Genomic DNA, 71,809 nt, shown 5'->3' on the forward strand with positions numbered 1-71,809 from the left:
TGCTCCCAGGATTTTGCCCTCTTCTTTGAGTTTAAAACAAGAACTATTTTACTGTACAGCTGTTGTCTCCTATTCCCTTTCCTCCGCAGTAACTCCAACCACTCCTTCACACTGGGGAACAGCTAAAGGGTTTACCAAAATGCCTCCAAGTTGATGAAAACATCCCACAGGCCCACTGCTTCCTGCAAAAAAATTGACACCTCTCTCATTCGCTCAGCTAGGAAGAATTTGAACATTCTAAAAAGAGCAGGTTGCCTGATATATCCTTAGGAAACCACTGCCAGGTTTTGGGTTTTTTTTTTCCCTCACTGTTCCTCAGCCAACATGCAAAGAGACAAGAGTACATGACTAATTAGCTCCTAGCTGAAATCACCTCAGCTCAAGTTGTAAACACTCTTCCATGCATAGACAGTCTTCCAAAACACAGCAGGGACAAGATGCCAGATGCTGAAACAACAAGGTGTCAGACTTCTTTTAGCGCGTTGGAATGATGATATCATCACAAAGAACGCTTTAATTACCTATTTTATTGGCACTGAAAACCTCAGTTGATTGCCCGGAATCTAAAATTAAGACTGAAAATAAAATTAAAATAAAAAAAACAAAGAGTAAGTTAATTTGCTCTAGGTAAAAAAAAATAGGGAATGCATCTCTTCTGGCAGAATTCACTTCAAATCCTAAGATGGTAACACTTGATCTTACCATTGCCAAAAATTCAGCAAGTATTCCAGCCAGAAACGGGCCCTGCAAAGTAAGGTAGGAGGGAACTATAAGAAAGCAATGGAGAGAGCTAAGCACACCAAATCCCTAACACAAGCTAAACACATTTGTCTTTTAGGTTTTGTTACTGCCTGGAGACAAACATTGCCTCAAACTCCCATCTGTCCACAAAGCAAAAATATTAGCCATGTTTAATAGAACTACAAGCAATATCAAACCAAAACAGCACCGTCTGTTTTCCTAGCTAAATGAGCACAAGAAGGATTAGTGCTCTAATCTTATCACGCACTTCCACCTGGGCTATATTTTCTTGTCTAATTTGTTTCTCCTCCATTCATTTAAAATCTCGTGTTTGGTTATGCCATCTCCACTGCATTTCCAAACTCTTTGAGCAGAGTTGTCAGCCCAGATAGGCTCTCTCCAATGTTACACCAGCTGGCAAGGAACTGACAACAGCCTGCCCGGTAGAAATGTGGTGTTAAATCAGCTGGGCTTGTCATTTGAGAACATACATCTCAAACAATTTTTTCTCCACTGCAAATTATAGAATACTCTATAAATACTTCAGTTCACAAGCTACTGCTCTACTACCATGCACAAAAGCTACAGAGGTGAAGAGGTGGAGATGTGCCCTGGTTTCTTATCTCTCACACAGAAAACGGCAATCTTAGCTGTCACGATCTTTGGGGAAAACAGTGGGATACAATCAGTGTCTGGTGTACAAAGAGCTATGCCTGTAACATAAAGCAGTTGCCAAATAAGCCAGAGTCTAAAGGTAAGTGGAATATCCCATTCAGGGGCTGGTCAATATACAGAGGCAGAAGATTGAGCTCCATGCAATACGGGTCAGAAATTCAGGGCACATAAATACAGTGACCTGATAATAGGAACTGGAAGAGACTCCCTGAAAGATATGAAAACAGCCTCAATACATGCAGTGAACTCTTCCTAGAACATACGGCTTGGATAGATCTGCACTGCTGTGAGACAGGAGTTCACATGCGCATATCCAGCTAGCCAGTAACCACAATACACCTCATCTGATGACTGGTTCTTCTTCAGAGCCACACTGCAGATATTAATACGCACATCTGCTTTCTCCCATAAAAAAAGACTAAAGCTCTTCATGTGAGCAGGCTTGTGTCTTCCACTCAGTGCACTGAGGACTTCTGAAGGGTAGCAGCTCTTGCTCCAAGTCCTGCCATGCAGCTGTTGGCTGGCCAAGCACTTTGGTAGAGCACCACTGACAAATGCCCTGTGCTTTTTATCCTCCTACTGACTGCAGCCAGGCACAGAAAAGCAGGATCACAAAATCACGGAACATTCCATATTGGGAAGCATCCCAAAAGATCACAGAGTCCAACTCTTGGCTCCACCCAAAATTCTTTATCTGAGAGCATTGCCCAGATGCTCCTTGAACTCCGGCAGCTCATGGCCATGCCCACTGCCCTGGGTGGGCTGTTCCATACCCACCACCCTCTAGTGAAGAACCTTTCCTTAAAGCCCAACCTGCCCTTCCGCTGACACAGCTCCATGCCATTGCCCTCAGGACCTGTTGCTGTCCCACAGAGCAGAGCTCAGCGCTGCCCCTCCGCTCCCTGTGAGGAGCTGAAGCTGCCATCAGGCCTCCCCTCTGCTTCCTCCACACTGAATAAACCAAGAACATCCACATCTCCTCATATCTACTGCACTGTAGACCCTTCACTATACTTGTTGCCCTCCTTCAGACACTCTGTAACAGTTTTATGTCCCTGCTGAGTTTTTAGGCAGCTAAGATGATTGCCTTTTGGCCTCTTTAGCCCTGAACATATGTGAGATTACCACAGTCCAACAGCAGTCTTAACGTATTACACATTCACTCGTACGCAGACCATCCATCTGGTCTCAAAAGCCAAAAACAGCCAAAGCACATTAAAACCATGAAGGTGCTAAGCTCCACTAACATTAATTTTCGCGGGATTAGATCACATCTGTTAGAATAAAAGAAAAAAAAAAAAAAAAAAAAAAAGCTTGATTTCTAAATGATATTCAACCGCTTATTTCCAGGTTTTAATTTCAATACATTACGAAAGAAAAAAGAAAGGAAACAAATAAAAAATCATAGAATTATAGAATCACCAGGGTTGGAAAAGACCTAAAAGATCATCCAGTCCAGCCGTTCACCTATTACCAATAGCTCCCACTAAACCATGTCCCTCAACACAACATCCAGTCATTCCTTCAACACCCCCATGGTCAGTGACTCCACCACCTTCCTGGGCAGTTCATTCCAGTGCCTGACCACCCTTTCTGAGAAGTATTATTTCCTAATGTTAAGCCTGAATCTCCCCTGGTGCAGCTTGAAACCATTCCCTCTGCTCCTGTCACTAATGACATGAGAGAAGAGGCTGATCCCCAGCTCACTACAACCTCCCTTCAGGAAGTTATAGAGAGCAATGACGTCTCCCCTGAGCCTCCTCTTCTCCAGGCTGAACAATCCTAACTCCTTCAGCCTCTCCTCATAAGGCCTGTGCTCCAGACCCTTCACCAGCTTCTTAGCCCTCCTCTGAACACGTTCCAGGGCCTCAATGTCCTTCTTGCAGCAAGAGGCCCAAAACTGGATGCAGTACTTGAGGTGCGGCCTCACCAGTGCTGAGTACAGGGCAATATAACCTTCTCCAGCTTCTTGCTCAACTTCAACTTATAAACAAAACTAGATCACAGCACCCAAGTTGTGTCCACCCACAACTGGACAAAGCATTCCAGGTGGAACCTCAGCAGAGCGTTCTAGAGATGAACCCTCCCTTGCTCCTCCTGATCTAGCCAAGCCTGTAGTTTGCTTTATGCTATGAGGGCACTGTTGGCTCACATTCAACCACACATCCACCACAACCCTTCAATCTTTTCAGCAAAACTGCTCCTCGGCCAGTCCCTTCCCAGCCCGTAGCACTCTAACATAGTAAAAGTAGAACTGGCAGAACTTCACACTACTCCTTGTACTTCCTGAGGTTCCTCTGGACCCAAACCTCAAGTTTATTAAGGCCTTTCTGGACTTAAGACCTGCTGTTGACAGAGCGCAGTGATTTTGTTCCTGCATAGCAAATAGTACTTATCTTCTGTTGCATGCCCTTATTTCATTTCTGTATGCTCTTACCACCAGCTCACAGTGCTTTAAAGCTGTATGAAGATGCTTAAAGTACAGGTTTGACTTCAGCCTTATGGATTACAATGGGCAAGGCTTGCACAACTCACCAACAGGTGCCCTGACTGTAACAGCTGCTAAACAGGAAAAGTTCAATTTTGAACAACTGCCAAACATAGAAATTTGGAAGCTATTTACTGACATTTACTCATGGGAACAACTGTGAAACCCTCCTGAAGACCACAAATACTCAGAAGCTTATCTGCCTGACAGCTCATCCCTTTCTTCCAGCTGTATCAGTGAGTCTAATAAAAGACACTGGGGTTTTTGCTACTTTTCTTTCTTAAACGTTAGAATAATGTGAAATAACTCCACACACTTCCAGGGACAATTGGCTTTGAAAGTTCCCATCTACTTTTCCTGCCTTCTCAGAAGTGCTGATGCAACAGGCATAAGGCCTTGCAGTAAATTAGATCACTGGAGTAATTGCAGCAATCACAAAGCCCATAAATACAATTAAGGATGCAACCAACAATAGCATGAACGTTGCCTTTCAGATTTCTCTCAAACTTTACCACTGAATAGATCTAGTAGCTCTTATATGGCCTTCTGTGCACCAGCGAGACAAATCTGCTCCATAAAGACAGAGTTAAAGCTGCTGAGCACGACTCCTTCACATAAAACAGGTCAAAACAGACAACAGTTCCTCCCTTACGCTTAAAAACTACCATCATAGAGAGTAAATCAGATCTGGCAGGGATGTCAGATCCAAATTACTGCGTGCTCTACAATTTGCTCTTTGCCTGACTGTTAACAGCTTCCAGCCCTTACAGAAATAGCTCCCTTGTCAGTAGCGAAGAGACGTGCAACATCAAGGCTTGCTATTAGTGCAGCCCCATAGAAACAACAGAAATCCATATTGCATCCAAGAGTTCAGATCACCTCTTCAGACCTCAGTAAGCCCAAAAGGAGCAGCAGGGCCTGCAAGATGACAGGCGGGTGTATTTAAAATAAAATTAAAAAGAAAAATTATTATTATTCAAGAATTGTTTCAAGAATATTATAGTTATCTACTCTTCAATGGCTCCTCGTGAAGGAACCATATATCAGACATGAAGTCAACCATAAACAAACAGTAGATATGGAGGTGAATGGCACTAATTCAGAAAGCACCCCTCACCAGAACCCCTTTTAGCAGTATTCTGTTTCCTTAATTCACAGCCGCTCGCTGCAGACTCTATATTTAGCAGTTTCATGCTTCTGGCTTTCATCCCAACAAGTGCCAGCAACCATGGGCATATGTCACCACTTCCGAGAGGCAGTTCTGCTCCGCTCAGGCCCAAAGGGCATCAGAGGACACTCTGGGGCAGCCCGGGTCATCTTCCCTGCATACACACACACACACACACACACACACACACACATATTCAAGGTCAGCCCCACGCTCACAGCTACCGCTGATAGAGAAGGCCGAGGGGAGCCGGGGACGTTTGGCGGCGGGGTGGTTACCTGAGCCGTGCAGCGCCCGCACCTCCAGGCGGCCGGGCCGAGCCGCTGCCGGTCCGCCGGCCAACACCTGCCGCAGGAGCAGGCGGACCCTGCGAGCAGCCGGAGCCCCGGCCCCACCGCCAAGGCACAGCAACCGAGACTGCATGGCCGCGGGCAGAGCCGGGCCGAGCCGGGGAAGGGAAGCGCTGCCGTACAAAGTCCCACCGGAAACTGCAGCCCAGCCGAGCGGCGGCCGGGGCGGGCAGAGACTGCGGGGAGCTGAGCGGATGGGGAGCTCCGCGATCACCGTCCTTCCCCTCCCCTCGGCACGGCAGGGCACTCTGGGTCCCTCTGCTCCAGCCTCTGCCCCAGTAAGGACACCCAGAGCAGGGTGCACAGGGCCACGTCCAGGCAGCTCTGGGAGATCCCCAAGGAGGAGATCACACACCTCTGGGCAGCCTGTGCCAGTGCTCCATCACTGCACAGCACAGAAGGGCTCCCGGTGTTCAGAGGGAACCTCCTGTGCTCCAGTTTGTGCCCATGGCCTCTGGTGCTGACACTGGGCAACACTGACAGCCTGGTTGCAGCCTCGGACACCCTCCATCATAAGTTTATGGGCATTGATGAGACCCCCCTTGAGCCTCCGCTTCTCCAGCTGAGCAATCCTGGCTCACTCAGCCTCTCTTCACATTTGAGGTGAAGATCTTCTTAGTTATCAATATTTAGTCCTATACGCATTTCTGCAGCTCAACATTGTGCTCTAAACACTTCAGAATGGTGAGATTTAATGATCTTCAGTGTTCCCCATTGGCTAGCACGTTGCCTGTGTAAATTCCTTTCTTAGTACCCTGTGTAGGTTTATGAACCTGCTTTCTGGGTCTAAGGCACGGTAAACTAAATTGAAACATCCTTTTATAATAGACATTGCCCTAATTTCTTGTAAAATGACATCTTGAATGCTGGAGGCTAGAGGTAGCATCTGAAGTACTGTGTTCAGTTCTGAGACCCCCAGGACAGGAGAGATGAGTACATATGGGAAAGAGTCCAATAGAGGGCCACCAAGATGATGAAGGGCCTGGAGCACCCCTTTCTGAGGGGAGAGGCTGGGAGAGCCCAGCCTGCTCTAATGGAGGAGACCCAGGGGATCTTATCAATGCCCTTTGTTTTGTGGGTTTGTTTTTTACGCTAAGGGTGGTGAGGCACTGGCACAGGTTGTCCAAAGAGGTGGTGGATGCCCCATCCCTGGAGACACTCAAGGCCAGGCTGGACAGGGCTCTGAGCAACCTGACTGGGCTGTAGGTATCCCTGTTCATCGCAGGAGAGTTCAACTAAGTGCCTCTTATGGGTCCTTTCCTCGATTCTATGGAACAATGAGATTTTGTACAGGTACTTTAACACCATAAAAAAAGCCTTTTTAAAAATCCTTATTGTATGTGTAGCTATATACACCTGTCAAGCTAAATGCTTTAAATTCCAGCTCTTTCTGAGTCATGTATCTATAAAAGTTTTTGCCTTTTAAAACATTATCTTAAAATTCTAAGTTAGTCAGCTTTTCCAAAACTTCAAATTCAGCTTTAAGTACAGCCTCAAATCTCCATTTCTAGCATAAGAAAGGTATTTTTACCAATTGTCAAGCTATTGCTGAACAAGTTATAATGGAAACATTGCCATCTCTCTGCATAATGATGAGCAGACATTTTACTGAATATATGTGTGTATATGTGTATGTATATATATCTATATGTGTGTGTGTAACTGTGTAACTTGAATGTTGCACTGTTTCTATGCTATATTGTCAGTTTTAACCACTAAAAAAATGAGCACAATTTAATGAAATCAGACTATGGAACCTGCCTTTTCTTTTATAGATATGTATATGTCCACATGTGAAATTTTATCTAGCTCCACAGTGCTACATTATTGATTGATCGTAGCATCTGCTTCACTTGCAAACCATATCTGAATGTTCAGTGAAGTGTATATGCTTTACATACATGGCACTTGCTCCCCCCTTTTTACTGAAAGCATGATTCCATAAGTAGTTCAGTCCTGTCATGAAGTGGAAGGATTTAGCAGCCTGCATCTGGTGTGCTGGCAAGGCTTTCCCAGATGATTTACAACACTGGTAACAAACAGCTATTTCATATTTTCATTCCCTGGCTTAACAGCATTCTTATTTGGAACGTGAAGTTTCTGAACAAAAATACTTTTCCTTTGATTAAACAGAAAAGAACTTATTCCAAAGACCGAGAGCTCAGAAGGTATCTCTATGAGTTGACAGCTTCCAGACTCTTCTCTGTAGTAGCTGTCATCTACTTTGGTGCAGATCTCTAGCTGCAAGACACAATTAGACACAGGTGCAGACTATAAAGAACAATGCATCATCTCTTCCTACTTGTAGTCACTTCTCCTACACAACAGGATAGGAAACAAGTGAGATGAAATCCTGGTTTTCTCCAAAGTTTGTAGGAAATCTTCTTTAGGTTGTGAGGCCTGATTTTTACCCAAGTAACACGAGTAGGTCAGTCAGTCTTCATTTAGTTACCTCTTGGTCTAGAATGTAGCTCTGTCATTAATCTCATTGAAAACAAGGACCAGAAAGAGGCAAAGAAAGAAGTCTATAAGAGTTCATACCATTCACCAGTGCTGTGGACTCCATCTGGTAATGCTGAGAGAGAGACAAACCCTAGAGATAGGCCTCGCTGACTGATGATTTTCCTTCCCTAGCTCAAGAGATTACCTTGTATCTCTTTTTAGTCAGGCAGAATCCATTTCCTTAGTTTAAAACTTGTAGCTGTTTTCACAAGCTGTGTTCAATCATTGTTGGCTTGTGTTAGATAGCAGATAGAGGCTGGCTTGTTTTCCTTTGGCTTATATCAGTTTTGAACAAATTGAAGTACCGATTTCCATGGAGCCACTTTAATTTACAATAATGAGAGTATTTCTAATACCAGAAGGTGCTTCTCTTGTATGGAATCAATTTGGAACAATATAAATCAGATCAGAATGGTATTACACAGCTGTTCCTGTGTTGACTTGAACCCTGAATTTGTCCTCTGTTTTAATTTAAGTTGGTTTCAAGAATGGATCAACATTGAGAAACTAAGACTCTACTGTAAACTCATTTCTTATCTCCTGATTCTTGCTAAACCGGCTTTCACTGGCAATTTCTTTCTGTGCATCTCTTGATGATTAGTACATTAACCTTTCTCTTCTGCAGTATTATAAAATAGGCATGAGTGAAAGCTAGGTTATGTACTACAAATAGTGTTTATAACAGATTTTCCACTGACAAAGAATGCATAATTACCACCTCTTCAGTTAAGTGTTGAAAGATTTTTGCTCTCTGTATGACAACATCTCTCAAGAAATTAACATTCACTCCATTAGTTTTCTCAGTATCTGTTCAGAGCCATCTCTCTGCGCATTACACTATGCTGTTTGCACTGCTGCACTGAACTAAAACAGACAGTAAGGAGAAGGGCATCATTGATTTCTTTCTTTCTTATCTTTCTTTTTATTAAGACATCGAGGTGAGGAGCTTCTTGCCATCTGATTGCTCATGAGAACACCTAAGTTTGACCTAGCAGCCTTGAGCAACATATAACTGCATTTCTCAGAGATCATTACTGCACTCATAAAACCTGCTTGCATTTTTAAAAGCAGCAAAGGAGGTAAGAAAAGCAAGTACCATGTTGAATGGTACTGAATATTCGCATCCATATATCCATATCCACAAACACTCAGGGTATGAAGGCCATGAGTGAAGGCATCTGTAATTTCTTATGCCAAACTCCATCTGTTTTCAGTCGTTTATAACTCCACCATTCTTTAATAATTTGCACAGAAATTTCTCATGCTGAATTTCTGCCTCGGGCTGAAGACTTCTTTTGAAAATCTGAACAAAAATAGCTTAGCCACTTTTCAGGAGAGGAAAAAAAATACATTTTTCTCAATAGTAGCTGTAGCCCCTATATTACTGGGAAGGCTGCACAACTCAGCAGCCCCATCACTTGAAGGAAACGCATACAAACTATCCTGATCCTATTAAGCGGTAAGGAACAGACTAGGGAAGAATAAAATCTCCATCCTAGCTGATAAATCTGCATCTGGTTTTACCTATGTGAAAATAGCCACAGAGCACTGCAGACAGAGATTCATGCTTTCAGTGGTCTTCTTCCTTCTCTCCCTAGGCTGGGGAAGCAAAGGGATGAGGAGACAGGCCTGAAGGGACTGTTAAAGAGTGGTGAATTGAGCACAAGGAACTCTAAAGGGGAAGAGAGCATGTGAAAGCAATAGAAAATGTTAAGCACAGGCCGAGAGCAAAAAGGGACATGAATTAAAGTCATGAAGGATGAGGTTAAAACAGTCTGAAAGCACCATGGCCATTACACTCTGCAGGTACTGGAGCCTTCAGTACTCTGCTACTGATAGATACTGCACAAATTCCTCATTATTTATCTGTTATTTAAAGCTTTTCCTTTTTTGGCAGTTGCAGCTAGGTGCAAATCTCTTGCTGACATGTAGTATTGAAGTATATTGTTAGCAATTGAAATTAAGCTGCTGTTGATATGAAGGCTCTCAGAAATCTTGATTTCACTGTCTTCACAGATATACGTACCCTGGGAAAGTCTAGCATGCGTTCCCAATGTGGGTGTGTGTGAGCTGATGGAGTGTGTATGTAGTACAGGGCTAATACGGGAAAAGACAGTGGCCACTTCAAAAAGAGAGAGCTGGAAGAACCACTCTACAAGATCCTGTCTCTCCTGTTGAAGAGCAACCTAAGCACTGAGTACTACACCTCAGGGAACTCAGTGATGTGAGTGTTAATCACCAACGTAGGGTATCTGATCATTTGTGGCTTAATCTGTTTAGCTGCACTTCTATCGAACATATGCTCATTGGCAAACATTTCCAGTGTCCTCCCTCATGTCCTTCATCTCACCTTCTTAACATAAACCAACTTTTCTAACAGCTGGCTTCAAACATCAATGCAAAATATCAGCTAAATAAACCTCACTGGTTTGTAGTTAGTATTTTATTTTGTATCTGGGAGAGGCTCCAACTGTACTGAATGAGGGTTAGCCTGAACGAAGGCTGAGGTGAGCACCCAACTACTCAATTTCCACTCAAATATCCTAAATCTTTGCTAGAAGGAGCTGCCAGCAAATACCCCGCTGACATATGTTCTGGATCCATCCAACAGGAGAGCTTGAAATCAGCTGCCCAACCTCTTGACCTTGTCAAAGTAAAAAAAAATGCACAGAATTATGCCTACTGTGCTGTCATCTGGGAAGAGCCTGCACATCACCACTGCATTAACACTGCATAAACACTAAATGGAAATCTTCAGGCTGTGCATGTACAGGACAGATTTAAGACATCTCCTACTGCCCTAGTCTGAGATTTGAAATGCTGCACAGAACTGCACTGATATAATCACATTTGAATGTAAATCTCTTGTTTTTAATATAAATTAAGATGGATGAGATTATCCTTTTTTCCAGGAATTTTAAACAGAAAATTGATTAAATCTGTATTTAAAGAATCAACTTTAGGAAGATAAATGAACAAACAAAATAATACAAAACCAGCTGTCATGAGGCTGTAGTGGAATTTTCTTTCTAAAAGAAAAGGTCTTAAACAAGTTTGATAATGATCTCTCATAGAGATGGGCATAGAAACATAGAATGGCTTGGGTTAGAAGGGAACCCAAAGATATCAAGCTCCAATTCTGCCCACAGCAGGCAGGGCCACCAGCCTCCACATTTTATACTAATAAAGTCCATATCTGAAGGGAAGTCCAATCTTTACATTCTCTAGACAAGAGTATTTAACACAGATCCTCCAGGGAAACTCTGAGTTGATTGGAATCTCTTCATGCTTGCAGTAATGCAGTAATGCCATTTAAACTAGACAAACCTTACAGAAACTGATTGTTTCACCTATTGGAAGTGCTTCTCAGTTATGTTCAAGTGCAACCTTTTAAATTAAGAACTAGAAATATTATCCACATTAACTGTGGTTACCTTCACAGTGAGGGTGATGGAGCAGTGGAACAGGCTGACCAGAGAGGTGGTGGAGCCTCCTTCTATGGAGATATTCAAGACTCAACTGGACACCTACCTGTGTGACCTATCATAGGGTACCTGCTTTAGCAGGGGGTTGGACTCAAAGATCTCTTGAGGTCCCTTCCCACCTTCCACAGTTCTGTGATTCCATAAAGTGAGGATACCTTCCAAAAGAAAAGGCAGGAAGTACAAAGATCTCTTTCTTTTTAGGTCAACCAGAGTTATACTCTGTGAATATGCAACTTGCTTTCACCTGCTGTCTTCTGATGTACTGTAGCTAATTATGTCATTTTATCAGAAAGTCTGAGAAGATTCAGTTTTATGAAAAGTGAAAGAAATGTGAAAACAGTAATTATGAGGGGATTAAAGTAATGCAGCAGAAGTTCAGCTCCTACTGGGCTGGATTTTTTCTTTCTTTTGTAAGTGGCTGTAGGATTATTCTCCTTTTAAAACAAATACTTTTTAAGTCCCCAATGGAGCCTCCTAAATAATAGAAGATCTCAAGTTTCTCTAAATACATCTTCAGAATTGAAATACAGCATCTCTCTACATTGGAAGGAGTAACCCAGCCCATCTCAGCTTTCACTTGCTCTTCTGAACAATGGTGTTTTGCTGTCCTAATATCTTAAATGGCTTAATGCTCTAAGGGTGCTTAAATGGGATTGTGGAGCTTTCATTCACACTGGGGACACTATTCTTCAGTCACCATTCCTTTCTTAGTGTTCAGAACTAATTTTGCCCAGAGGTCATTTTAAGGACTTCTCTAAAGCCTTACCTTCATTTATTTTCTCACTTCACAGTTCATCAAAGTAGTTCAAGAGCATTGGAAAGCATGTCAAATGCAGTTGTGCCTTCAAAAACTCAGAATTCAAGAGCTTAACCCAGTTTGCTTACAACTAGTCAGTCAAACTTTGATTTCAAAGAATAAATACGATTACTCATGTGAGTAGGCAGAACTGGTCCATGCAGCACAGCAAATCAACTGATGGGAAGAAGGATTTGTTTTGTAAGAACTGAGAGCGTTTGGCCTTGATACATATTGCACAAGGTGTGTTTGACGGCCTAGCCAGTTAATTTGTGTTGTATGGGAGAAGATCGCATGATAGGTAGTAGTAATGCCCTCTTACATCATTCCTCACAGTAAATAAACATCTGAAATCCCTTCTTAGGTCAACACAAGTGAGCCCCTCTGTCTGCTTTGAACTGGCGGGATATGAAGCAGCCCACTGCCTTGGAAACCAAAATGCCCAAGATAAAGGACTTTGTCTCAGTCACTCAGTGTGCAGGAACTCAACAGTGAGTTTTAGTTGTTACTCTTCATTATGATTCCCATTTGTAGTAGAGGGCATTTGAAGAAGAGAAGGTGGGGTCTTAGTGAATAGGAAACAAGTGACCTGAATGTCACTTCAACAGCAGTTATTGAGTACAGCTCACAGCATTTATCTAACTTAAAGACTTCACTGTGCAACTAATTGCTTCATTAGAAGAGAATCTATTTAATGTCCTACTCGAATAGCACAAAAGTAAGGAAAATCAGCAGTACAGTTTGCATGTTTTCCCTAGGAAAAAACTTCTGCTGTGGAAGTGCCAAAACACCACTTTAGCGATGTTTTTTTCCTCCTTTAGATCTTGAAAACTGAAACCTGAAAACTTTCCCTTGCCTATAAAATACAGCCACAAATACGCTTGGCATTAATACTAATAATATTCAGCAGCCAGGTTTAGGTGAGATTCCATTGCTATAATTTAATATGTATTTATTTTTATCTAAATGACAGAGGGATCATTTTAAAAAATAGAGTAGGCCACATTATCTTTTATCCATCAACCACTAGAATATATCCATGCCACTAAAAGATTATACTCGCTCAGAAAAGGTGTTCCAAATTTGTGACACGATTTTACCCTGCCTGGCTTTAAGTCTACTCAGCCTACTTTTTTCAACCAGATCCCAAATCAGACCACCAAACAGCCTTCTGTACATTGACCCCATGCTAAACTGCTCCCTGAGCTTATCTGGGAGGCAGAAGAAACAATGAAAAACAATATGGTATATATATGGATATTTATTTCCAGTGAGGATGACTCAGAGCACTGCATGACTTGTAGCCCAGACAGCTGATACGCAGGGGAATAGGAACAAACACAAGCTTGAATATTAAAGTAATTAGGGCTGGAATAGCAGCGTTAATATATATAGATTGTTGAATTATAATGATAACTACGTAGCACCATGATAAAAATGAGGGAGAAAAAGAAAAATTAAAGGTCCTGCTGACACACAGAAAAGGTAATCCACCAGAGGGAGACAAACTGAAGAAACTATTGCACTGAAATAACAGGAAAAAAAATGAAGAGGAAGAATGAATCATGTAAAATTAAACACAGTAATTTATATATATATATATTATCATTAATTTACTCATCTTTCTTACTTATCTTTCTTTCTTGCCATTATCAAGAATACCAGATATCTCTTTTAATTTTTTTAATTTCTTGCTGGTTATATTAAGCAAAACGATTGTGCTGAAAGTATGACACCTGTACTTCATGAAGCCTATTTCTTGGGTCTGGAAGCATTCCTCGTTATTAACAAGTCAATGTGAAAGAACCATCATATAGATTATGACTGTTTCTTGACAGAAAGAATGTGCAGTGCAAAATAAGTTCAATTGCAGAAGTATTTCAGATTGCTTTTGAATATCCAGGGGTTTACAAACAATTGTTTAGCAAAGTTCTGCTTCAACAAGGTTGACCAATATGTTTGGCTGTTGGCTGGGGTCTACCCAACACAGTTCTTTCAGACTCAGACATCTACTTACTTCTTGATCTGATATGAATTGTTCCTTTTTGTATGGCTTGTGATACCTCTTCAGTGGAGTCAACATAAATGTTCTGTGTTGCAGTTCAGTTGAGTTTCCTCTTTATCCCTGCATGATCATTTACTTTTGCTTTCATGTCAGCATTTCTATTGTGTTCTGATGGTGTTTCTAATAGTATCTACCCCTTTCTTCAGTAACAGCCATTCATTACATTAGTTGTAACATGCTGTACTGATAAAGCTGCAGGCTGAGCGGGTCTAACAAAAAAGGAAAAGGTTGAAACATCATTAGTAACATATGCTAAATTTTCAGGTGCTTCATGTGCTTACTTCCCCCATTTCACTGTTAATTACCTCATTTCTCCTGAAGTACTTATGCTTCTCATTCTTCACTCATTAAAAGGTTATTTCTTGATGAAGAATGAAAGGAGTTTCTCCTACATTCTTGTAAGGACAGTGTACTGAAATTGCCCCACTTCTGCTCAAAGAAGTTCTGTGCTTTTGTTTGTTACTCTTTTACAGCATTTCTTTTTTTCTTTTCTTTTTCCTGTAGAATTGGAAGCTCTGTCATTTTAAGGAATGCAAACGGTATTAGGAATATAAACTCATCACAACCAACCAAGTACTCCCTCCTACATTCCATACCCTTCCTTCCTCCTTCCTTCCTTCTCTTTACTCTCATTTCTTCCTCCTTACCCTCACTTTCTGACCTTAATTCTTCCCTTCCTCTTTCCCAAGCCTTTGAATCCATGAACTGTTTTTTTTACCAGATGTTTCCTACCTTCTTCAGCTGCTTTTCTTTTACACACTCTGTGTTTCTCATGGTAGAGCATATTATCACTGCTACTACTCATACATTGCATGTTAGAAATCCCAAATCCAAATCTAGACAATAAAGGTCAGAACTGAAATTTTGTTTAAGGGCAGACATCAATCCAAATTTACTGAAGTGAAAGGCAGGTCTTCCCATGAATAAACCAGCCACTCTGTTCTAACTCACTTTTGAGACTGGTGTTGGTCAGAGTAGTAGGTTCATCTGGAACTTTTAACCTGAAAGGCAGGAAGTTACTAACTCGTTTTGCAGTCCCTAGTGGATAACACCCACATGGATGAAGTTGCCATCTGTTGTTTTCTTGGGTTGTGTCAGAATACGTAAAACAGAGTGAAAGAGAGAGAGGCAAAACCGAAGACAGATGCAAACAGAAAATATTGTTTGGAAGTTGAGGTTCTCCAAAGCAAGAGAAGGATGTCTGGGGTTAGCTTTGCAAAAGCCCTGCTGGGGCAGTACAAGTGATTGCACTGATCACCAAAGTGTAGCTGAAGCAAAAGGAAAGCTCCCTGGCTGCCACAGATCCAATGCCTTTACTCACTGTTTCATTTTCTCATAGCTTGTTATGAATAAATGAACTGAGTGGAGGCAGTGGTAAGTGGGACCAGAATCATCCTTCAGAACAAGACAAGAAAGACAAAGAAGAGCAGCTACAGTAAATAACACACAGGCTTAACAACAGGAGCTAGAAGTGTGACGTCCCCTTTATCTTCTTCCCTTCATCAAGGCTGAAGAATCCAGCCTTCATCTTATAGCTTGTACTCAATTATATGACAAGAGAAGAGGAAATGAAGAAAAAAGAGGAAATATAATGTTATGACTGAAAGTTTCGTCAGTTTAGTGACAATGCATATCTTCTGACTTAAATTTAAAATAAAGTGTTTTAGGATTCAAAATTGTATAGCAGCAATTCCGTTGGTGAATGAGTAAAAGCAGCATTTATGCCCACTATAAAGAAGCCCAGTAATCTCCATTTCCCATCTTTTGGCTAACAATTTGTATATTCAATTTATAAGGAAAATAGCAGTATTCTCTGCAATATGGCACAAGGCTCAAACTTGGTGTATTGGACAGAAAGTGCATTTCTTGAAAAACTTGAAAACCGAAGTTTTTGTAGCAGCAAATGCTCCATCAAGCTGTTATGTTATTTTATGGAAGAAGGAAAATAGCATACTTAGTTCATCTGCTAGTTTCTGAATTTAAGTGGTCATTTAATATACCCATCACGTTTATTGCTGCTATAAGATGTTCCACGTGTTTGTGTGCAGTATGTAAATCTGATTCTCTTCAACAGAAATAGTTTTATTGACTCAATTCTGCAAGCATTTCCTGAAAAAGGATATATTTCCTGTGTTTTGTTGATGTTCAACAGCACAGACTTTTAAAGAGTAGCAGCATGATGCCGATTTGTAAGACAGACTTCAAGTAAGGTTGTAATTCTATCTCGCTGTATCCCACAAAAACTCAGTTACTGAACTCCAATGATTATAAACTTCATGTAAAAAAATAACAACACCATTGTCCTTATTTCTCCCACAGTAATCAGCATAGGAGAGAGAATCCTGCAGGTGAGCTTGAAGATGAAAATGCTTTCTGTCCATACCATGAAGTTATTTCAGCTTCATAACTGCGATCAAGAGAAATAAACTCCATGCTTTGGACTCCTCAAAGGAATGATGTTTGTCTTCACTGCTCAGGTGCAAATTAGCTGTAAATTGAACAAAACAAATAGGCAAAATGAAGAGAAACTTCCTAACTGGTCTTCGCAGAAGGGATAAAACTCATTGAGATACTGAATGCTTTTAAATGTTAATGCCAGTATTTTCAATGGAGATAAATGGTATTTTCAGCAATAGGCTGTAACTTTTTTGTCCCAGATTTTAGGAACTGTCTGCATTCCTTCTCACTCAGAACTGGAGGAGTTCAGAGTAACTTCTGAGTTCTGAGAGCAGTAACTATAGACAAAGCACAAGTACCACAAGTACCAGAAAGGAGCCTTCAACTCAACTCTTTCAGCTCTCTGAAAAACTAAAAGTGTATAGCAGGAGCCAGAATTAATATCAAGACTGAAAAATGGATTGAAAAAAAACAAAAACAAAACAACAACAATGATATAATTTCTTACTATGTTGCCTATTATACAATAAAAATTGCGCTCATCCTTGCTAAGAGGATCAGGATGGGAGCATATGTTCAGCTCGCCAGCTTCCATGACCTCAGATGATTTGCTTTAGAATCACAGAATCAAGGTTGGAAAAGACCTCCAAGATCACCCAGTGCAACCATTCACCTACCAGCAATAATTCCCTATTAAACCACATCCCTTAGTACAGCATATAAACAGTTCCTGAACACCTCCAAGCTTGGTGACCCCACTATGTCCCTGGACAGCTCCTGACCACTCCTTGTTCTTCATCAAAGTCTTTTATCTATGGGTGCCCTAAAAGTTTCATAGTTAGCTTATCAAATGATGGAGAGGGCCTGGTCATCTGTGTTCTTCATTATTTGCCACTCCACAAAACACGTCTCGTCTGGAAACAGCTGTAATATTGTACAAGTTTTCTTTGAAATTGTTTGTTCCGTTTCTTGTCTACATGCCACCTAGCTTTGTACTATCACAACGTAAGAATCAATGTCTGGCCAACACTCAGCTTTTCTTTTTCTTGTACTTAGCAATAAAGTCCTAAAACTACTTCCCTGCTCATGGTTCTAGATGTTGTTCTTTTTATATTCAAAGTACCACTTTCCTTTGTGTTTCCTTTTTTTTTGTAATCTCTTTCCAGCATTGCTTTTATGGCCAACATGAGGTGGTTGGTCAGTTGCCCACATCATCAGAACCCAGATTGCCACATCAGTCATGTAAAGATGAAATGCAGTGAAAGCTTTTTGCCTACTACTTTCCCAAGTGGACTGTGAAGTAATTGTGCTGATAATCCAATCTAACCTCCAGAATTCAGCTATGTGTTAATGCGTGGTTTTGCTTTAAATCCTTGCTCCAAAGGGTTGCAATCTCATTATTTTGAGTAACAAAAGAAACCCTGTAAAATAGAAATGCCTCCTTCTTGTAGAAAACCAAAACTTAGAATTCATGTTTTAAATGGAAATATATATAATGGTTTATAAATATCAGTAAGCTACTAGTGTTTGGAAATCTGTTTTTACACCAAGGTAAAAAGGGCACTTTGTGTCTAGACACCATACCAGTGGCAGAAAGAGTATTTAAGAAGTGTGGCAGTAGATCAGTAGCAATGCGAGATAATACTAAACTATACCACCCACATTCTGCCCTTTGACACATGAAGGATAATTTTGTAATATCCGGGTGAGCAGTAAGTTGCAATATCTTCCCCTTTTCTCTCAAAACACAGTTTCTTGTGAGAATCACATCAAATCTAGCAAAAAAAAAAACAACCAAAACCCACCCAACCAACTGTGAACCATGAGACAAAACTTCAGCCATGTAGTACAAATGCTGCTTTTATGTGTCTGATTGAGAAAAATTCCTTTTCTCTAAAAAAAACCAAAAACATTCCCTCTTCCAAAGATTTCATCCTACTGCTACCCCAAACAACCTCACAGAAGTTATGGATCAGCATGTCGGAAGTGTGGTTGTGCAGATACTTCTGCAGCGGAGTTACTAATAGAAAGGATTCATGTCCAATTGCTGAGTGTGGACTCAGCAATGAAAAGAAACCGTAGTATTTGTTGGAACACAATCAAAGGCTGCTGATTATGTTTAGTTTTGATCTCTATGAAGATGAGACATCATTAATGACAGATGGTTGACTGCATTCCTCCCAAAATCATAAGGAAATTCAAGTTTTGCCCCCTCTCTGTTCCCCCAAAAAAGAGAAAAAAAGAAGAAAAGACATGCTTTGGGTTAGTGGTCATGGTGGGGATGGGCTGATGGTTGGTCTAGATAATCTTGGTGGTCTTTTCCAGTCGTAACAACTCTGTGACTCTACGACTTTTTCCAAAGATAGTGTTAAACATCTCTCTCAAGGTGTATTTTATAAAGGGAAGACTTGCTGAGGCAAAGCGACAAATGGCATCAAACAGTTTATGTGGAGTCTTCCTTCTAGGTGAGCTATATAACAACATAGTTGCATTACATTAAGGAAGGTTTTTTTGTGTAGCACAAGAATGATGACTTTTGACAAGCTAACATATTGCCATTTAATAAAGGTGTATAGCTATATAGCTATGTGTCATGCAGCCATTTAATTATATCAAGCTGGCCAATGAGCATGGCTTGGAGGGGATGTAAATGCATTCTACATGCATGAAAGGCAGCAGATGGATTTATTGACTTCAGACGCAGTCAGCAGACACAAAGTGACATTTATTCCTTAAGAACCAGAACCAGGAGAATTCTCTGGTCTGCGGATCTGGGTGCTGATACAACAGATTTGTGGTTGAAAAGCTTAGCCCAGTTAGGTACCTGTGCTTAATTTAAATAAGTTATTACAGTGTTTCAATGTTTGTGTTTCTATCCCGCTAATCCAATTTTTCAGATCTGTTTGCTTTGTTTCCTCTTTAATGAAACCACCTGAATGTGGAGTCTGCTCTATATTAAAGGTTACTCCCAGTTCTCCTCCACCTCACTGAACATTCTATTCCATCAAGAAGAAAATCTAAGAATTCAGCCCACCTGAGTTTGTGTTTAAGATACGTGAAGATACGTGATGACGTGAAGTACAGCACAGACAACTGGATGAATGCTTGTGCATGAGCAAAGGACACCATTCAGCAAGCTGGGATTGGCCCCTGTCCACCCGAAAGGTGCCTCTACTGCCTTTCATATCTCATTTCCTCCTGGTTTTAACAAATAAAAATAGATATAATTAATTTGCTTTAGGGTTCTTGATGTTTTTGTGTGTGTGTGTTTGTATTTTGTTTGTTTGTTCCATTGTTTTCTGTTTGTTTCTTTTACTGTAGTTTTCAGGCTTGCTCACCCCTACTAGATTTTCGACACTTCTCCTTTCTTAAAGGTTGGCACCTTTTGACTCTTTTTCAAACCTTTTTCATAATAATTCTCTCGTTTGAACTAAAATTGAAACATTGCCTTCAGCTTTTGGTATATCTTGACCTAACAGAAGTAAACAATGGAACACCTTGCCCTTAGGGATGAACACAAACTATTTACACTGAGCTTTCTGGATGCCTAAAAATCACTATGCAGTATCATAATCCATGCATGAAGAACTAATTTCAGCTTCGCTGCCTTCTGTGGAGCTGCAGAAATTATACATTTAGTCTGATGATCGGAAGAGTATGAAAGAGTGTGTCTTACATCATCATTTATTTCTGTCTTCTCGTATCCCTTCGCTTACATGAGGTGGAAAGGAATAAGTAATTGGTGGGGCTGCGGGAATTTGGAAGGTATATGCGCAAAAGAAACCCATATACTTTTTTCATTTCTTTGCTGATGGGAAAGCTATACACAAGCGTATAGAAAATAGCTACAACTAATGTGAGTAGACAGCGTGATGACTACAGAAAATGCACTCCTCCTCTCTTCAACCCTATAACTAGCCTTCGTTAGATTCCTATTTGCATTTTCACTCCTTTGAAATGTCATCTCCGTTCTGCTGCTCTGCTCCACCACTTTATTATTCCACTTCCTTCCCCATAACAGATAAATATAGCTGAATAACACTGTAGTTCCACCCTCTGTGAGAAGTCTCACTGGCTTGGACAGAGACTTTGCGTTTGGGAACCACTGTCTACATGCAATCAATGGGAGGTATAAAAGGAGATGCCACTCTGCTCAAGTACAGCAGGTGAAGAACTGCCAAAATCTGCTTTCCCACAGCAAAATAGGGATCGGGATGGGAGGGTCTGGGGGGATCACCACAGTTTTTACTGTGCTTGGGCTAATCTCTCCATGTACACCTGTGGTGTGAACCAGCTTTGAAAGGAAGACTGAAGTTTTAATGCACCCTTGAGGAAAAGTCATCTGTCAAAATTAGTAATGAAGTGCCTCTCTCGCAGTTTGTCCTCAGTTCATTTCCTAAACAAGAATTTTCCCTGGCCCATGTGGTACCTTAATTTAAAAATGTTCCCATTTTTCTGTCAGCTGCAGTTTCCTCACCTTCAACAAATCAATGTGTAAAATTGCTATCAGCACTAGGCAGGCTGTGCACACTTTCATTCCATGATCTAGGAGGGAATCGATCTCATCCCTGGAGACAAGGATTACTGAGGCTCTGTTGATACCATGGTATAGAAAACATTGGCTCAGGGCAAAGGTGGCTGTTCTCCTTCCCTCTCACTCTTTGAGGCACTGGATTTGGAGAAACCTGCTAGGGCTTGTTTCCTTCATTCCTTCCTGGAAGGTGCAAGTGCTCCCATGTCCTCCCCAGAGGCCAAACAGGCTTGTCAGAAAGATTTCTGCAGCCAAGCGGAGTGCCTGAGGGCTGCTCTGAGGTATGGTGCTTTGTTTGTTCCCATTAGCTTAGCAAGGTGTGGTGGTTTTGTTTCGCTTTGTTTTGTTTTTGACTAGGAGGTAAGGGAAGTTGTGCAAAGTTCTGCATGTCAGCATCCTATTTATCCCTGAATCTGTTGTTGTAACTCAGTGCAAAATAGGATGTTTGTGTGGCTCTTAAAAAGAGGTCAGACCTTGTGAATTATGGGTTCTACTTAGATATCTAGAGGTCACCTTATGAAAGTGATTAACTGTATGTCAAATACTTGACATCCTTAATCACTGCATCATAATTAGCTACAGCAATGCTCAACAGAAAGAGTTGTTTTCCATGCTCAGAGACTTCAGGTGCTGGGAATTTTACCTGCAGCCTGGTATGGATAGGTGGTTGCTCATGGAGAAAATGCAGATCTCGCAGCTGGCTGAAAGTCTGCCTCTCCCTGGAAACAATGCTATGGGATTCAGTCCTGTGAAACCAAGGACAATGGAAGGAGGGATTCTCACTGAAGTGCTACTGTGAATAGGGAAGCTTGACTTCATACTTCCCTTGAGAAAATAACTCCATGTGGTAGTTCAATGGTATAAGGCTCTTAAACAGATACTGCTGACATATGGACAAATTCTCCCTTTCTCTGGCAGTTTGGAGTTTGAAAAAGTGCTGACAGCAATCTCAAGGCTTGGCTTGCATAACACTTGCCATTATTGGGGATATTGGGCTCTTGTTGTTTTAAAGGAGGTGTTTGGAAACACAACAGGGAAATGTCCTAAAATAGAGATGAGTTAATTCATGTACATGTGTATGACCTGTCCCTTGACGTTCTGAACACAGGTTTGCCATGCCAGGGATGGAAGGTATGCAGAGAAGTTCAGAGGACCGGAGTACACGTAATTGTTCAACTAAGCAACACTCAGGCTGAATGACTGCTATACTTTTAGTGCCTATAAATGGAAAATAATGAGTAACACAGTTTGAAGGCAATTATTCCACTGTACGCAATGCACAGCACATACAACTTACACAGCTTATTTATGAAGGGATATTCTGTCATTGGAAACACTGAATGCCATATGGGTTAAAGAATGTTAGAGGGTGTTTTTCTTTTCACATAAGAAAAGTTGTGTGAAATTGAGCAGATCAGAAGGTGACCCTTGTCTTGAATGTTGGCTGTTCCATGCCCTAAAGTGTAGAGTAATGAAGTAGATCCTGATGGTGCTTTCTCACAGGCAAATTCATCTACCAGTGTGAAGATCAGTGGAGTCATTCCAGATTTCTGCATTAATCCTTAAAATTCAGTCCACCACAGTTCCTTCCTATACAGACCATAACAATGCCTGTATTATTGTGTTGTTTTTGTATTTTTTTTAAATGGAATATTTGCTTCCAAGCTAATGTCAAAGTTCTTTGTCACTATGCCTCCTTCCATCTTCGAAAAATGTAACCATTGTGACATAACCTCCTTTATGGCCAATCCACCTTTATGGTTTCCAAAATGAATCATTCTTTTGTCAAAGAAGCAATTTACTCTTGCAGAGCATTCATTTACTACTACTATTACCATGCTTAAAAGTAATTGCCATGTCCACCTCATACAGCATCTTCCCAAATTCCAGAACTCAATGTAGGTCAAATATGAGGGAATTTAACCTCTTCCAAATAATGGACTACAACAAAACAGATGAAACTTGATTTTGAAATAGGAGTTTCAAAGTCAACCACCCTTTCCTCCAGCTATTTTACTGAAAGCGTTCCTGTTTTGGCTGGAGACTTTAGTTGCTTTTTCTTCTCAAAGGTTTCAATGAGCTTGACAGTACCGCCAGTCGTGGTTGGAGAGCAGGCACAGTGAGATTACTCTTTGGGGTCGCTGTTTCTGTTCTAAGTTCAGCTCGACTCTCGAGCTGTGGTTTGACAAGACAGAGTCTGTTTTTTAGTCCACTTAGTGTCAGGATGCCAAAGGTACTGTGATAATAAGAATATACACTAGTAAAGAGTCCCTCCAATGATTCAAATATTTGAACAATGTTTTGAAGATGTTTTGTCCTAGTAGATTTAATATAGAGCAAGAATTCTTTGCCTAGGCACCTCTAACTCCATTCTGTCTTCCTGAAGTCAGCAAAAAAGGCAGAACAAAACTGCAGAGAGAACACGAATACCACACTGTGTGCTCTGGCTAAACCAACAGAAATGAGATGATATGCTCTTGCCTGATTTTGATCAAATTTGTACCACAACATGATGTATAACCGCACAGAACTTGTATTAAGTGATTACAGAACCACTGTCTTGGTAGTCTACCAAAGCAACAACTCTGTGGTTAGAAGATTAAAGACATTTCATCATAGCATCTGCTCTGCTCTTAGAATTAGAAACACCCCCAGCTGCGGAAACTGTCATATCTAATAAATAGACCGGTTCAATCATTACCATCTTGGATGTCAACAGAAGCACAGGATGGAAGATGAAGACGACATGCCTCAGCTCTAGGATTCTTAATGTCATTTTTATAGTGACCCGAACCTCCTAGTGAGAGAAAAAAAAATAAAAATACTGCTTTTGGGGCAGGGTTAGTGTATTGGTATGTCCCTATTTGCTCTAATCAAATCAGTATTTCCTCTTGTCTGCAGATGTACCAAAGTTCTGTGATTATAAATTCGTAAGGTTCCCTAGAGATTATCTAGTCAGTAGAAACTACATGGCATATATATACTATATATAATTTTACATCCACTGAATATTGGTAGTTGATTATTTAGTCCTGAATAGAGCAAGTTGTAAGATACACTGCAAGCAGAGAGAGTTTGAATTAAAACTTTTCCCTTGGTCTTCCTGACACCTGTAAATATTGTCAGTAAAAGACTGTCTGTCTCTCTGGTTTCTCTCCTGCTTGTTTCCATGGGATTCAGCTGCTTTTATCACAGAATTATAGAATGGACTAGGTTGGAAAGGACCTCAAGGATCACGAAGCTCCAACCCCTCCACTACAGGCCGGGCCACCAACCTCCATATCTAATACTAGACTAGGCTGCCCAGGGCCCCTTCCAACCTGGCCTTGAACATCTCCAGGGATGGACAGGGTATCCACGGCCTCTCTGGGCAGCCTGTGCCAGCACCTCACCACTCTCACAGTGAAGAACTTCCCCTTGATATCCAACCTAAGTCTTCTCTCCTTCAACTTAAAACCATTTCACTTTGTCCTGATATTATCTACCCTTGCAAAGAGTTCACTCCCCTCCTGTTTATAGGATCCCATTGGGTAACGAGAAGCTGCAATGAGGTCACCCTGCAGCCTTCTTTTCTCTAGGCTGAACAAGTCCAGCTCCCTCAGCCTGTCTTCACAGGGGAGGTGCTCCAGTCCCCTGATCATCTTTATGGCTCTCCTCTGGACCCTCTCCAGCAGCTCCCTGTCTTTCTTGTACTGGGGGCTCCAGACTTGGACACAGTACTCCAGATAGAGCCTCACAAGGGCAGAGCAGATAAATAATATAGAAGTGCAAAACTTGGGATGGAGGAGAGGCCTTCTGGATACATTTTCTTAGAATTTAATTCTTCCCAAAATAGCAAGGAAAAGGGAGAGGTTTGCATGCCCAGATGTGTTTTTATTTGGCAGCGCTAGTACAGATAGATAAATTCAGGTCATCAACTACTTATATCTACAAGCCCCATTCGCATTCATCACACCTTACTGAAATACTAACAGTATCAGAAGTTTAACTAACTCAGCAAATCTTCTGTAAACAAAGATGAAAACATTTGTGCACGTTCAATGGGTATTTCATAAAAGTGTTTCTAAAGGTCACCTATGCACTGTTCTGCTTTATCGATGTGAAATGTACAGAAGCAATGACACTTCTACTTGCTTTCTTGCTCCTCTGAACCAGGCTTGCCTATGTCTAGCCAATTTAAATGGGGCACTCTCAAATACACTCTGGTCATTCCGTGGATTGAGGCTGTTTCTTTAAATTCTGAATGCAAATTAAGTAAATTTAATTTAAATTAAACAAGGTTAAAGCATCAATAATATATTTGCTTTTTCTAGCAAATTATGTGACATCCTCTCTTTATTAAAAAGTAAAAATAGCTGTACAAGCCATCCGATGGGGTCCCTTGAAAGTAAGGAGGTGACACTATTAAAGCAATGACAGAATTTCAACTCCTCATTAAGTAAGTTAAAAAAATCTACCAAAGGCCACTTTGTCCCTGAAATGACTGAATTGAAATCACAGGAATTATATTATCAGTTGAACTTAATCTTGTTCTACTTCTCTAAGTCACTTAGAAGGTGGGTTTTGCTTAAAGTTGGTATTTCTGGGGTTATGATGTGTCATTTGCTGGTGTCAGAAAAAATGTATCTGAGAAAAGCAAACAGACACATCCTTCATTCTTCTCTGTTTCACATAGCTGTCCCTCTTCCTTCCTTCCATGCTTTCTCTATACATCAAACATTTCTCTTCTCAAATCTGACAGTTTGCAGGGTTCCCCACTGAGAGTATATGCTTTCAGCAGGCACTGGAAGTGAAATAAATGGGACAAATGGTGCGCTTAGAAGTAAGAACACACCTCACAGTATACAGTGCTATGACCTCTGTGAAAGCTTACTTTTTTCTATGACAACAGTGTTTGGTTCAATACGCTCTATCTTGCCTTAAAAGAAATCAGAACCCTGGCTACGAGTTCCTCTTACTTGTTCTAGATGACCCTATGGTTGTTTTTACACACCGCTCACCTTGTGGCTTCTTCCTCTCACTTCTGCTAGCAAAGAAAACTCTGCTGGGATAATTCTGTCTCCATATGTTTCCTCTGTTCAATAGCCAGAGAAGGTTTATAGTTTGTTTGCTTCTAGAAAACAAAACAAAACAAAACAAAAAGACCTGCTTTAATATTTGTCTGAACGTATACCAAGATAGACTGCAAAAAGCCAACTGACCAAAATAGGAATTTTGCATATTGATTTGCTGCAATTAGAAAGCTCCTAAATGTTGCGTTTAGTAGAACACATAAAAAGATAAAAGGAATGGCTCTGCTCGGTGCCAAGTTGTTGGGTGGGCTAAATTCTTTCCATTTTCAAAACAAATCAGTTTGCCACCTGCTTTCTCCTTTTCAAGTGTTATGAGGGAGGCAAAGCTCTTTTCCTCCTCCCCAGTTTTTCCTCTATAAACCATTTGTATTTTATAGGTTGTTTAAATTAAATGTTTATTTTTGTTTGGAATGTTTCAGAAGCAATAAAATTCTCTATTAATTTAGATGTGACTTTAAAGTATCACCTTTGTCAACTTGTATGATTTGCTGTTTGTTTCTGTTTTCTCTTTCTATTGCTGTTACCTCGGAGAAGAGGCCAACTACCACCTCGCTAAAACCTCCTTTCAAGTTGTTGTTCTTGTATTGTGAAGTGAAACTTAAAGAAAAGGAGTGAAAGGAAGAACTGAGGAATTACTGATCCATTAAATAAATTTCATCACTCTTTGAAATGAAAATGAAATGTTTGTGAGTACTTATAACATGGATAGGAAAAACGAACATTGTTTCTTGAAGGACAAATATAGTCAGCCTAAACCAACTTCTTCCTATGATGGCTGAACTGACCAGTAGATTCTACAATTTTAGATAGGCTACTCACCATGCGCATCAATTTATGAAAGCTTTTGATACTGATGTTCCATTTTTCCTAGGAACCCATGTTTCAGCTGAAGTATTCCCAGGAACTCACAGAGCAGATGACAACTGACTGGGGTTAGTCCTGCCTCATGTGCAAACTGGAGGAAAGTTTCAGCATCCCTATTAGCAGTGAGGATGACCAGCCATAATTTGTGTTCATTACACCTGCCCACTGAAGGGCCCTGAACTGGAAGGCCCCAGCTCTCCATGTGCATCCTCACTAGTGCTGACTAGAGAGGAAGGATTGTCTCTCTTGAATCACAGAATCATTGAATCACCAGGGATGGAAAAGACCTCCAAGATCATCCAGTCCAACCATCTACCTACCACCAGTATTTCCCCACTAAACCATGTCCCTCAGTACGACATCTAAATGTTTTCTGTACACCTTCAGGGAAGGTGACTCCACCACCTCTTTGAGCATCCCATTCCACCATCTGACCACATAATGTCCAACCTGAATATCTCCTGGCACAGATTTTGGCCATAAACATGTAACCTGCTGTTAATACTTTTCCTAATGCATCTGACGGTACTGAATGGGAAACATGTCAACCTCCTGCTAGATATCTCTGAATAAAGTCAATAGAAAAACAAAGCAAGTAGGAGATGCTAACATGTGAGAAAAAGTACTGAGAAGGGGAAATAAAACGAGAAGGCAATGAGGCAGCAGGTGGATTGCCCCTCCATACCTCTGCTGGTCCTTCACTAAAACGCTTTTCTGAGGGCAGGGCTTTCTTCTGACTGTGATTTCTTGCTTCCTGCAGCCGTTCCCTAAGGCCATAGACACATTCCTGCCAGCTGCAGAAATAACTTCCACCTTGTGACACTGAAAACACTGGGGAACTGTTTAAAAGCGTCCTGTCTCATACAGATACACACAGAAGCAGCAATTACAGTAACAAGAGGAATAATAATGACAAGAAAAGCACAAGGTGGAAAAAGTCTGTGAAGAAAGTGTGGGCGAAAGCATTTTTTTTTCAGGTTCCTTGCATGAAATATTCCCAAGCAACAGACATTGTGAAGTGGGAGAAATTCAGAACTTCTACTACATCTTGCCTGAACGCCCTCGCAAAGAGAAAGGAGTGGGCTTCAAGACAGGTATCAGGATTTCGCCAATAACAAAATATACCTTTAGTTTTAAGTGTTTTTCTTAACCTATCGTGTTACTTTGGCTCTATCTCCATTGAAAACTAAGTGCGTTTTTCTCTGCCTGTTAGACATTTCCTGTGGGTTGTTACCACCTATCTGTCTGGCAGGAACTACCCAGTTACCACGTTGATCAAACCTTGCCTTTGGATGTTATCCAAAATTACTTAACAGAAAAGAATCCAACTGGCATATCTACTATGAGGAGAATGAGCAACATTTCCTTGAAGAATTTACTCAAAGTAGGCGTGTGTATTACGTGCCAAGAAAAGAAGGAAATTTGATGCTAGGATCAGTTGATGAACATTAGCATATATTCTTTATACGGTACATAGAACCATAGAATTACCCAGGTTGGAAAAGACCTCAAAGATCATCAAGTCCAAACATGGCATAACCATAGTACCCTAACTCTAACAACCCTCTGCTAAATCATATCTCTGAGCACCACATCCAAACAGCTCTTAAACACAGAAAAATAATATGAAAAAATCACTGTTTTAAGGTCTTTCTGCCTCAACATAGGGAAAGAAAATGGCAGGTTCTTCAATGGAATCTTTTCTTTATTTCCACGAAGAATGGCAATACTTCAAGAGATGGGGGTTTGCTTGTGAATGGCTAAATAAAACATTTGCATCGATTTGAAAATCTGTATGTTTCAGCGTGTCCAACACAGCCAAAATATTTTGCTTAGAGAAGGCAGCCGTGTGTTACTATTTTCAATGCGTTTCATGTACAAAAAATGTCAATAATGAAAGCGTTCACTTTGTTGATCCAGTTCTCACTGAGTCATTAAGGGCAGGGAACAGAAGAGACAGAAGGATATGAGACATCTTTGAACGCAGCATATACAGCGGACTACTGAGAAAATTCAAACCCAAACGTCTAGACTAAGTGGAAAAACTTGAAGGAAAAGACAAGAAAAACAACACACAAAAACACAGCTTGGAACCGAGTCAAAACAACAGGATGAAATGAACCAAACCCCCAGGCTGTGTAGGAGATGTTTTGATGCAGTTTGGCAGACCAGCTATAGGCTCACTTCCTGCTCCCAGGCCAGCTGTAAAGACTGCTCTCTCAATTACGGACTCATAGAATGGTCAAGGTTGGAAAAGGCCATTAATACCACCTGGTCCAACTGCAGACCTCTGGGAGGGTTTCCTCCCAAACCACCACCCCTTTCCTCCAGCGGACAGGTGCCATGGTTTATTTTAGTGGGCAGCACCTGCTCAACCTAAGATCCCTTTTGCCTTCCGTCCCCTTGCCCCTGTGAAAACACAGCAGTATGCCCCTAAAATAAAATAAAATAAAATAAAGTTTAAAAATCCTGTGTTTTTTCCTCAAATTCCATGTCTGCTTTGACAGAACTACATTTTTTGGTCAAGTACTTGGCCCGTGATTTTCAATTAGTTCTGTCAAGCAGCACACGGACCTTGGTCTCTGTAAAATGGGGCTCTCAGATGTGGTGAGCAAATCTCACATGAAGAGAAATCATTAAGGGTAGGTTTGAATCCATCCCCTGAAAAAAGAGGAAGTGAAAAAACAAATGTGGCATTTTGGAGCCCAAACTGGCAGGCCTGATCTGAAATGACATTGCAGTTTTCATTAGCTAGTAGGAGCTGATTTCCTTCCTCCTTATCCAACATGACCTTGAAACATACCTTAAGCTTAAGTAGGTTGATGTAGTCTTCAGGGGCCTATGCTAGCTTTCCACTAATGGAAACCAAGCTTTGAACTCCAGGGAATGAAATGAGGTGAACAAAATTGTCCATCTATCTAGTCACAGCTGTAAGATTTAGGGCACATGAAACAAAAAGTGGGGCTAAAGGGACACCAAGAACCTGTTTGAACTTCAAGGTAGTAGAACATGTATAGGGCTAGAGCTGAAGAAGTAGCTTAAAGAGTCTTGTTTCTTGTTTTCTGTTCTTGTGGTTCAGCAAGGTGCAAGGATGACAAATATTTAATAGCAGACCACTTCTGCCACAAAGCACAGCCATGGCTAAAGAGGCTGGATGATGTCAAAGGGTACAAACAGCCATCACGTGTGATCCTCCAGTGCATCATGTAGTAGTAAGCAGAGGTGCTAATATGACTCTGACAACAATTCGTAGTCTACAGCCCTCTGTAGGATGGCATTCCTTAGCAGTATCTGTCACCTGGGGGTCAAGGGAAGGAGACTAAACATCCTTGGACAATGGTGCACAATTTCTCACCGTCATTAAAAAAGTAACCTGCTGTCAGTCATCTCGTTTGCTCCCTTCTGAGGTTACAGCCCTACAACAAAAGCAGATCATCAACAGAGCACTCCCAAACTCACAATCAACAAAAATAATTCCTTATTCTACTGCTGGAAGACAGGCATCAGTTTCAGCCCTCAGATGAGCTATACCAGTGCAGCACTTCTTTGGGCTTGGGTTAGTGGTGCACCACTTATAATATATCTTTAAATACCAGAAATGCAATTTCCTTTATTTTATTCTTGTGAATTCCAACTGCTTTCCTGATGTTTGCACTTACCAAGTAGGTGACCCAGAGATTACCTGGCAGCTGCGAACTCAAAAGGGCAGGATGGAATGAAAGTAACAGAAAAACTGGAGAAAAGGACAATGTGGCTTCACATGGTGATGGAGCTTCATTTCCCAGCTCCACTGAAATCAGTGGAAGTGTTGAGTTTGTAGGAGATACATGATCCACTTGTAGAGCCACGAGACGTTGTCTGGTGTTCAAGGGTATGGTGGTAAGTCGTAAACTGAGAAGCCTCCGAGTAAATACTCTGTATGTTAATAAAAGGCTTGGTGGTGGGCAATGTGCTGCTCCTTAAGGCGCTGTGGCCCCACAAATGGATGTGCACGGTGTCCATCTCTGGGCTGCCTTTCATACAGGGCTCACATCCCAGCCCATGTCCCAGCCAGGGATCACATATATCGACCCATCCCTCAAAGGACCACGTCCCAGCTCACGTCGCAGCGCTCGTCCTACAGGTGGGACCAGCTGCTAAACCCAGAATCCCCCAGCAGGGACAAGGGGCTGATCCATAGGGCTGCCCCTTATTCTCTCACGCCCTCCTGAGTGGGCAGAGGGCGCGGAGCTCGGAGTTCGCTGCCCTCGATGAGGGCTGGGGGTCTCCGGACCTGTCCGGTCCGGGGTAGCGGGGAGGCGGTGTGAAGGGCCGTCCACAAGCCCCGGGCTCTCCCCGACAGCCCGAGCGGCCGCAAACAGGCTTAAGGCCGAGGCGATTTGCGCGTAATCCGCGGCACAGCCCGGCAAAGGGGCGCGGTGCCCGGGTTGGGGGTGGTGGGAACAGCTCCGCACCGTGCCCGGGAGGACCCCCGGGAGCCGGGGGAGGGAGCGGGGCCAGGCGGGGAGGGAGGAGGGGGCCCGGAGAGGGACGGGGGAGAAAAGGGAGGAGCGGCGGGGGGGTGGAGGGAAGGAAGAGCGGCGTGGGGAAGCGCTACGCTCCCGAGCGGTGGAGGGAGGGAGGGAGAGAAGAAGGAGGCGGTGGAACGAGCTCGGCTCCGTGGGCCGAAGGTCGGGCGATGGAGGAGCACGGGGAGCCGTCCTACAGCGGCCGGAGCCCCGCCTGGGAGGAGCTGGTAGGTAAATGCGTGCCTCGCCGCGTGCGGGCATGTCCTCCGTTCCTTCGTGCTCCCTGCGGTGCGGTCCGGGTTGTCATCCCGACGTGCGTCCCCGGGGCCGGAGTTGGGCGTCCTGCCCCGAGCGGTACCCGGAGCCCCGCCGCCAACTTTGCCGGGAGGAGCGGAGCGGGATGGGGGTACGGAGCGCCGCCGTAGCACCGCGTCCAGCCAACGAGAGGGATACTCTGCCAGGGAGATACACTCTTCCTATTGTTGTCTATTCCTATTTAATTTCTTCAGCCGGGCTGGGAATCGCCCCCAGCTCTCCCTACGGCGGAGCCGAGCCGGGGATGGGGTGCCCGCAGGGAGCGGGGGGCACGGGTGCCTCCCAGAGGGGGTTCCCCATGGAGGCTGCCGCTTCGCTGTGCTGAAGCCGCTCCGAGACCCTCCTCCTAGCGAAGGAAATCGTGTCACCGGCATCCTCCGCCGGCGATAACATCTGATTTCCCCTTGTCGGCGTCCCGCCGTTGGGCTTTTCTCTATTGTGCAAACACACGCACACGCACGGCGGGCGGGGAGGGCTATTAATAACCTTTGGGTCGCCGCTCGGGAGGTCTCGGGCTGCCCGAGAGGTCAGGGCTGGGCTGTCCCTGGCCATGAACTCTATGGGGAGATGGAAGCGTGCACCCCTAACACGGCTACGCTTCTTCCCTTGAGGTGGCTGTGCCTTTTTGATTTTGCCAGCCTACACGGGTCCAGCCGCCGGTTCTATTTCTAAAGGCACTCAGTAACAGCGGAGTGGGAGAGCCACGCTTTGCTTGTCCCGGTCTTCACACTCCCGGGAATCTCCCTGGAGATACCCGCCGTGACCCACCGGGATCTGCAACCCCGTGCCCTCCCAAATACATTTTGGCCGGCCACGTTTTTTAGTGAAGTTGAACAACCCCCCTTTGCCGCCCTCTGTGGTTCTGAGCCGCTGAAGCTGCGGCCGGAGATGCAGCCGTGATAGGGAGAACAGCTGGATGCGATACGTTCCAGCAACATGGAGCTGACATCCACAGCAGCGCGCTAAGGCAGACCTTCGATTTTGCCTGGAGAGATGAAAATGCCGTGGGAGGAAAACAGCGAATCCCATTCCCCTGAACGTGTTGTCCTACTGAGCAGTGACATTTACATTGGCTGCCGTCAGCCAAAACTCTGCTGAAAGTCAGGAGGCAGACGGATGGCAGCCCCTCCGTATGGCTGGAGCACCCCAGCCTGCTCCCTTCTGGGTGCGGATAAACACAGACAGAGCACTTCCTTTCTGTTTTTACCCCCCTCAGTCTCCTCCTCCCCCGATAAAGGAGAGGATTTGGGTCATGTTTATCGTTCTGTTGCTGCATTTGTTCAGGGTACACACTTGAATGCAGTTTTAAGGTTAACTGCTGCACTCGTTTCCTTTTACAAGCCTCCAATTTCAGTCCACGCACTCAGTCCTTTACCTGGTAACCTGCTGGTAAAACACAGCATCTTTGAGGCAGAACCACATCATTCTTCTTCTTTGATGTGGGCTTTGTCTTGAAATGGGGACAAAGGAGATTTAGGTGAAGAACTGCATGGGGTAGAAAAAAACACACCCAGAACTCTCTTTCTCTCTTTTGATATAGAAAAAGAGTAACAGGGTGAGGGAAACCATTGCAGGTTTGGAATCTGTGCACAGTGATGACCTCTGTGAGTTGTCAGGTGTGCTGTTCCTATGGCTGTTCTGGGGAGCAACTGGCTGACATCACATGGAGCCACAGCTTCTCCTTGAAAATGTCAGGATGGAGCACGTCCATGCGAAATTTAGGATATCTATAAAATCTTGCCCTTTATTCCCAGCTCATTGTTGAATGGAGAACATCTTCCCACCTCAGTAAAAGCCAACAGAAGTAACAGAAAGTGTCAGGTTCATCTGCTCTTCAAAGGGAGATTCAGGGGCTCTGTATTCCAGATGCAATTTAGGCTATGAAGTTTTAAACCCTATTTCCACATCTCATATGGAACCCCGGCCTTACCTTCACCTTTTGAGGTGTAGAAAAAACCCCACCTTATTATCCTCCAGCTTACAGATGCCAAAGTGACCTAGAGAAAAAGAGGTAAATACGCCTATTATGGTGGGAATCAACATTAGAGCTGGAATCATTTCTGTTCCTGGAATCAAATGATGCTTTAATCTGCATTATAAAGCATAATCTCCAGAGCAGCTGGAATGTGTATTTGGGTTTTTTTGGTACATCACATATGCTTTTTAGTGATGTGTATTCTATTATCAGCACTGGAAGCTGTTTGGTAGTGAGATTCTCACAGTGCACGTATCTACCCAGCACTTTGAATATAAGTTCTTTGAATATAAAGGGCAGATCGTCAGCTGATATCAATTGCCGTGACACAAATGATGTCAGCGAGGCTGTTTGGTGTTAGCTGAGAATCTTTCTTTAAGTACCAACTTTTCTTTACTCTTTTCACCAGTTTCCTTTAGCAAGAAAATTTCAGGGAATTATTAATTGGTGTGAAGTTGAGTACGTGAGATGAAAGACATAATTCATGCACGTATCACATGTGCTCTTTGAGAGCTTGACTCGGAGCTTGTAGAAGGATTTCAGTGGTGCCACTCATACCACAGCATCCACACCTGTGTTCCCTGAGATGAAATCCACTATATGGTGCTTCTCATACTGAGACATCCATTTGGGGATGGATGACCCCCTTTGCACTGTGCAGGAGCTCATAGTTAGGCTCTGAATGCAAACAGAAGCTGGAGAGCCATATTTCTTGCCTATTTGCCTTGCCCTACAGACATTCATTCAACAGCTTTTATGCATTTGAAAGGCAGTGTAGTGAAGGAAAGCTGAGCTGTCTATGCAGATACCTAAGGAGATTGCAGCAAGCAAGTTACATTTTATGCTTTAAAAAAACCCCAATCTCCCACTGGTACAAACTTTAGGTCACCAACTGAACCAACTTTGTGACCTCCCTAAATTCAAAGGCATTATGATATGGATAAGATTTCTCCTTTTCACCTTAATTCTGGAAGGTGGGTGAAATGGCTGCTTGTAAACATTTTTGCACTCAGCGTTGCACAGGATCCCAGTCATGTGGTGGAGACACAGCTGTCACATGTACGGGTATTTTGAATGCTTTTTTAGCATGGGAACAAATGTAACAGTAATAGTGTTGTTCATCTAAGCGCTGCTTAATTCGGTTGAATTAAATGGAGTCAGTGAGCGTCATATTCTGTTAGCACCCAGTGTTCCTCAAATCGCAGTCCCAGCCCAATGCAAACTGCATTAGCATTAATTAGCACACCGTCTTGTCACCTAGTTGCAGTGTTCAGTTGTCATGTACCTTCAGAAGGCTGTTAGATGCAGTGAGAGAGACAAGTTCTGGGGTAATTTGCTGTTCTGAAGTTGCTGGGGGGAAGGAAGAGGAAGGAAGGCAGCTGGGGTGACTAAGTGTCTGTAAGCTTCTCTCCTACCCTTTCTCCTTATGTGTGTCCTAAGTGAATTCAGTGCACGCTTGCTCTTGCCCAAGTTTTCTCATATTATGAAGAAAGAAGAACTCTCTTAGGGGAAGAATGAGTTGGGTGAGGAGAAGAAACAATGTTAGAAGTTCATTTAGTTTTAGATGTGGTATCAGTGGTGGGCCTTAGGCCCAGTTATTACTGTAATAAGAAACACAGGTCCTCACAGTACCTTCAAAGATGTGATCCTACATAGAGAAGGGCAGTAGAACCTCACAGAAGCACCTGATATGGTGACACCTCTGTGGGATACAACACCTGCGTGGCTTCATGCCAGTCTTTCATTTCACCTACTACAAACAGAAGTCCCAGTGAAGGAAATGGGAGATTCCCATGTAAGAAATCCAGCTCCTGGCACGGTGTTCACAGCATAGGATGGGCGCTGTGTTACGGTTTCGCTTTTGTTTCTCCTTTGTTGCTCTGTATTTAGGTACTGCGGCACTTGTATTAGCTCACTGAGAGCTAATACAGCAGTTCCCTTTTGAGATGTATAAATAGAACTGCGGGAGCAGAGAAGCCACAAGTATTGGTTGCTTTCTCATCTTTTAATCCACTCCATGCAGTTGGGACCCGTATGTTTTATTTGGTATGAGACCGAATATATGCAGAGACCGAATGCTTATTTGGAACACTGACTACAAGCAAAGCCACAGTCATTTCAGAGCCCCACAATTCAGAACATGTGGTGACATTTCCAAGTCCTGGGAGCTGCCAGATCTGCCATGAGAAGGGAATAGCGACCCTTCGCTCCCCACTCCAGGGGACCACTCTTATGCGAAGACAACAGCGAGCAAAGGAACACACAAATTAAACGGATGCGGGAGAACAACCACGTCCCGTTTTGAGCCGATGCATCCCATTAGACACGCCGCCTTCTTGCTTTTTGGTGACGCACGGAGCACAGCCTCACACCTCTCCATTACACCTGCACAGGTGCCCCACTCGTCGTACCAGGCCGTACCTGGGCCTGTTCCCCTCCGTGTCCTGGGCAACCTGATCTAGTAAATGTGTATGTTTGGTGGCCCTGCCAGGCAGGGGGGTTGGAACTACATGATCCTTGAGGTCCCTTCCAACCCGGCTCATTCTGTGATTCTGTGTGTCCTTGGGTGCGCCGCCCTCTCGGCCCCTCAGTGTCTCGCCGCCCTCCCGCTGCATCCTTATCCAAGCTCGGCGGTTCCTGCAGTGGTGAGGGCTCAGTGGCCGGCCATGCCCACCCGCTCCTTGCTGAGCCGGGCCGGACAGTCGGAGGGGTCGGCGGAAGATGGCGGCCAAGCGTTCGGCCCCACTATCGCCCGGCTCTTCCTCGGCTCCGTCCCTCCCCCCCGCACCGCCCCTTTCCCCACCCTCCCTCTCTGCCGTCTCCTCCCTCCTCCCCGGGGAGGGGAGCGGCAGCGGCTGCCCGGGCTGAGCCGGGCTCGTGTGTTCTCTCTCGGTAGGAGTCCGGGAAGATGGCCGGGGCCGAGGCGGGGATGAGCGGAGCCGGGATTCAGCAGCAGCCCCAGCAGCAGCCCCAGCACCCGGCGGCGGACGAGTCGTCGGACAGCGAGGGGGAGCAGGAGGGCCCCCACAAACTCATCCGGAAGGTGTCCACCTCAGGGCAGATGCGGAGCAAGGTAAGAGACGAGGAGGGGACCGGAGCCCGTCGCCTCCTCCCCGCCCCGGCGCCCGACGGCGTGGCCCGCGGCCGCATCCCGCTGCCCCCCGACTGAGGGGAGCCAGCCGTGCCTCTTCCTTCCTCCTCTCCCCTCCCCTCCTCCCGGCCAGCTGCTGCTGCGTCCACATCTGTCCCCGCTGGCAGGAAGCCCCCCGGGGCGGCGGGGCCGGAGGGGAAGCCGCCTGCCCGTAGCCGGCAGCCGCCCTGCCCTGCCCACGTCCTGGGTGTGGGGGAAGCAGCCTCCCTCTGCTCCTCTTCCTCAGCCGCATCCCGCTCCGGCCCCGAGGAGCCCCGCGGAGAGTCGGTGTATGTAAAGCAGCTGTCAAAGTTTCGGGGCAATGCGTTTTGCCGCCCCGGTGGGATTGTTGGCTTCACTTTGTGATGGATGGTGCTTTCGCATCACTGTTTTTCCTGTGAAATTAACTTCGGCCAGCACGTGTTTAAGGTTGCTTTTCTATAGAGACGTAACCCAAGCAGAAGGATCCCGTAATCTCTTGCAAAGCACGGTCCAAGTTCCATGGATGCACAAAAGCCAGCTGAGGTCATCCTCAGGCGGATGGCACGTAGGGCTTGGGTTCTGCACCACGGCTCACATTGCCTAGTAAAGTTAGCAAGGATCTGCTCGTGTGTTTATGTGGGTTTGTGCTCCTCGCCCCTTCAGATCCACACACAACAGCCAAAGTGCCTCTCAGCAAGAAGCGTTCGTTGCTTAGAGTTGACATTATCCTGCTTATGTGTAAGGTGCTAAGCCATTTGTTCCATAGGAACCTTCATGAGCGGCAGTTGTCACTGCCTTTTGTTTCTAAATGTAACTTTGCAGTTGTGATTTATGTTACCTGCTAAAATAACCCTTCAGCCAGGCCTAACTGCTGTTACGCTGCTCTGTAAGTTGCATGCAAACTTCCAGCTTTAACATCACTCCTCTACGGTGATTTTGAAAGGGCAGAAGTGATGCTGTGTTCTCTCTGCTGGTGCTGGGTGTGTGCAAGGCTTTGCTGTCCCAACAGCTGACACTTGTGTAAAAAAAACATGGGGATTCTGTTCTGTTGGAACAGCTTTGTGGGCATGGGATCCTGGTGAGTTCTTACTCAGTGTTATGGGATGGTGGGGTATCAAGGGCTGTGAACGAATGGCAAGATGGTCTTCTTTTAAGGCGACTCTGGAAGTGATGCTTTCGTTTATCTTAGTTTGCATCCTAGTTATATTTCTCTGAATTGGATTTATATGGGAAACACTGACTACAAGGCGGAATGGTTTTAAACTGAGACAGGGGAGGTTTAGGTTAGATATTAGGAGGGAGTTTTTCACTCAGAGGGTGGTGACACACTGGAACAGGTTGCCCAAGGAGGCTGTGGATGCCCCATCCCTGCAGGCATTCAAGGCCAGGCTGGATGTGGCTCTGGGCAGCCTGGTCTGGTGGTTGGTGACCCTGCACATAGCAGGGGGTTGAAACTGGATGATCATTGTGGTCCTTTTCACCCCAGGTCATTCTATGATAAAACACTGCTTTACTTGTTACAATTTACAGTAACGTGCAACTGAGAATATAAATACATTTCCATTTAATTAAAAGCGATCTATCTGTGTTAAAGATGAGACCATGATTCAATAATTCAGAAGCACTTTATTTTGTAACTCAGGATGCATTATTTAAAAGTAGCTGTATTTAGGCTGACAACTCCCATTTAGTTTGAGGGTGTTGCATGTTTGCTGTTGTAGTAGTTGGTGATCAGTGGTTACACGAAACCACGAGAGCAAGGAACATCAGGGAGCTGCTCTTTCACCCAGCCAGTCCCTTTCATTCAAATTAGATTTGTTAAGCTTCGCTTACTACATGAATGTGTTTGTAAGCTAAGGTTTTAATTAAGTGGATGGGGTTTGCCTTACAGCTAAGAATAGACTTTCGAAAGAACCCGAAACACGTCCGTTACATTTATCATTGATGTTCCTGGGCCATTTAACACTGTGGAGGTTGCTTATATACTTACCCGAGACATTGTAGCAGCGCGGTGTTGATGCCTTAGCAGGCAGCTGCACCCAAAAGTCTCTGCTGGCAATTGTTTTTATTTTACTTAAGGAAGATGTTATTTTTAGATGTTTTGGTACAGTTGATCATTTGTGAAAGCTCCCATATGGTGATTCTGTGCAGACAGAACCCTTCAGCGGTGGATTTTTCTTGCGTCTTTATAATGAGATTTAGCAAACATATGTATAATAGCAAAACCTTTTCCATGCTATAAACATAGTTTTGCTGATTTCTAACACCTGAAGTGCTCAGAGTGTGTTTTTAAGCCTCATCCTCTTCCTCCTATGCATAAACAATTGATTACTTGACCAAGGGTGAAAATCAGACTGGGAAAGTGAAAGGAAAGTATACGATACTGGAAGATGTAATTACACTGAAGTTCATTGCTTCTTTATGATATGCTGATCACATGCTCAGTGCTCTGCTTAGAAATCTGTAGTCCAGTTTTGCTTACTCACATTGAGTAGTAATTTCCTCTGTGGACAGCTTGGCTGAGTTCAGTGGAACTGCTTTTACAGCACTATGATACTTGAAGTGGATGGATGGGTGATAGGGCTGAACGTCCCTGTAACTTTTCTTTTTGATATCCTTGTAAATTACACGTGCTTATTTCTCATGTTTTTAGAGTATGTGGAAGGCTGAAATATGTGCTGAAATATGGCCACTGTTTATATCTCTGGTATAGAAAACCTGAAGATCAGCACGCTCAAGTTTCTGCAAAACTGAGGAGAGAAGTATTCAGCAGGACAGCACCTTGCCTGTATCTAGGAGCTGTTCACTCAAGATGCACACTTGTTTATAAGGTGATGCTGTGGCAGTAGAGGAGCCAGGATCGAAATTATTTAGCACTTCAATGAGACTAAAGACAGAATCTTTGATCCTTATCCTGGAAGCTGTTGCATTTGTGGAGCACATATGTGTTCCCGGAGGAAACACAGTAGAACAAACAGGTGGCAAGTACCCTGTGAAGTCTGAGTGGCTCAGGGCTGGAATCCCAAATGGAGAGTGCTGAAACCATTCCTGACTTCATGATATTTACTGGCAGTTTCTCCCTGTCACTGAGACTTCATTATTTAGTATGTACAAAGGCCAGGCTGGATGTGGCTCTGGGCAGCCTGTTCTGGTGGTTGGTGACCCTGCACATAGCAGGGGAGTTGAAACTAGTTGATCATCGGGGTCCTTTTCAACCCAGGCCATTCTATGATTCTATGAATATACGTGCTTTATTTATTTATTTATTTATTTATTTATTTATTTTTGGTGAGGATATTTGAAATCTATTCAGTTTTGAAGCAGTGCGTATGACGATGACGATCTACCAGCAGTGTTGTACTGGGGAATTAAATCATGCAAAGTTCTCCTTGCATCTGCATCAAATTCAGCTTCTTCACTTTCAAAGACGCTGGTTAAGACAGCCAGTGCTCGTGCCTTTTTTAAACAAAACAGATGATTTCATTTCTTCAGGGCTGCAGTATGAAAACTCTGCCTGTCATCAGCTGAGTCCTACTTTCTTTCAAGTTAATTGCCGTAGTGCAAAGTACATTCCTCACAAAGATGGTCTTGTTTTAGTCCTTTATAGCTGGAACCTGTTGAGAAAGGAAGGCTCAGTTTAGAACTGACACTGCTGTTTTTTTCCTGTTCATCTTGGGGGCAAGCATGAGAAAATAGATGAAGTGGTGCCTGGATGCTAGGAAGCAGAATAGTTAAATGAGCATGGTGGTAGTTGCTGCTCTTGTCTTGAGTACTCTCTGCTAGAAAATGGATATGGAAAATAGCATTATCATTGCTGACCTGGCTTCCCACTGTAATGGTTCCATGTACTGTTAATGGGAAAGCTCTGTTGGATATGCGTTTTGCTCTTCAGTCTGCTATTGGGTATCTCACCTGTGCTTGTTCTTGGATAAATGGCCTCAAGTTGCACCAGGGCAAGTTTAGGTTGGATATCAGGAAGAACTTCTTTACAGAAAGGGTAGTTAGGGACTTGAATAGGCTCCCCAGGGAGGTGGTTGGATCGCCATCCCTGGCTGTGCTTAAGGGCTGTTTGGATGTGGTACTTAGGTATATGATTTAGTGTAGGGTTTTTAGAGTTAGGGTACTGGTTAGACTGTGGTTGGACTTGATGATCTTCAAGGTCTTTTCCAACCTGGGTAATTCTATGATTCTAATTCTAAAGAAGACATTCTGGAGTGGGGAGTGTGAATTTGGAAATGCAGGAAAATAGGGTTTAGTTCTTGAGAGAAACACACCTGTAACACATCAGGGAGAATGCTTTCTTCGCTCCCTCCACCCCAGATGTTTGGTGTTGTTTATTTACTTTTTAAGTAATGGAATTACTATAGTGTGGGAGATTTTCTGAATTATGGCTGTGTTAGAATTGGGGGAGGTGATAGTATTATATGACTAAATTGCAGGAGTTATTATCAGAATTGCCTGAGGTTTTAACATACATTTCTTATAGATATCTTAAATCATTATGGAGCAATAAAAGCGAATTAATTAAATTCCCACTGTGTTTTTATTGGTCTTCGTGGATAACACCAACCATTTAGGAACTGAGCCTTCAGAAAGTTTCTAAACTCTTCCATATGGCGACATTTCACAGTGCCAAATCCCAGTAGTCACTTCCTGTTTGTTTCTGGTATATGTTTCTCTTCGATTACTATAGCTTGTTAATTCCCCTAAACATAATGTGCTATTGTTGGTATTGGTGCTAGACCTCATGAACGTCATTCTCTACAATGTCATCTGCTTTATTTAGCTTTTATTATTTATTATCTGGTAGGTGCTGATTTACTCAGCTAAGTTGTGGTCGGTTTCTTTCTGATTAAGGAAATGTGGTTTAGGTACCAGAAGTTGTTGCCACGGTAGGAAGTGTAACCCTAATCTGGGTTCTGTATGTGCATTAGAATTGTCTGAATCTGCATGGCTTCAAAATGCATTGCAATTTGCAATTTATTTTGCAACTGCATTATCAGAAGTAGTGTTGCTAAACTATATCGTTATGTTTATACAGCATGGGGCAGAACTGGAGTGACCCATTGCATAGCAACCACCTTTTGATTCCCTCATCGTTTTATGTGGGGGCTTTAACGTCATTTCTAAGTTACATGTTCAGAATCAGTTATCAGTCTTCATACAATCACAGAATGGCTTGGCTGGAAGGGACCTTAAAGCCCACCCAGTCCCAGCCCCCTGCCATGGGCAGTGCCACCCAGCAGCTCAGGCTGCCCAGGGCCCCATCCAACCTGGCCTTCAGGTTGGATGAGGTACCCATAGCTTCTCTGAGGGTTTTAGAGCACATCTGAGAGAAGCAAAATAATTCTTAGCATGTAATAGTGTGTAATATTCCTTGCTTTTCCTACCTGATGCGTCTCCATGTACTCATTCAAAAAACAAGAGTCCATTAATGGAAAATTTCAGTAAGAAACACAGTAGTTCTGGGAAGTTAAAAATGACTGAATGTGCTCTATATAGAAGGGAGTAGGGTTAGTCTGGAAAGAGTTACACTGTTTAAGGCAGAGTGGTCATTACCACTCCAAATTCTGACACATGTTTGTATAAAACTGAAATGAAATCTGCTAAGGCATTTTAGTGATGAATGTATTGGCAAAGGTTAAATTGCTAGTGAAGTACCAGACAGGAGGAGTTTGTAATAGAGACCATTTCAAGAACAAATGACAACTGGGAGTCTCTTCTGTGGTGTCTTTACTTGTGAGCTTCATGTGCACAGTCCTGAAGACACGTAACAGTCATGTCAGAGCTCAAGAAAGGATGATTCTGTAGCTGGATCTTAATCCATATGAGGCTATATAGATAATTTGTGGACATTTAGATTTGTTTCCAGCAGCTACATTAGGATCCAAGATGCCACCGTGCCTGCTGTATGACTACTGTATGACTAGCTGGGCTATCCAGCTTAGCTTTGTATGTGTAACAGAACACACAGAATGACCGTGATTTTTGTAATTGAAGTAATGATCAAAAGAATAGTTTGTCTGGCTATCACAGAGCCTTTATCTGAAGGGAAGTATCAAATCCCCTTGACTAGCTGAAGATGATAAAAGGCAGCTTAGACCAGTGCTCCTGCTCTGGAACATTACAAAGGGCCAAGGGTTTTCTTTTTAATTATGTTTCATTTTCTTTGAACTCTGACCAACTTGTCCTTCTGGTAAGGGTTCTATAAGCAGTGTGTATATTCTACAGGCTTCAAAACCTAAGCTCAACAAGAAGATAATATTGTGTTGCGTGTTTATTTGTGGATTCATTGAAGCTTGGAATACAGAGTTTCAAGTGTCAGATCATGCTTCTGTGGTAGCAGAGGAACCACAGGAAATGCATTTTGTTCTGCTTGGCCATTATTATTTCTATTATTTCTTTTTGAGATTCTTTTTTATTTTTAATTTTTTTCCACATGGTGTTCCCTGTTGTTATTTCTAATACATGTGGATGTGATGTTAGAAAGCTGCTGACAGCATGTCTAGCTTTGGACACTTCTTTCAGTTTTGTGCTGATGCTTGGATCTTGTCTTAAAAAACCAAAACACTCTTCCTTTAAACTTCGCATTTCCCACCTTCTGACATAACCATTTTATCCTTTCTCATGGTGTCTTCACAGCATAAGTTGCATTCTCCAAAATCTTTAAAAACCGAGGGTCAGGCTACCAAATAACAGTGCAGTAGCCATAGCTCTGTTAAACTGAGCTCATACTACAATGCTCAGTTTATTAGCAACGGCATAGAAGCCAAGCTGGTTGGTATCCATAACTTATGTCCGCCATGTTGGGGTCGGCCTCTTCTCTCGTGTCATTAGTGATAGGACCAGAGGGAATGGTTTCAAGCTACGGCAGGGGAGATTCAGGCTGGACATTAGGAAGTATTACTTCTCATAAAGGGTGGTCAGGCACTGGAATGGGCTGCCCAGGGAGGTGGTGGAGTCACCGACCCTGGGGGTGTTCAACAAAAGACTGGATGTTGTGTTGAGGGACATGGTTTAGCGGGAGCTATTGGTAATAGGTGAACGGTTGAACTAGATGATCTTTTAGGTCTTTTCCAACCTTGGTGATTCTATGATTCCATGTTACAATGAAATGAAGTGCCATTCTTTCTTAATTTTATGATAAATACAGCATTTACAAATGAGCTTAACACTGACCCCAAACAAATACTATTTCACTGATATGCTAAAATTAAGAACACTGAATTAAGGGGTACTTAAAATGCAAGAAGAGATTTATTCTAGTAAAACAGTTAAGCAGATGCTGAAACACTTCAGTTGTCCTGTACACTTTTACATGATTAATTACTTCTTAAAATTAAGCTGGTGCTTAAGTGCTTGCTGGATGCGGGCCATAGAAATTTTGTACGCAAAGTCAGAACATGGTTGACTTAAAAGTTTTACTGTGTAGGAATTATCCTGATATATTGCACAATTATGAAGAAATAGCAAATAATTTTTCTTCAGCTGTTATTATTATTTTTTTTTTCTCATTTGACTAATGTTCTTGCTTGGAAATATTTCAGTGCTTAGATACTGAAGGCACGATAACTGGTCTGTGCTCCTGGGACATTTAAGATTATTGTAATGAAATCGGCAAGGCTTCCTAATTGATGAGAATTGATTTGTTTATTACAGGAGCGGTGTGAGATTCATGATGATCTGAACCATTCATTTCCTTGCCTTTAAATGTTTGGATCTTGTAAATGGTGTGAGAGAGCTCTGCGTTGTTGTCACTTAGCAACCTTAATAGGGTTTTGAAGCACGTTGCTGGTGAGCCTCCCCATGCTTTTGCTGGCTGGGAAGGAGGATGAACCCCTCAGTGGTAGCTGCCAGAGGATGCTTGCAGCCGATTGCAGGGCTTTTAGAGATGTCCCTGCTGAAGGAAGCCAGCCGTGCCGCTGGAGTCGCTTTGCGCTTCTGGCACAGATTCGTGCTGGGAAGATCTGCCTCGGTCTTTCGTGCCTGTGGTGAATTAAGTGGATCTAAAGGGCCGTCATGCTGCTCTGGTCAGTTATGTCCTGTTGTGTGGCTGCTTAAATTTAGCAACTCTGTTTGGCTGTCTTTGGTCTGACAGCTGGTAGTCCTGCGAGCTGCTGTAGTGCTGGGGAGCAGGAGGGAGGTCAGCGGCCTCCCAGCTCCTGATGGCATAAGAGGCTCAGGACATCCATGAAGCTCACCAGGAGCAAACAGGCAGACTTCTTCCCTCGCTGTGTGCACTTTGTGTTGGTTGTGAAAACAGGCACACGCTTCTGTGTTTGTTTTAATGCTCCCATAGAGACATCTTGCTGATCATCCCTTCTTTTCCTTCCTGCTGCTGTCCCTGTTTCTACTGGAGCTGCAGCTGAGAAAGGGCAGCATCCCTTTCTCCTTCAGCCTGCAACTCTGCAAGGTTTTTCCCTCCCAGTAATGACAATGAAGAGAGGAGTTTCCAAACCCTAATCTTAGGCTTGGTGTGGAGTCTCAAAGAAGGTGTAGGTCTATGAGGTTGCACCTCTGGATGGCTTCGCACCATGCTGCCTGTTTTGAAGGCACTGATCTGCTATGGGAGCAGACATTCACTGAGGAATTGTTGGCTTGAAATCCAGTGTACCTTTTTTGATGAGTTTTCAGCTGATTTGTCTTTTTTTTTTTTTTTACCTGATATCTTGGAAAGCTTCACATGAGTAATCATGTATTGACAAACATTGATTGCCTTTGTGTAAAAGAGAGTCCAAAAAGTGGTTGTGGTGATTCAAGCATCCCATCACTGAAATAATAGCATAGAATACCCTGACTTGGAAGGGACCCATAACAATTGTGGAGTCCAGCTCCTGTATGATGTTGTTCATGGTGCCTACATAAATTCCTTCACATTAACTTGGTGTATTTCTTGGTGTAATTCTTCCTGTGAGGAATGCTGAGAGGGTATAGGTCTGCAGTGGGGAACTGGTACAATCGAATTACTTGGGTCTGAGATGAAGAGCAAATGGTTCTGATTAAACCACAGCCTTTAAAGAAATACAAAATGCTTTTATTGTTTACACAACTTCTCATTAAAGGCAAAACAAACAAAAAGAGCTGTGAAGCCCGAGCTCCTATCCGATGCTGTTAACCTGTTTTTCTCTCAAATGAGTTAACTTGCTGAAGCAAACTGCATGTAGTCTGGAAGTTTGCATTATAATGCTTTTGTGGAGGGAAAAGGGAACTTGAGATAGGTTTCTTATGTAGCTCAGTTAACTACACATGAATCCTGGGCTAATGTGAATACCTGTATGCCATTTCTTGTCTGCTTCTGGAAAAGAAGGGGACTTTACCTGTATTGGTTACCATGTTAGGGCCTGTGCTTGCATCCTCTCTGCTAGATGGCAAGCTTCCTTCCTTGCCCCGCTTGCTAATGTTATAAAATCCCTAAATAAAAGTGCTCTGGGCTTCAGAAGGTTGTCAGTTTTGTACCCATGTCCCTGATGCTTCATTGAAAAACCGTGTTCTGCTGCTTCCTCAGCGTTTCAAAGGAAAAGAAGATAACAAGAAATGCAGAACTTCTGATGAGCTCTTGTCAAAAGCAAGCTATTAAATGTGCTGGTTGACATCAAGCTGCATGGTTAAATCCCATCGGTGCTTTTGCATATTATCTCGTGTTACCTGGCGTTCCCAGGTGAACGTGATAGCAGTGCATAGCTGTGGGTTTGAAAAGAATACCTAATCTCTGTTCCAGTTTCTTTAACCTTTGTATGGCTCTGATTACACGTACACTTCAGACAATCTTAATTCTTGCATAAAGCAATCAGCACTTCAGTCGGTGTGTGTGTATGAATAAGTACGAGTGTTAAATTTTTCTTTTTAGATCCTTTTTCCTTGCATTATTTAGGGCAGAAAAAGAACCCAATACATCGAGTCAGTTTTGCACTTGGTTGGTGAGGGGAGGAGATGAAAGGAGTTAACATGGCAGGTTCTGCTCCTTCCCCACCCTTCCTCAGCAGTTTTACAAAGGGCTGCTATTTCAGATTACCCTTTGAGCCTGTGATAAACCTGTGTCCCTGGGAGGCTGCCTCACAGCGAGCAATTGGAAATGAGTGGGAATTTTTATATTTGAGCTAAAAAAAACCCCAAAACCCTGCAGCCAGAGAAAGAGGTAAATGAGCTTCTGCTGGGTTTTATGCTAAGGATGATTACACCTTTTCTTTGAAATACTCACTAGGGTTATTTATAGCTCATCCGCAGTTGAAATTACCATGTGTAGGTGTGAGAGAATATAGAAGGGGGCTTTTTGTAGGTAAAAAGTATTTATGGGGATTGGTACAGAAGCATAATAATTATTTGGGTTGGACAGGACTTCTGGCCACCTCCATGCTTAGAGAAGGGACGCTTTCAAAGCAACATAAGGTTGCTCAGAGCCATTATTTGCAAATAAGATTTTTCCACATCACCAGGATGTGTTTGGCTCCTGACCCACTTTATATTAGGTATTCTCTGTTTTCTTCATACGTGTTAAGGATAATCTGTGTCTGCTAAGGAAGATTTGTCGGCAGGTAAAGGCTTGTTTAGATCCCTTAGAAGAAGTGAAAAAAAAAAAAGAGAGACTTCTTTTCAATGGTACAAGTTCAGAAAAGATTGTAGAAGGTAAAAAGCACCTTTACTTCCCTCTCTTCACTGCCTTACAGCATGAAACAGGAGTGATGTTCTGTCTGTTGTGTAAGGTGCCAGAGTACACTTAGCGTACCTAATTTGGAGTGCTTTAAATAGCTTTCTGTTTGCATTACAGATAAGTGTGTGAATGCAGATCAGTGGTATGGAATCTTGTCATGTCCTGTCAAGCTCTAAAACCTTTCCCATCTCTCTAAATCTCTCTAGACAGATTTCTGTCTATTTTAGTGCTATTTTAGCACTGGCTGATTTGCCATGAGACTGATTCAAATTAAAATTTGAATGGACGCTCCTGGGAGCTGGGATCTAAACTGCTCCATGACAAAAGAAATGACAAAAACTGAAGTTATTTCTGCGTTGTTCTGCATTGCTTTGGATGACCCAGGTTTTGACCAAGAGGCAGAACAGTGCCACTGAGAGTGGCTGATTTCATTGTGCACCATCTCCACATTTCCTCTCACATCACAGTTCTACCAGCAGAGATAACTGTGCACCTCTTGCAGGTGCTGAAGGGTGACTCAGAGATCACAAGTGTGCCACAGAATAGGACCCATCAAAGACAGCAAAGAGGTGCTCAATGTGGAGCCTAGGTAACAGTGGGTTCTCTGACCCTTTTTGTGTCCTGGGTATGCTTAGTGTTTTCTCTCTGCTAAACACTTTGCGATTATAAAACATAAAACATCTCTGATAGTGTAATTTAGCAGCAAGGCTGTCTGTCTCCTCTTTGAGCCTCAACTTGATCTTCCCTTCTACTTGACCTTGAACCGCTTCAACTTTGTGGATCTTGACTTGTTAATACCACTAATCAGTCATGCTAAGACATATGGTTATAGAAGAATACCAATGTCAGCTCTTGTTCCCCAAGCGAGGCTCAACTTCTGATTCTTTGTGTGCCCAATTCTGTAGCACATGAAAAACCATTTATGTTTTCTTTCATTGGAGAGGTATGCAGTGTAGTTTATAGAAAAATGAACGATACTAACCTCTATGACAAAATTAATACACAATATCCACAGTGGTATTTAATGATGGCCTTTGTTTTAATTGCAAAATTGCCTTAATTTTTTAGTGGAGAGATTGAAAATCCTGAACAGTATCTTATTAAACTGTATAATAGCCTGAGGTTTTCTTTATCACAGAATGGCAGAACTGTAGAGGCTGTACGGGACCATCTAGTCCAACCCCCATGCTAAAGCAGGTTCCCTAGAGTTGGTTACACTGGAAATGCGACTAAATCTGTGCTTAATTTTTACCCAAGCAAATGGGGCTTACAGTGAGAATTTCTATGCATTCTGTGTGAAGATGTTTACAATATATATGAGAACTGCTCTGAAAGTAATGCCTCTTATTTTATTAGGTTGGCCCATGACATCAGAGGTGGGTGTTGGTACAGCAGTAGAGGTTGAACCTTCCCACCAGTATCTTGTTCCAATCTTTTGCCATGTGACAGGTGGCAGCAGAGGGGCATCTGACATGGAAGTGTGGATGAAGCAAAGGTGTGACACTGAATTCCTCCGTGCCAAAAAGAATTGCATCCATTAACGTCCATCAGTGCAGGTTTTTATGAGTATGACGTGCAGGCTCTTGTTCTTCGTAGGTGAAAATGCACAGCTAACAGTGGTGATTGTGTTGAAAAATAGTACTTTGTGGCAGAGAATTTGCTCTATTATTACTGTTATTGTGCTCTTTATACCTGCTGTATTTTCCATGGAAATAAATAGGAGGCATTACTTTCAGGGCAACCTACGTGTGTCTCTGTGTATATATTGTATACGTAGTTAAGCACTGTGTATAGCTTGACTGTTCTCTTTACAGATGTTTCTTTCGGGTTTAGCATTTGAGAAAAGCAGTGCCAGTCTGAAGTTCAGGCAGTTCCCTGACAAAGTTCAGAGTAGTGCCCATTATAGAAACGCTGTTTATATTGCTCTAGTTAAGAACATCATAGCACGTCTATTACAACTTTTGCCTTTTATATGTTGGCTATAAAAACTAATTCTAAACTGAAACAAGAATGTAGTCTCGATGTTTTATTACTTAGAGTTAATATATGGTGAAAGGCCATTTGAGAGTATTCAACAATAAGTGTTGCTCCTGATTGCAGTCTCTCTTGGCAACCCAGGCTGGGTTCACTGCACACAGGCAAGCGGCTGCTGTAGCATTGGTGGGAGAAACAAGATGAAAGCATAGGTAGAAGATACTTTGCTGTTTGCATGCAAACTTGGGATCTGCGCTGTCTTGGACACATGGAACTATCGAATCACAGCAAGTGCTTGACTTGACTGTCTCATTCAGTGACCTGTTAGTCTCTCTCTCTCTCTTTTATATTCCTTTTTCTTTTTTTTTTTTTTTTTTTGGCCTAAATATAGATGTAATGTTGCTGATGAATGGATTATTTCTTTATTTTCTTTTAGCTTTTAGTGTGTCTTCCCTTGTTATCATGGCTAACAGAAGCTAGAATGGAAGCTTGGTGGAGGAGAGTGAGTGCAGTGCATCAGTCAGGAGGGTGTAGTACTCCATCTACTTGAGCCATATATAAAGAAATATGGAGTAACACTGCAGCAGGTGTGAGTGTGTGTGACTTGGTACTTTGTGCACTGTGCTTCCCACACACCTTACTTTCTCAGTGCACAGTGAGGAAGTCTGTAGCAAACAAGAAACAGGATTTAAATGCCTGTAGATTGTGCTTGCTACTACACGTGTGCCCCTAAAATTACCATGGGGCAGCTTGGTCAGTGAGGTGATCTGAGGGCCCTAAATCTGTAGCACCATATCAGGTACTGTGTGTAGTAGTGGCTTTTAACAGCTTTTCTCCCACGAATTTTTGGACGTGACTACATGGTGCTTATGGGACAAGCTTAATTCTGTGGGTGGATCTTAAAAGGAAAGATGTTGCCTGGAGGGCATATTCAGCTTATGAAAGTGCTCATTATTTTTCTACAATCTGTAGCTCCTGAGGCATTTTTTTTTTTTTTAAATTTTATTTTTGTTTTTTATCCTTACTTCTCCTCAGGTGGGTCCCTACCCATGAATTTGTGATGTTCTTTCAGTTAAGAGTGTGTTTTTAATTGCTGTTATCTGAGCCCAAATAGTAACAACATGATTTGGCTGTCTTCTTAGAAATGCAGCCAACCCGTTCCCTTTTTATGGAGCGAAAATGATGATTTCTGAAGCCTTTTGTGTCTTCTGAGGATAAGAACCCATTCTAATTTGAGGACAGTTTGATTTTCTTGGTTGGTGCTTGTCAGCTGGGAAGGTGGGGTAGGCTAGTGGGATCAAAGGACTGGGATGCTGTTGTCAGTATTGGAAACCTTCCTGTACGTATAAACTTCTAATTTCACAGGCATGCGTGTCTTCTGAAATGGGTATTCCCTTGCTGTAGTTGCCTGTGAGACTGATGAAGGTGCCTGTGATACTAGGTTTTATTTTAAAGCCTATCTGTCAAGCTAGACAGGTCATATTCTGCTCCCTCTCAGCCCCGCTCCCCAGAGTGGGGATTCTTCAGAAAGCATTTTGATTTCCGAGGAGAAAGTTACAACTCCTAAGCTGAGACAAATACTATAGAATTTATTGAACGTTTGTTTAGAAAGGCTTTTAATTCTCTCTTTAGTTGAACTGTGTTCTTCTGAGCTGTTGTGGCGTGTCTGTGAGGTCTGTTGGTTGCTCTGGAGAGAAGGGGGGAATGGCCACAAATGAACTCTTTCAGTTTAAGTCATTTTCTGTTCTTGTGTGTTTTTCTTTTCTAAAATGACTGAATGGGTTCAAAGGACTTAAGTGTATCAGTGGACCTTGGAATAGGGTTTTGGGCCGTAGCATCAATCAGATATGTCAGAACAACGGTCAGCAGCTGTATTCTTGGCTAGATTACATATAAACACCTACTGTGATAGCAGCCCTATAGGAATCCTGCGCTGTATCAAAAAGAAGTGCAGCCAGCAGGGAAAGGGAGGTGATCCTGCCCCCCTGCTCTGCGCTGTTAAGACTTTGCCTGGAGTCCACATCTAGATGTGGAGTCCTCAGCACAGGAGAAACGTGGACCTGTTGGAGTGCCTCCAGAGGAGGTCCACAAAAATGATCCAAGGGATGGAACACCTCTCCTACAAGGACAGACTGAGAGAGCTGGGGCTGTTCAGCCTGGAGAAGAGAAGGCTCCAGGGAGACCTGAGAACGGACTTTCAGCATCTAAAGGGGGGGGGCTGCAAGAAGGAAGGGGATGGACTCTGTAGCGGGATCCATTGTGATAGGATAAGGAGAAATGTTTTCAGACTAAAGCACCTGGTTGTGCTGTAGGTGTCTCTGTGCATTGCAGGGGAGTTCAACTAGATGACCTTTGAAGATCCCTTCCAACAATAAGGATTCTATAATTCCATGGATTTGTGCTGAAGTGGGGCCTATGCACTGCTTGTCCATGGGTCAAACGTAGGAGACCTCTTGTGATTTAGAAAAACAGTCAAAATGTTGGGGTATAATTACATGTTCTGAGCTTTCTTTTTCACAGTGTGTACTTCAGAGGTACTTTATCAGAAAAATACATGCAATGTGCTTCTTCCTGTGAGGTGTTTTCTTTCTTTTTATTCTTTTTTTGTTGTTGTTGGTTTTTTTTTCCCTTCTTTATCAGCTTTATTTTCAGTTGTCATACTGATGACGTGTCTGTCTGAAAGATGATGATGCTGCATATAGATGCCCTCACCAGCCCCAAATGAACTTGCTTGCCTTCTGGTTCCAGCATAGCCATGTTGTGCTTTGTTCCCAAAGGAGCTAATTAGCTGGGGTGTTACATCATGCTACAGTGGTTATCTTGCTTCCAGTTCCAATGTACTTCATTTAGCGATAGCTCACATATCTCTGCAAAACACTGCATTGTATTGTTCAGGCATGTCCCAAAATATGAGGAGAGATTTATGGCAGGGAGCTCAATCCTACTTCCTTATTTCTTCGTTCTTTGTACTGTGGTGAATTAGCTCCTCAATTTGGGATGATTTCTCCCATTCTGCTGAAGATCTTTTTGCACAGAGGGAACAATTCTTCTCTCTCTTTTCCTTTTTGTCCTTGTGTGGCTCATCACTAAACTCACCACTCTGCTCCTCGAACAGCCCTCACTGCTTCACCTGTTCAAGGTAACTGAGGCCCTTGGTTGCTGTCTTCACATAAGGACCTAGGTTAGAGTACATAGAAAATGGCACGAGGAAGAACTGTCTCATGTTTTCAGCACCTTCATTTTTTTCCCAGTGTAGGGTTACGTAAAGCTGAAGCAGAGAGAGATTGGATCTGCCGTAGACCAAATAAAAATGCCTACACGGTGAGGTGCTCTAATCAGGATCAGAATTTTCCAATGTTGTGTTTGTTGCTTTCCTTATTTGTTTGGGTTTTTAAATCGTTCATTGACCTAAGAAATATAGTTATTGTAGTTAACAATACTGTTATAACACGCGCTGACAAAATCCAGATAACTCGAAGTTGGGCTGACACTTGATCCTTTACTCATACTATTGTTCCATAATATTTTTTCCTCCATGACATCATGAACTATGAAAGTGCCAACATTTCTTTTTTCAAGCTGCCTAGCCTTCGTGCCATAACCTTTATGCTTAAAAATAACTTATTTTTCTTAGTGTTTAGTGCGTGTTTTGAGAGGAAGCTGATCACCATGTGAGAATGTTTAACATCTGCAGCGGTTTTACCCCCACATATTCAAAGCAGTTGGCACATGCGTTTATCTGCAGGGGTACAATGACATTTTTCTCAGCAGCTGTATCCATGACAACAACTGGGAATGTCCATGCTTCCTTTTAGTTTTCAGAAGGAGATGGATTTTTACCTTCCTGATGAAATGCCTGGAAGAAAAAGCTGTGTGGTTTTAATTGAGCAGGTTTCCTTTCAACCATTAAATAATGGGCTCTCTCAGGTGCTTTAGTATGGAAGTGGCAAAAGAACAAAACTAAAATGCATGTATCCACGTGTAGCGGGAGAAGAGTGAGTGAGCCTTTGTTTCATGTTCAGCTGCTACAACCTAGTGTGAATTGTGCAAGTGTTTGACAAGTGAAGTGCTTGGGAAGTTCCTTTTATTTGCAGTGTTAACATCTGTACCGAGTATGTAATTTAAAGTGTTTTAAGGTCAGAGATGTAAGGAGTAGCGTATTGTTGGGAGATTCAGTTCTGTAACACAACAGAACCATCCTCCTTGTGAGCAAAAAGAAGTTACTTATGAGTAGTGTGCTGTCTGTTTTCAAACACAGTGGATGGTGCATGGAGTGGTAATGAAGCAATAGATGGGGCAGCTCTTATGGAGCACTAAGCACCCAGAAAATCCAGTGTGACTTACGTGTCTAAACTAGAGTCATTAGTAATGAATATTCTTGAAAACCAGATGATACTTAAGGCGTTCCGTTAGGAATATAGCTGAAGTAAGAGCATGAAAACAAAGGGCACAGAAATCTGAATTCAAAGATGAAGCCAGTGTATTCATCCTGCTAATATACAGGCTGTCAAAACCCAGCAGTTCCTTAGGAGCTGAGGTTTTGATGATTGTGATAATAGAAGTATGAGGCCTATTGCTTTGAGAGGTTTAATATCCATGTTAATGCCTCTTCTTCCTGCTCTCTTTTTGGACCTCATGAGTGATTCCTGGACTTCCCAGGACATCCAGCTTTACTTCTTACTAGGTATCAATGTAGGAAAAAAAACCACTGACCCTAACAGATGATTTAAACTGATTTATTCACAGTTAACTGTACAAGTTGTGTAGATTTTGTTCAGAGAAACACAAGTGTGGGAAGGGGGTATTTCCATGGGTAGTCAAGGAGACTTTGCTCGCAGTTGTTAAATATTTCACTTGTTGATAGATGTTTTACATCCCTGGAGGCATTCAGGACCTGTCTGGATGTGGCTCTGTGCAGCATGGTCTGGTGGTTGGTGACCCTGACTATGAATGGGGTTGAAACTGGATGATCTTTGAGGTCCTTTTTGACCCAGGCCATTCTATGATTCTGTGATTCACTTTGCAGTTCTGAATGTTTGCTATTGATGGAAGTGGTATAGATTATTAATTATTTGTTGTCACAAAGTGTTAGCTACAGGGCTGGAACTGTTCGTTGTCTTTTGCTGTGTGTACATCAAGTGAAAGAGTGTGGAGGCTGGCTGGCTAATGGCTCTGTCACACCACCCAGCCTCAGTTTATAGCTATGAAGGCTGAGATGAAGGCTTCACTGTTTCCAGACAAAAGGAAGCATCTGTGACAGACCTGGGAGCTCCTAAGGACCACTTGGATCTTCTTCTAGAGAGAAATGCATTCTCCAAAACAAGAGTAATGTGTTTGGAGAGGCTGTTACGAAGTCATTACATGGAAGAAGTGCGTGGACAAGACTGTCTTGTCTGATGGCTTGTGAAGAATGCTAGAGGCAGGCTAGAAGCCCTTGGGATGATGAGAGGTAGCCAAAAGTATATGTATTTTGGAGTGGAATAAACAGAAGTCCCCTCTGCTTGAGCTGCTCCACCAAAGGGAGATGAAATGGCTTCCTGCTGGGAAAGGTGTCAGGGTGATTCCTGTTCTGTTTTGAGCTCCCAAGCTCTTGGTGAGAGACCTCAGGGGATCTACCTCTGTGATTCCAATTATGAAACTTTCATCCTTGCTCGGAAACAGCTTCTCTTGGGTTTGGTGAATGGAGTAAAAGGGAGTCATTGTTCCAAGCAAAGTGCAAGCAATGATTTCAAACTATGCAAATTCTGAAGAGTTAATGCAGGGTTAGAGATTATGGCCCTTTTACACAAGCAGGAAATGGGGAAAGCCTTAGCAACCAATAAAAAAAGGTCATATCTATTATATGAGTGCAACTACCTCTGAGAGAACTTTGATTTTACAAGCAAGGCTGGTAGAATTAGACATTTTATTGAACCAGAGTAGGAACTCGCCATCCTGTTTCCAAGCTTATTTTTGGTTTCTGAAGCAGATCTTTACCATGGGGTTTGTGAAGTGCTGGCAGTCCTGGTTATGCATCCACAGGCACCTCCTCCTACCTCTGTTTAACGAGAAGAGGAGGAACGCTGTGCTCAGGAAGGTGAGCCCAGAGAGAACAGCCTTTGGATACAGGCCATTGTCTGGGTTGTCTCTCACTGTTTTACTCTGTTTTTTGGTTCTAGGTGGCACGGCTGGAGGGGTCACCTTCCCGTGCCCCCCAGCTCCCCCCCTCCGGGTGAATTGATGGGCAGCACCTGCCACAATGTGTCAGCAGGGCTCGGCTGGCATCTGTTGCAGCCCTGCACCTGTTAATGGCATCTGTCAGCCAACCTTCCACAGTGTCAAAAAATAATGACTCCAGGAGCGGCAGCCTGCTCACAATCAGTACTTTATTGCCTTGTCCTGCCTTAGTGCCCATTGCAGGGTTGCTGGGAACATCACACTCGCTTCTCTTTCACAGCTTATTTTATTATTTTTTTTTTCCCCTTTAGTTTTCAATTTGTTGCATCATCTCACTGCGAGTGATGTTTGGTTTATGCTGAATGCATACCTGATGGAACTACTCATTGGAGTGCTTGGTTTCTCTGCCAATAAACAATATACCTTGGCAGCGCTGAGCACTTTTTTCCAGTGAACATGTCAATAGTTGCAGAGGGTGGGTGGAAATAAAGAAAAAACCCTCATGTATGATCTCTAAATATGATGCTTGTTTTTAACAGTTGCACCACATTTGTTTGTCACACGTTGCAGCTGTTAGGTGCAGCGGTTTTACCAAAGCCAATGTAATAAGTTGTCTTTGAAAATGAAACCTGCGTGAAGCCATAAGTTAGCAGCTCAATAAACTTCTTTGTTTTAAACCTCAGTATTAGTTTGGAGAATCAGTTTATCAATAGAACAGGCTGTTGCGTTGGAGAGATCTGAAAGAGGGATAATTAACTCTGTTACCGATTCTGTCTGTCTGTCTTTTGTCTGACGGAGTCTGGAAGCAACTTAATAGAATAAAAAGTATTTGAAATTTCATTATCTAAAATTGCTTTCCCTAATTCCATTCACTTTGCATGTTGCAACACTGAATTAGGGTGTATTTTGTTCGTAGCTGCTAATGAACTACGTTCCATTTACCTGCTTACTCCTAGGCCCCTCTAATAAAGTCACGAACTAATAAACTTCAAAGCTGAGGTACAGCAGATGTATCTGGAATAGTGTCTGGTTATAATGGGCCGATCTTCATCTGTTGTGTTACAGACAACGCTGGAAGAGTCTAAACCAATTTATTTATTTTTATTTATTTATTTTTTTTGTGAGGAAAAGGCATCTTTTTTGTTAACATCCATATGATCTTTCAGCTGTGTCTTTTCATTCAGGTTAACATCATCCACACAGAATGTTCATATAATATTTCTCAAGAAATCTTTGAGTACTTTTAAATACTCACAGTTTCACAAATTCAAATATTAGTATCTCTCTCATTAGAGATTTCTTATTCCCTTCGTCGTTCCTTGCCTTCAAGAAACCTCTTCATGATGCAGGTAAATATAGATGATATCTGCCGTCAGAAATACATTCCACCATCTGTTTGTATGTGACCGTAGCGCTTTTTCAAGTGAAAATAGATTAAGTAGGAAAAGCAATATGAAAAAATGATTAAAAAAAAATACTTTGCACAACTAAACTGTTTTACCAAAAGAATATGAAATAAGCATAGCTATCGGGGAGACAGAGGGAAATGGAGCATACAGATAACAAATATAGAACCTTTCCTTTATGGACTCTAAGAGGAGCATGTAAGATAGAATTAATTTCACTTTGTTTTTCACTGATACCATCTATTTCTATTTGTCGATTAACAGAAAGAAAAGGTTGCCTCTATTAAAACATTTATCCCATTTCCCCTTGTCCTTTATGTGTCCCTTTTCATTGCTGTTATGCAGTCAGAATATTGTCCCTGTGGTGTCTGTACAGTGGCATTTTCTAACACAGAGCCTAATCATAGAATGGTCTGGATTGAAAAGGACCACAATAATTATCCAGTTTCAACCGACCTGTTATGTGCAGGGTCGCCAACCACCAGCCCAGGCTGCCCAGAGCCACATCCAGCCTGGCCCTGAATGCCTCCAGAGATGGGGCATCCACAACCTCCTTGGGCAACAATGGAGCAGTTTGGTGTTGATGCCAGATATTTCTGTAGAGTGTTACTTCTTTCCTTTGCTTCCATCTTCCCAGTAATTCATTTTTCATCTCTGCATTAGCCATTCTCAGGTATGTTAATTCTCTTCCTCTGTACTATACGTAATTCATCTGGATAGGTTAAGGTGTGGTGCTGGGATCCCAAAGAGGCAGCTGTGTTGGGGCTTGGCAGGGATGGAGTTACAAGTCACAGCCAGCACTTAGGTCATCTGTGAGAAGCTCTACTAATTACCCTCAAAGAGCAGGATAAATGAGAAACCTGAACAAGGTAACAGTGTCGGGATAGCAGGAACAATTCACTCACAAGTAACTTTCTCAGTGCTCCCGCTGATGATTTCACTTGCTGTTCAAGGCAAATCTAGGCTGCACAGATCTAATCTTTCCCATGCCCTTTTCCACTGCATGAAAATGACTTTCGATAGGGCAGTCCTACCAGTTTAAGACTGCTCTGTAGAAGTACAAAGTGTCAAGTGTTTTGTGATTGATTGTGTTAATATCTTTATGGAAAATACGAATCAAAATAGCATGGGAAATTGAATTGTATTTTAATTCACTGAGTATGTTGGTGGATTGAATTTGCACAGGGCTTCAGAGCTTGTACTGTACTGCAAATGCTGCATAATGAGCATTTCAAAAGGATGCTTGCAAAAAACAGGAGAAATGCTTCTTGTAATGAGCACCTAACGTTTTGACTTTCTTTATAGATAAGTAAGTAGATGATATGTGTGGATCAGGCACATTTCATGAGAACAAATTCTACTGGAATATAAATAACAGCTTCCACTTTATTAGAACGCTGCTTTAACCAGCTGCTACCTCAAAAGGATTTTAAGAAAGAGTTGAAAGATGTTAATATAAGGTTTTACAGTGTGTAGACTAATCAGGGTGTCAACTGATGAGGTGACCTTGGAAGGCAGGGGGCTTTGGTTTAGTGGAAGTTGCTATATTGGCACTTCTTAGTGTGCTTTTCATGCTTGCTCTCCCCCAAATCTCGTTACACTTATTTCACACTCAGGCCTCCAGTGCCACTTTGTCCACCTCCCTTTATTTCTGCCTCCATCTCTTTATTCTGAGCTCCTGCCTGCATCACTTGTGCTTTTCATATTTCAGACCTTAATTTACCTGTAGGAGTGAGGCCATTCCATGTGAGGAAGCTTTTGTGGGAACACAAATTGCACTGGAAGATGAGCGTTCCCCTCTTTCTGTTTCCTATCTTCTAGCCCCTATGTCTTCCCTGTATCTTGGGAGGCAGTGTGGCACAGAGGGGTGGAAGGAGTGTCTGCGCTGTGCTTCGAGCCATGCTCTGCTGCAGCCTCCCATTGCTCTCCAAATTGAAAGCAACGGGCTCTGATAAGAAATGCAGATGTTTAAAAATATCTTAAATAGCTTGAAACGTTTTGAGTGCAGCTTCTTATTTACTTGTAGATGGGAATTTTCTTTTCCTTCAAAGTTTTGTGCTCATGGAACGTCCAAAACTGGAAGCTCAAAATATTGCTTTATATAGAAGCATTCCACTCCCAGCCCAGCTGTGCGCTTTAGCCAATCGGATGAATTCTTTCTATATTAGATTATGTTGGGAGTAATAAATATAACTGAGGGTGGTGGCGTATAAAACCTTGAGAGACATAGGATCCACAACACGTACTGGACATCTCGTGTTTAGCAGGTTTGTAAGGTTACTCCTGGCAAGCAGGCTTGTGCTAGACCCCTGGTGTTGTAGAGGACATGGTTCTAGGGAATCTGTGAAGCAGTAAGTATTGCAAGGAAATTAAGTCTGAAATTGCAAGCGTGTATGTGGAAAAGCAGACTAAGGATAGCGTATTTTGACTGAGCTAATTTCAGTAGTCGTAGTTACCTTCGGTAAACTTGCAGGCTGAGCACTGTTTCTTCTAAAATAGATTTGTGTTACAATCATCAGTGTACTGGAAGAAATAGGTTGGTTGCAGTATGTCTTAGATCTTCCCTATCCTGCATCTGTGTGTGTCTCTGCTGTTTCATTTCCATTTTAATTATGATTTTATTCATCTACAGCTACCTTCCTTTCTCTTTGCAATGTATGTGGTTTAACTTAGTAACATGCAGGGGATCCACAGATCTTCTGTGCAGCATTTCTCTTTTTTACATTTCCTTCAGTTTGGGGTGTATGCATTTCACTTACATGAAACTGTATCTATTTCTCATAACCTTTTCCCCCTCAAGATTTTCACGTTCATTGACAATAACAAGGAACTGAAGTGTTGTTGTGCAGGAATCGAAACAGTGGCTTTGTACTGCTGCTGGAGGTACAAAAATATTATGCTAGGTTTATTTTGATCCCCATTGCTGTGAAGATGAAACCGATTAGTTATGAAGGTTCGGTGTAAAACACTGCATAATGAATGAGTCACTACAATAGAAATGCTCAGCAGTTTGTGACTGCCTTCATACTAATTTTCTTAATAATCATGTCAGTTTTGAAAGACATGTTTTGTCGGGGCTGACTGATCAGCTTCCTCTTGAAGCTTTTTACTCAGATTCCAAAGAATCTGTCTTCTTACTTTATTGAAATAAGCACATACCTGGCACTGAAGGAACACAGGTATTTAGAACCTATCAAGGAGAGCATTATACTGTGCTGCTGCATGCTTACCAATGTGTATTAGTTGATAAACTGGCATTTTAAACTGCTTTACTTCCAAAGCACAGAGAAGAGAGGTAATGTTTGCCTTTGAACACGGCTGCTTTCTTCTTTGTACTTCGGTTACTTGCAAAATGGCAACTTTTAGCGTTGCGTAGTATTAAACAATTTCATTTACTTATTTTATTGATGTTTCTGTTATCATCTGTATTGCACTGCCTGCGTTGCTATGGAACAGAGGTGTGCTGTGGTAAGATCATCACAAAAATATCTGCTTTAAACTGTTCCTTTCATTGCATTGTTTTAATGAAAAGCTGTAAAATGCTAAAAATAAGTATGAAAAAATTCCAATCTTAGTCATGACTAAATGAGTTTCCAACTTTGGTATTATAAAACGTAATATAAAAATTTGGAGTCAGTAACTATGTTCTCAAGTTGCTGGCAGCACAGAATTACCCCCAGAGGAGGAAGAGGTTATTATATATTAGCATATAATGTTCTATGTTACCATATGGATGGTGTGACTGATTTCTCCAAGTCTGAGGTAGATGAAACACAAAGGTTGTCACTAAGCTGCCTATGTGGTTAGGGTGTTCAGTGAACATGCAGTTAAAGCAAAGAAGAGGAAAAGCCAGAAAAGAGGCAGCCAAAAAAGGTCATTGGTAAACACACCGCATTACTTGCAGGAAGGGATTTGGGTTAATTCAAATTCCTAATCAATGTTAGGAAAAACAGCATTGTATGAAAAGGGAGCCCTTCTTCCCCCTCCTGCTCCTGTGTTTGGTATGTCTGCTGTTTAAAAGTGCCTGCTCCACTGTTGCTAACTAACCTGATTATGTGACTCGTTACCATGTTTGAAAATACATCTGGTTTTCCTTCTTCTTGGCTTTGTTGAACCGAAAGCTTTAATTTTTCCCTACAGTGGACAGAGCTTTGTAAAGCTGTTAGGAATTGCACCTTCCTCTGATTCGTAGTGAGATTTTGCAAGCTATTCTTTTTTGTGCGTGTGTGTTTTTATTGCAGTTTTTTGCACCCAAGCTGCCACTATGGTGAACCCATTCTGATGGTGTTCACCATTCATACTGCCATTCATTGATGAATTTCCATTGAGAAATGTGCATCTCCCATCAAGCTCCTTTCAGTGGCTCTTTGGTTTTATGTTGCCATTTGCTCCTCTTACTTGTGGTGGTATAGGCAAGATTTTAAAAGACCTCTCAGCTGAAAATAACTGCTTTCAAAATAACATAAGAATAATCTGACCTGAATAATTTCATTGATACAAGGAACTGTCAGCATAGTTGACGGGAGGGTACAATACAGAACAGTGATTGGGATGGGTGGTTGGGAAGGCGAGATGAGCGTCTTACTCTGAGCTGGCATGCTGAAGCCAACCTGCTGTGAGTGGGAAGTTCCCTGCCTTGGCAGGAGAAAGAGGAAGATGCCTCTGAAGGCCTCCAGAGGGAGATACTACCCACCTACGTTTAGGTACCTCAACTTTAAAGGGAATTCAAAATAAATCTTATAATACAAGCAGGATTGCCATTGGATTTTGTAGCAGCTGCTACAGCTCTATCACTTAAAACAAACAAACAAACAAAAAAGTGTCTAAAATTAAGTGAATCCATTTCCTATGAAAAATTGGTATGAGGTACCAAATCCTTAAAAATTAAATAAGAATATCTAGTTCGATAGTATGATGCTGTATTTCACCGCTTCTCAAACTTAGATATCCCTATTTATAAACTACAAATTCCATGTCCCTAAATGTATGCGAAACAGGGAATATGTTTTATTTTTTATCTGCGCAGTTCTGTGTCGATATCCAGATTGCTATTTAAGGAGATAAACTGTAAAGTAAGGCAAAACAGCTAAAAATAGGAACGACTAACTAATACACGCTCCTCCAAATAGAACATGTGGAAAACTTCCGTTGAACATGCTGGAGATTAATATTACTTAAAAAAAAATAAAAAAAAAGAATAAAATAAGAAGAAGTTAAATTGGGGATAAACACAACCTTTTAATTGAGGAGGGGAGAGACGTCAGCCTGTTCGTCCTAAAACTAGAAAGGAAATCAGGAAAGGAAAAGGGAGGTTTGTGCAGCCCGCGTGGTGAGCTTGATCTGGCTCAAAAGTGATCTGGGAAAGTTTGGAAAAACAGAAAGAAGTGAGAAAATAAAGTGCATGATGTTCCACTGGCGGATTTTGTAAGCCCTGTTGGCTGTTTGTGTATAACTCTCTATAACTCCTGGTTTAGTACCGAAAGTGGAGGTTGGCAGCCCTGCCTGTGGCAGGGGGTTGGGGCTTGATGATCTTTGAGGTCCTTTCCAACCCAAGGCATTCTATGATTCTGTGATGAACTCTCTCTCTTTTTCATGATGTCTTAGCTCAAAGTGTGTAGCTCACGTAGTGTATCACCAGTTGAGTGACTGGAATTTGGGATACTGGCACATGAGAAAGAACTAGGAGATTTCACAATGCCTGTACAACTGTATCAACAGAACAAATACTTTAATTCCCTTTCTTAAGATTTATACACTTTTTTTTGTTTCCTCTTATTTTTCAGGTCTACATATTTTCACCTGCGTATAGCCTTTATTTTGGCGTGGGGGGCCTGCTCATGTGAAGGAGTAATTTTGGGGTTATTAAGTTTAATTAGATATGGAGATCAAGAAATCTGTTTTGAAATGAGATTGTGGAACAGAGTAGGTGTGAGTGGACAAACGGTGTTAAAAAGGCAAGGTCCTGCTTAAAATGAATAAGAAGGAAGAGGGGAAAGGCATGGGCTGACCTACCGCTGTTGGTTATTGCAGCTGAGCGAGTGCTGACAGAAACACAGTGCACCAGGAAGTTACAAACTATTATTTGGAGAGCATGAATTGTGTGGGAAGAGGAGTAAAGTCCAATCTTTCTGCTTCATTTATTCCATACACTGAGATCTGCACAAAGGCCTGGTTTAACTATTCTGTCACTTGAGCAAGGATGAGGTTAAAATTTCCATCAGAACGGCAGTGTTTACGCAGATTCCAATATCTTGAATTTTGTTGTTAATTTAAGACATGATTTAATAAGCATGGCTCCTTATTTTGAGTCTCTTAACTGTGCAAGCAGTTTTCATCACTAGGTTTGGTCTGTTTTTTGCAAGTACTGATGAGATAGTTTTGAAAATACAAGGGATACAAGTTTTTTGCTGACAGCTGCAGTATCTGATTCTAACAGAAACTATTCTTGAAGTTTTCCTTCCTCCATTTTCCATATTCGCATATTTTCAGTGGAGCATTTTCAGTTTGTACATAACATAAAGCATATGGGACATAAAGTATACGGAGAAATGTAATTTGTAAACTGAGACAAAAAACCCTGCAGATTAGAAAGCTGTTACACGTTGAGCACAGGGGTGTTGTACATCTAATAGTCTTTTTTGTTGTTGCTGTTGTTTTGTATTACTTATACTTGAAATCACTGCTAACCAGATTACCAAGAACTGTTTGCTTATTCATCCAGAAGGAGAACACCTGCACAGCACCTTATATATTATAACTGTATGTTAAAATTTGCACTGTGTTGTGGCATTTTCCACTTGATCAGATCCTAATAGACTTAACTCAAGTCATTGATAGCACCGATCAATAATAAATACATGTTAAAAAAATGGGAGAGAAACTACTTGGGATAGAATTGAGAGTGTTTACTGTTTGTAATAAGTGAGCTAAGTGGATGCTAGCAATAAACAATAACTTTAGCAGTCAAGTCAGACGCAGGGAGCTCCTGCTATTTGTTGTGATTACTCTGGTTTAATAATTGACTGTTTCCATGTTAATTCACACAACAGATGTTAAGATGGGAGAAATAACCCATTGTTATGTTTTGCTGGTTCTCTTGCAGTTTTTTTTTGCTCAGCATTTTTAAGTCCCAGTGCAGCCAAACTGCAACAGATACAAAGAGTACAATAACACTCTTAGATCAAATTCTCAGCTATAAAACACTTTTTTCTACGTAGTCAACACCATTAGCTATGGGTTTTTGCCAGTGATGAACAAAAGACTGCATGCTGTGCTTGTAAGAATGTGCATGGCTCTCTGGAACATGGCTTGTCTTTCATGTCACTGTCATCACTACTGAAATGCACCACACACTGCCTCACTGTGCTCACATCCACTGTTTGGTTTCCATAAACCTTCAGCAAGCGCCAGCGAATGTCAGTGGGCGCCATGTTTTCCACATGGAGGAGTTCAGGGACACACCTGTGCTTTGTATGCATTTCCCTGCCCTCTATCACACAGCAACAAAATGTATCAGGACACTGTGGGAAGGTTCAGCCTCTACTGCCATGCCTCCATCATCTGCTTCTGACATTGTGGGCCAACTTAATAAAATAGGAGGCGTTATTTTTGAACAAACCAAAGGGCCTCAGCCACTCCTTGTATGTCTTTCCTTTCAGACTTTCCACTGTGGCCCTCCTTTGTGGACCTTTTTTGGACATATATGAATACATGTGTAGCTGTAAATGCTACATGTATGTATCTCCTATGGAAGTTTTTAGTGATTTTGGACACGTTTTCCTCTTCAGTGGGGCATACAGAGCTGGAGCTTTCACTTTGTGTTTTCCCCATTCCTCCTGTTCACCCCCGAAGCCACTGACGTGAATCAACATGCAGTGGAAACCCTGCTTTATTTCAAAGTGGAGAAAATTGTTTGGACATTAACGTTGGTTTTAAAGACCATGTGTTCACTGAAGGTTGTAAACAGCCGTGTAATTGGTGGATGGGGCTGGCTGCTTTCTGTCAATACTCTGTTAGTCACTCCAGCTGCTAGCTGGCAGTATCATCTGCATCATAGTTGTTTTCTAATTATCCATTTCCAGCATCTTCTCATTTAATTTAATTTATCTTTTTTTTGTGTGTGTGGTTAGGGCTGAGTTATTAGCAATATGGCTGTCCCCTAAGTTTCTTAGTTTTGCTTGGAGATGCATGTGTTTTAGTAATTATTCTTCTACTTAATAACCACTCCTACCTCCCATTTTATTTTATGTTATTTGTGTGTGGGGGTATAGCTAGTTACTTAATGGTAGTGTGAGAGCACAGGGATAACTCTTCCCTTGAGTCTGGTAGGGAAAGTGTAAACAGAATAATGAATCTAAGTGATGTTATTGTGAGAAGCACAATGTTATCAATTCACTGTGAGGCCATATTAAAACCACAGAAGAGGTTCTGAGAGCAAATACCTTTTCTTAAACAAACTGCTGGTAAATGCCTAAACAAGATCCAGCGAAGGAGTCAGTGGAATAATCAGACTGTTAAGAGGGTATTTCCTATTCATATAGCTACTGATTAGGTCTCTCAAACCATTTAATGGCATATGATGTTAGAAGTCTTAAATATAGTGTATTTGATTGGTTGTCAGTGCAGTGTTCCACAGTAAGCCATCCAACTTGGCTATTCTTCATAGATTTGTGTTGTGCTTACTTTCCATCTAAAATGCCTTTACCTCCAGCCCTCGGTCCTTTCCAACACTGGTTGTGTGCAAAGTGAAAAAGCATGCAAAAAAATGTGATCTGATTGTTGCAATCATTTTCTTTGGGGGGACACACTTATTTATTTATTGATTGATTGATTGAAAATTGCTGATGATTTCTGTTGTATGTTTCCCATCGTCTCATTTAATTGCGTTTTGCTCATAATTTACTGAACTGTTGCACTGATCATTTATCGAGAGAAAAAACAAACAACAAATTCACTGTTTCGTATGTGCATGTTTACATTTGATGTTGGTGGTACCGTGTTAGGAATTGTAGGGTTTTAGCAGTTGTCAGAGGTGGTTCACCTTGCTTTTGCAACTTATATCTGACCTGTATTTGATTTAAGTTTCTGCTGGAAAGCAAATGGAGTTGTATAATTCTTTGTTTAGCTTGTTGGAAGATCTTTATAAACTGAGACTGCAATTAAGGCATATTAGTCTTAAGTAAAAAAGAGTAGTGTCTTTAATAACCATAAATCTTGAAATGATGTTCTGTCCTGTTATTTGTTTTTCAGTTGACTCCCTTATTTGTGTGTTGCTGGAATGTAACTTAAATTCCTGTATCTAGGAATTGAAATGTTTTATTATCGGGTGGTTACACCACTTGAGCCGGGCTTTAGGATACCTTAATGCAGTAGTTCAGTCTGTTACCTCCTCTCCTTTATCACAGGACATATGCCAAAGCCTGTAGACAATGAACTAAAAACAGAGCATTAATGTCTCCCTTAACATTCTCACTTCTGTATAGAAGGAAAACCAGCTCATCAAAACCAGACATGTTCAGTGTAAAATTTCTTCTTGTTATTAATTAGTAGATGTTAATTAAAGTGAGTCTTGTTCCTGTTCAGCCTCCTGTCTCAGTGACTTTTTAAAACATGGGGCTATATTGTTAGTTATCTTCATTTTTCCCAGTGGAAATGAGTTTAGAGCAGTACAGCTATTTGGTACTAAGTACTGTGATCACTTGAGGAAAGCTCTGGTTAACATGCTGTCAATACATAATGTCGTAGATCTCACGTTCTCCCCCAGAATCATTGGGACCCACAATCTCAATTCTAATTCATAGGATTTGTAGATATTTAACAGCTCTGGAAATTTGAGTTGTTACCAGAATTTACTATTAAAAAAAAATAAACAGAATTAAAGACAACTAAAATGTTCTCCATAAATCTCTTTGTGTATAAATTTTCATCTGATCATTTATACTACATTTATATCAGCTCCCAATACTCCATTCTAACAAATGGTAACATCTGCAGGAAAACCACCCGTACAATATTAATGTGACTTTTTTTTTTTTCCTTAGAAGAAGTGCATGTTTAAATTGCTGAATTAATCTGTTTAAGTGGGCTTCTTTTTAAAGATCCATTGCTTCTCACTGATGATCAGTGATCATTTTATACATTATTCTTTTGATGCGTGTGTTTTGTCTAAAAGAAGTTTGGGTAGAGGATCTGCGTGTAGATACAGAGAGACATATGCATGCATTTGACTTTCTTGGCTTCGTTAGATGTATGACTGAAGACTTTACATTTTGAAAAGATTTTAAAATTGTGCTGCTTTAAATAGTTGATCCATCAAATTACTTGTTCTGCCTGTGTCATATTTCTCATGAAAGCACTAGCCACTAAGATGGTGAGAGGGCTGGAGCACCTCTCCTTTGAAGAAAGGTTGAGGAAACTGGGCTTGTTTAGCTTGGAGAAGAGGAGGCTCTGGGGAGGCCTCATTGTGTCCTCCCAGGACTTGAAGGGAGTGTATAAACAGGAGGAGGAATACCTTTTTACAAGGGTGGATAGTGATAGGACAAGGTGGGATGGTTTTAAACTGAGACAGGGGAGGTTTAAGTTAGATGTTAGGAGGAAGTTTTTCACTCAGAGTGTGATGAGGCACTGGAACAGGTTGCCCAAGGAGGCTGTGGATGCCCCATCCCTGGAGGCATTCAAGGCCAGGCTGGATGTGGCTCTGGGCAGCCTGGTCTGGTGGTTGGTGGCCACATAGCAGGGGGTTGAAACTGGATGATCACTGGGATCCTTTTCGATCCAGGCCATTCTATAATTCTGTGAAATCACAGATCTGTTCTTGTTGCTGTTGACTAAGTTAATCTGAGATTTCCAGCTCTTCAGAGTTGTTGTCAATGTTGACATTTTTATAGGCGCTAGATAAATGCTAACAATGCTTTTTTCCTTAAATATAATTCAGAATTAATTGATTTAAGCACCAAAGTGCAGAAAAAGCAACTTATAGTTGTTGTTGGCCACCTGCTTAGACCTTTCTGCTGAGATATAAATGAGTACTCTTTCAGCAGCTTGAGTCCCAATCTTAAAGCACTTTATTAAAGAAGCAGAATGTGAGAAATTAAGTGATTCGAGCCTGCTGTTCCTTATTTAGACTACAGAGTACATTCCTTATTCTTGTCCATAGGGAAGAAACCAGCTGTGAAAGTTAGAAGCAAAGGAGAAATGGCTATATTGATATACTAATGTACATATGCAGAAATACCAGGAGTGTGAAAAGTTTTGCATGCAGAAAATTAACCTGGAACTTGGTTAAAAGTGAGCCTGCACTAGTGGAAAATGTGTTTTAGAGAGGTAATATTCGTCTTACCTAATATTGAACTGGTCTTTTGCACTTTAAAATGGAGAGAAGCAAACACCTGTAGTGTGATTTCTGGTCTGTGTCCAGTGCCTACTTGAAGATAAAGTACACTGACTGGTAAAAAGAGCCTTTTCTACACTGTCTGCATGGGTGTGCAAGGAACTGGTGAGAGGAGTCCCTCAGTGGTGTCTGCTACCTGCATCAGCCTTCAAGGATAACAGAAGGGTGTTAGAAAAGATGCTTTGCTCGTGGAGGATTTTTACTGTGTTGCTGAAGTCGAGCTTGTATAATTGCAGATAGGACTCTGAATTACGAAGGAAGCAGCCCAATGACTCACAAAACGAAACTCATTAGGGGAAAAAGTCTTCTAGCCTCCAACAATAGGGAGAAACCTAATGAAGTGATGACAGAGGGTGAAATAACATTTTCCAACTTCATCTTGTTCATAGAGTTCATTCCATCTGTTCAGAAGAGGATCCAGCTGTACTCTTCCATGTGTTTACCAAGTCTGTGCTGAAAGCACAGTTCAACTTCAAGCAGTTTTTTTCTTGTGTGTGTGTTACAAGAAAGATCCCACACTTTTCCCATGATCAAATCGTGCTGGATTTGAAAGCCAGGAGGTGGTTTACTCTTGCACAGCATTCAGCTGTGCTGGGGCAGGTTTATGAGGAGGACAATGAACATCCTAGTTCCCTGTCTTGTCCTTATTAGCACATACAGGGGATCAGCTGTGTAGCAGTGCTGTATCTCCACGCTGAATCTGCATCCAGATGTGTCAAATGTGCACTTTCTATTACATCCCAGCTTGCTTTTTAGTGACAACTAAGAGCTTAATTGCTGTTTTCAAAGGCATTAGTGGAGCAAGACATAGCTGTATCAGTGACTGCCTTCTGTCTGTCCTTAGAAAAACGATTTCATTCCTGTAGCTGATGGGATACTGGGGGAAAAGTGCTTCAGTTTCAAGCAGGACTTTCTAGGCTTAGAGTGTGCATTTTGTCCTGGTTCAAAGAGAAGACAAACACATTCCTTGTTAACAATACAGCACTGGATGTTTTAGGGCAGTCTAATGGCATATTGATGTTTCAGAGCAATTAATCTGCTACAATTAAGACTCAAATCAGACCTGTTGAATGCATTCAAACAATGAATGTTTTGAAGAAATATGCCTCTGTGTGGATGTTTTATGAATGCTAAAAGGATGATTTGGCAAGATCGCTGAAAACGAAATCATTCACACAGCTATGAAAAACTTAGTCATAATCCTGTGCAGCCCGTATTTTAGACTTTCAAAACACTCTTGATGTTATACTGTGGAAGAAGGAGGGCTGCTTTTTTACTGAGTTTAATATTTTGAGTACTAGGACCGTGTTGCAAGTTACATAGCATGGGAACATTTTACCCCTGTGGCTGTTTAAAGCTGCATTGTAGCACATTTTCTATAGAAACCTCTGTGAAGATTTCTTGGTACAGTTTGCTTTGTAGTTCAGTACTTAACATTGAAATTGGGATGGTTTTTTGTAACAGAGGCTGTGCTTTTGGTAGCTATCGATTCAGAGGTTCGCCCTCTCTTTTCCAGCTCCTCTCTGGATCACCCTCTGATTTCCACTCTATATACTTGGAAAAAGAAATAACTATGAAAGGAGTGATACAGCCTCAGGCAATGTTATTTTGCTTGCACATAGATGTTAGACCAGGAATTGCGTGGGACAGAGAAGGAAGAGTTGAGGTCAGCATTGCATGGATGTGGAATTATCATCTCACTGAGGTAAACTTGAGATTTGCACATTTATCTGGCCCTTGGCTACTGCTGCTTTCTGATGAACTACACTTTTAATTATCATTCAGGGACGCCAGTATTTTCTGTTGATGTCCTTTTATTCTAGGTTAGGTTGTCTCACACTTTTCATTATAAAAGCTTTATGTGCTTTGCTATTTTTTGGAAGAGTGTTCTATTAACTGTGTTATTTATTGTAGGTCTTTGGAATTCAGCACAGATAACCACAAAGCCAGAAAAGTACTTTTTCTTTGTTGCCTGAAATCCTATAGTGTTATTTTAGCTCAGTTACAAAAGATTGAAAACAGTCTTTTTTTCTCTTGCTGCTTTTGTTGCCTGAAGAATTTTGGCAGCTTGTCAAAATAATGGCTGAGCACAAATAATTCTTATCAAAATCTAGTCCCACTCTGCTGTCAGCAGCACATGGTATGCTACTGGGAGGGAATGGTAACACTGGAAAGAAGAAACTGAGAGAGTAATAGGTCTTTACTCAATAAGAAATGGCTAAGAGAAGATGGATGATGCTCAGGTTGCTCAGCAAGTGTGGGAGCTAGCTATTGGGACTGAAGTCTGTAGGTCCTGTGTCTCACCTGATATATCATGTGGATTAGATGGTTGAACTGGATGATCTTAGTGGTCTTCTCCAACATCAATGATTCTGTGGTTGTGTGGTTCTACGTGAGTGGGGGATGAAGCTGGAGATTCCATCAGAAGAGGGGTGGACAGCAGGGACATGGAGGTGATTGTCCACCTCTGGGGCCCTTGGCAGCCTGGTCTGGTATTAAATGTGGAGGTTGGTGGCCCTGCCTGTGGCAGGGGTTTGGAGCTTCATGATCCTTGAGGTCCCTTCCAGCCCAAAGCACTCTGTGATTCTATGATTACAAGGAAGGTAGGCTGTTCTTGATGTAAAGCTGCCTGACTTGAGTGAGGCTCCAGTGGGAAGAAAGAGCATGTCACATTGTAATTACAGGACTGTAAATACATACATATGTTCTTCACAGGTCTAAGTTATGACTGCTGAACCAAATTAATCAGGATTTAGTCAGTTTCCGAGTGCTTATCTTTGTCATGTAAAAAGGTTTTTAATACTCTTTGAAATAAAGATAGAGCCTGTATAAATATTTGTTTCTTTGTTTCTGTTCTTTCCAGTGATTGTAAAATGCTTCTGTGGCTCCAAATAGTAACGTTTGAGTTAATAATGATGATTGTATAATTAGGGGTTTTAATTTGCTGTATGAAAAATGGGAGTGGTTTTTATTTTGCTTGTTGCTGCTTTATGTAAATAGCGGAGCGTTGTGCAGTATAATTAGATGTCCTTGATGGCCTGTCTTATTCCAGGCTGTATCTTCACTATTCGGTTTAGTATAAATTCAAGCTAGAAATGTTGCGGATTGCAAGGGGACCTTATGAGACTTTCTCTCAGGCTTCTTTCAACTAAAACTGTTTACCAAGAAATTCTAATAATAATTTTAGTTGGA

The 71,809-nt window shown here is 42.1% G+C and overlaps 2 protein-coding genes and 1 long non-coding RNA gene across 3 annotated transcripts in view; 2 read left to right on the forward strand and 1 right to left on the reverse strand.

Annotated features, from left to right (window-relative positions):
- Nucleotides 1-5,563, reverse strand: part of VWA8 (von Willebrand factor A domain containing 8) — a 153,133-nt gene extending 147,570 nt beyond the window's left edge. The window contains 1 exon segment of the mRNA XM_015851727.2: nt 5,351-5,563. Within this exon segment, the coding sequence (XP_015707213.1) occupies nt 5,351-5,495 (145 nt within the window). The 5' untranslated portion in view covers nt 5,496-5,563.
- Nucleotides 5,564-31,707: 26,144 nt separating this feature from the next.
- LOC116652758 (diacylglycerol kinase eta-like) lies at nt 31,708-38,340 on the forward strand. The gene is made up of 2 exons (XM_032442086.1): nt 31,708-31,869; nt 36,829-38,340. The coding sequence occupies exons 1-2, from the start codon at nt 31,813-31,815 to the stop codon at nt 37,099-37,101; spliced, it is 330 nt and encodes a 109-aa protein (XP_032297977.1). The 5' UTR covers nt 31,708-31,812; the 3' UTR covers nt 37,102-38,340.
- Nucleotides 38,341-54,636: 16,296 nt separating this feature from the next.
- Nucleotides 54,637-56,504, forward strand: LOC107308110. The gene is made up of 2 exons (XR_001552642.2): nt 54,637-55,742; nt 55,825-56,504. It is a non-coding gene; the product is annotated as an uncharacterized LOC107308110 (long non-coding RNA).
- Nucleotides 56,505-71,809: the final 15,305 nt, after the last annotated feature.

This window comes from Coturnix japonica, chromosome 1 (genome assembly GCF_001577835.2).
Source record: "Coturnix japonica isolate 7356 chromosome 1, Coturnix japonica 2.1, whole genome shotgun sequence".
Classification (NCBI taxonomy): domain Eukaryota; kingdom Metazoa; phylum Chordata; class Aves; order Galliformes; family Phasianidae; genus Coturnix; species Coturnix japonica.

What these genes read in the sequence shown, in the direction of transcription:
- LOC116652758 (XM_032442086.1), top strand. Translation starts at nt 31,813, where the DNA reads ATGGAGGAGCACGGGGAGCCGTCCTACAGCGGCCGGAGCCCCGCCTGG. An exon ending in GCCCCGCCTGGGAGGAGCTG is followed by an intron (nt 31,870 to 36,828) that starts GTAGGTAAATGC and finishes CTCTCTCGGTAG; the next exon opens with GAGTCCGGGAAGATGGCCGG.